This window comes from Trachemys scripta, chromosome 7 (genome assembly GCF_013100865.1).
Source record: "Trachemys scripta elegans isolate TJP31775 chromosome 7, CAS_Tse_1.0, whole genome shotgun sequence".
Lineage (NCBI taxonomy): Eukaryota > Metazoa > Chordata > Testudines > Emydidae > Trachemys > Trachemys scripta.
This window is the reverse complement of record NC_048304.1, coordinates 20,912,671-20,973,901: the sequence shown is the minus strand read 5'-3', so window position 1 is coordinate 20,973,901 and position 61,231 is coordinate 20,912,671. Positions and strand designations below refer to the sequence as shown.

Here is a 61,231-nt window from a genome sequence, read left to right as displayed (position 1 = left end):
GTGGACTACAGCCCACTTCTTCGGATGCATCCGAAGAAGTGGGCTGTAGTCCACGAAAGCTTATGCTCTAATAAATTTGTTAGTCTCTAAGGTGCCACAAGTACTCCTGTTCTTCTTATGACTGAAAGGGTGATATTTGCAAACTGACTCCCCGAAAGGGAACCCTCAAACTGTTCATGGGCACCTTTGCCCATGCAAACAGGGAGTGCACAAAAACAGGGGCACGCTTAATTCTGCTGATGATTTTGGGACAAGAAATTTTCGCTCTGAATTAGCAGTCTGTGTTAGCTTTTATGAACTCTGATCAATGGAATAGCTTTGATTTGATTTCCTAATATAGCTTTTTGGCTGATAGCACTGGAAAAGGTTTGTCATAAAAGGTGCGTCTACACTGCAAAGTAAGATCAGGGTTAATAGAACCTGAGTTAGCAGACCTTGGGTTTGTTAATCTAGGACTTGAACGTCTACACTCATTTGTAACCCCAGGTTAGGAATTGCTGAACCCTGGGTCCCAGCCTGGAGCTCCAATATCTACACTGCATTATGCAGCCCCGAGTCCAACCACCCATATCCCAGGCCTTGTCTACACTATGTGGGAAAGTTGATCTAAGCTACACAATTTGAATTATGTTAGTAGCATAATTCAAGTTCACGTAGCTTAGATCTACTTACCAGGGGGTCCACACTACGCTATGTCGACGGTTACTCTTCTCGTTCCGGTGGAGTACAGGAGTCGACGGGAGAGTGATCTGCAGTCGATTTAGCAGATCTTTACTAGACCTACTAAAATCGACCACCGTTGCATTGATCGCCACAGCGTTGATTCCCCAGTAAGTGTAGATGAGCCTCCAGACTTCCTAGTACCCTCCCAAAAGATGGCCGCTCTAGCTCTTTGTGTAGCATGGGAAAAGCTGATTGTCCACTAAACTTGACTGTCCGACGGACAAAGAAAGTTGGCCCATGGGACAGTGGAATACTTTTGGTGCACTCCCAGAGCACAAGTCCATTGGGGCAGCATCTGCACTGCAAAGCAACAGGGTTTGAACCCTGGGTCCCAGCTTGACTCAGGCTTGGACCTGTCACCCCCGTGAGGTCATGGGACCTGGGCCAGTGCGATTTGTTTGTAGTCTGAAGAGGGGTTAGGCCTGAACCTAAGTTCAAACCCTGGGCTTACACTGCAGGTAGACAGGTTTAGCAAGACATCTTGCGGGTGTTAGAATCACTGCAGCTTAAAGAGCCGCTAGATGACAAAATGCTTTGCAGCTGGAACAACGCTGTAATTTCTTAATGAACATTGGTTTCCTCTAGCATGAGCCTGACTTGCATTAAACATTATATCAGAAATAAATCAATCCAAAAGCCCGGGTTGTTTCCACAGTGGGCTAATCTTGATCATCACCGTGTATCAGAAGCTTGGACTGATTGCACAGCTCAGAATGTCGATTTGGGATTGGAAGGAAATGGGTTTTATTGTGATATTTTTGCAGTGATTTAATGCTCATGAAGCTCAGGGTATGCCCACAGTGCAAATAAAAACCCACAGCTGCCCCTGTGCCAGCTGACTTGGGCTCTTGGGGCTCGACTAAGGGGCTGTTTAATTGCAGTGTAGATGTTCGGGCCAAGGCTGCAGCCCAAGCCCTGGGACCCTGCCATCTCACAGGGACCCAGAGCCTGGACTCCAACCTGAGCCCAAATGTCTACACTGCAATTAAACAGCCCCTTAGTCGAGCCCCACGAGCCCAAGTCAGCTGCCATGGCCCGTCGCAGGTGTCTAATTGTGGTGTAGACAGACTTACAGCAACCCCCAGATGTAGTAGGCTGGGGTTATGCCGGCTTCCTCCCCACAGCTCTGCCACCTCAGTCACACCTGCAGTACCTCCTGCTATTCCACTCCAGAGCCTCTCCCAATCTGAGGGCATGTCTACACTGCAATCAGAGGTATGACGGCAGCTCAGTTGGGCATACTCGCACTAGTTTTAACCTACCTAGCATGGCTCAAAATAGCAGTGATTGGCACAGACCCCAGTGCAGGCTAGGAGCGCGAGTACACGCCCAGGGTTCTGGGCTTGTACAGCCCACGCCACTGCGTCTTCACTGCTATTTTTAGCCAAACTAGCATGATTACAGCTAGTCTGGGTAGGCCTACACAAGCTGCAATCACACCTCTGACTGCACTGCAGACATAGCCTGAAACTGCCAATTGTGCTGCAATGTGTGATGTGGATAAAGAAAAACCCAGACGAGACCACCATGTTCTTTGGTAACGTGAACTGGCATGTGAACCCAGCCCTCTGGGGGTGAAAGGACAAAAACATAACCCCCCCTCAACCTACCATTAATCACGGGTGTAAAAACCGCCATGCCTTCAAAGTTCGGGTCAGTTACAGTTTTATCCAAGATCAGCCCACCAATGCTGTTAAAAATGACACAAAATGAAAGCTTATTACCTATCATCTGTCCAGGTGCAGAATACAGAGACTGAGACAAGGACTAACTGTCCTTTCTGTTCTGTGTTAGTACAGCACCTAGCACAATGGGGTTCTGAGCCACGACTGGCATTCCTAAATGCTACCACAATACCGATAATCATGACAGTTATACAGGTTGCATTTGACTATGCAGCAGATGTGTATGTTTTATGGAAGACGTTGGTCCATCAAAGTGTCTCTAACAATGACAGGTCTTGAGACCAGAGAATTTAAAACCATGTGACTATAAATTATCACTGGAATCTCAGACAGGCAGAATTTTTTGGGGGGAGACACTGTCCTGGACCTCGGATTAGGTTGACTGTTATCCCTGAAAGAGAAAGAGAGATCTTCACAGGGTGGAGAGTGGGAAGGGTGGTTCCTTGGTTTACCTGCTGATGCTCATTGCAACAATCACCGGCTGCCATCCAGACTTCAGGACTTCAGCAATAGACGGACTTTGCTTGGCAATAGCAACCCAAAGAGGAATCATGATAACAAACACAGCGCAGATCAGAGGCGAAAGGTATTTCACATCTGGCATGGAAAAGAAATTCAAAATTAAATGCGATTTACATGTCTCCAACTCCATAAGATTGTAAAATCTGACAGGACACCACCATTACATTCTGACTGACTGAAAGAAAGGAAGCAGTGCTTGGGACTGAAGTCTCCATGTTTTCCCCCCAGTCCATAATTCACCTGTGAAACTCAACAGCACAGGACAGTACTGAGGCCAAGAGATTAGGAGGATTCAAATCAAGTTAGGTAGCTAATGAATCAGGATGTCCACGCCGTTTCATTAGATTGGATAGAAATGTATATGGGATATAAACCCTTTTATTTCAGGGATAAGTCAACCACTAACTCGCTGGGACTAAGAAGCAACTTTTCCTATGGGCAACTTATGCTATAGATAGATCTGAGGGGGCATCTCACCTCTTCCTCTGAACCATCTAGCACTGGCTATTGTTGATGCCAGGGCAGTAGACTAGTTGGACAACTGCTGTTTTCTGATGCTCCATACATCAGACAGCTGAGGGGCAGGATTTTTACTTGCTGGTTTACGTTCATTTCTATTAGCCACATTTCCCTTTGGCAGCAGCATAACCTTGAAACGACCTTCAGAAGAGAATGGTACTTAAAAAATGCTGCCCTACAAGAAAACAAACATGACTCAGCACCAGAAACACCTTCAAGCAACGGGGCTTGTGCCAGGCCTTTTGATATGCTAATAATTTGTCTACAGGGCTCTCCATCTGCTCTCTGTATTAAGTCCAAAGCGGGGCCTGCTGCAACACAGTTTTTGCAGGTATTCTGATATATAAAGTAAGCTTGATATGTGCATTTTTCCAAAGATATTGTCAGGGCCTTAGGTTAGAAATGTAAGACAGCAGCATTAACTTTCGATAAGAGTAATATCTTATCATTATGAAAGCTTTTTTACACAGGGAGGTACTTATCATAGTGCACGTCACCCACCGTTGAAATGCAGCCTCTTCTGGGGTGCAAATGGCAGCTGTTTAACAGCGCACAGCACCCCCTCAAGCTAGCCAGGACAGGAAGCAAAGACGCACGATGGGACATCCAACCGAGTCAGATGCTAAATATCCCCTTGCTCTTTTGGGCATTTGGCGATTAGCTTATTTTTAAACCCCACACATACAGAATGTTCACATCTATAACATACGATCCAACGCCCACTGTAATGATTCCCTTTAGAATCTTTGTGTCAGGCCTTTGGAACCAGTTCTGTCACCCTTCCTAGGAGTAGTATCTTACTCAGCAAGCAGTCCACTGATTATTATTTGTTGAGTGAAATACTACTCAGTGCGAGGAAGGGTAGTCTAATCAGCCCCGAAGTATTTAGAACTGGAAGGAGACATGTTGATTTTAAAAGATTATAAAATGCTCTACTGGAACGAGAGCATTATACCTCAGGGGGAAAATGTAACTTTCAAAGGCATGTAACATTCTGGGCCTTCTAGGATTCATCAGTATCCTTAAGGGAATATATTTCTCTGTGATCAGGGCAGGGTCACACGCCCTGTCCCACTTCCCTCTCACCTCCATTGAAATACAGAAGACTTTGGAAAACTGGGAATTATGAAAACCCACCAATTGGGTGATGTCACACTAGTGACTGACGCAATGTAACCAATCACCTGCCAGAGCACTGCTGAATAAAACTCCACCAGAATTTCCAGCCAGACTACTTGGCTGCAATGATAGTCTCCTAAATTCACAGCTGCTCATTACTGTATTTGTATACTATGGAATAAGGTGATAACATATACCATAATGCAGTCCCTGAGAGATATTACTGGAGATGGAGATGCTGAAGGCCAAGCCCGTTTTGTGTAGGCAGATGCCACGGCATCTTGGGAAACTGCACACTGAATAAATACATTTCTGAAGTATAGGAGAACTAGAACGAAATGACTATTGGACCTCCCCCAACCTCTCTCTCTCTCTCTGGGATATGGATTCAATTGTTCCCCTATTTGTAGGCATGTGGAATAAATTATTGTAATAGGAAACAGCTGTCTCACTCACCATTTCTGCTCTCAGTTTTCAGTGAAACTTTGGGTTTAGTTGTTATAAACTTTTTATTTTTTTAAAACAACCCAACCCTGAACATTTTCTCTTTCTAGGTCAGGCCCATGGTACTTTGCTTAGTAATTTTCCAACATCAATTAAAGCATAAATCACATTTATCCCCTTCTCCAAAAATGTATTGTGCATTTTCCAGGCTCATGTAGGAGAAGCAGTTCAGGTGCCAAGGTTTTCAGCCAATTTGTCACCTCTAGGATTATGTCTACACAGCAAAGAAAAACCTGGGGCTGGCCCGGGCCAGCCGACTCAGGCTTGCAAAGATTGGGCTGTGGGGCTGTTTCATTGCTGTATAGACTCCCTCCCACCTTGCAGGGTCCTAGAGCCTGGGCAAGTCTGAGCCCAGACGTCTATACAGCAGTGAAACAGCCACGCAGCCCGAGCCCGAGTTGGCAGGCATGGATCAGCCATGGGTGTCTAGCTGCTGTGTAGACATACCCCCAGGGTATGGTTAACACAGCAGTCACAGCACCGGCCTAGAGCGGGTCTCTTAGGAGAATATATTCTCTCCCCCATTCCAAGATGATGATAATGCTTTGTGCTCCCACAGGATCTGAGACATCAGCTAAGTCTCACAATAGTTTTATGAGGTGGGGAGCATTATTATTCCCATTTACACGTGGGGGTGCAAAGGCAAAGAAAGCATAAGTGACTTGACCAGTGTTGCAATGAGTTAGTGACAGAATCCCGGTCTTCTGCTCTAACCACATTATCCACTGAATGGTCCCAAAACCCTTACAATAAACTGGACAGTCATAGGACTTACCCACAAAGACTTTTCCATCTCTACCTCCACAGCCTACGAGACCACTTCCTCTTGTAATGCTGTGTCCAGTCTAGCTTTAACATTCCCAGGAATGTAGATACTTCCCTTCCACAACTGAACAGCTCTCCCTATCAGGAGGCTTCCCCAACAGCTGAGCCACAAGGCCTCTGCTATGTACCTTACCTATGTATTTAAAGAGGGTGCTGCTGATTCCTGCTAGCAGAGAAAGGGTTATCAAATCTCCAAGGCTCGCTGCTATGGGAGTGGCGATGTTGTCTGGATTTATCCCCACCTTCCTCGCACCAATGATTACGCCGATCATCACCAGACCTAGGGGAGACACAGACCAGGGGTTCAGACTCAGAGGATGATGCTGTTTGTGGTGTTGGCACCACTGCTCCACATTGTGCCAAGAGCTGCCCTAGTTCCGGGATGGCCCATGGTGGCTTAAAGTTGCTTTTGCCCATACTTAGATGTTGCACCAAGTGGAGTTTGGTCGCACTCAGGAAATGGGCCCAGTGTTCTCACTATACTGAAGAACACGGCTCTTCCACGGGCCCATACACAGCAAAGCAAACACCACAGCTCAGTGCAGATGCCACTGAATGGCCCAAATGCAGATGCTTTCATCCCTGTCCGATAATCTCTACTGGCTTGAAGTGGGACCGGGAACAAAGCACATTCATAGATATGCACACAGTAGGTACTCAAGACCAGGCAGCAGAAGCAGGGGACTAGAGTGGTGCCGTTCTCTGGGGTCACATCTAGATTCCACAGCACAAAGGCATTTTCCAGAACAGTATTCTGTATTATTCAGATTTTTTTTTACTTGCTTTTGAAACCCCAAGTGGCATGGGGCTGCCACTGCAGGTCATAAGCCAGCTCCCTGTCCCCAACGTAAGTATCTTGGCTGGGCATCCATTTCCCCCAGCGACCCCTGGCTGCCAGAACAGCCGCTTGGGGACCACAGCTCTCTGGGCTGCTCTAATTTACAATGGGCCCGGAAGCTGGGCAGCTTCAAGATCAAGGGGGTATAAAAGCAGCGCCTAGCCACGTACACTCCCCCGTCCTGAGGTGTGCTAAGCAAAATTCAGCTGCAGTTCAGGATCTGGGGCACAGTCTCCGGCTGGTTAGCAAGGGTGGAATTTTGGCTTATTAATATAAGCTGGTGAGACCAAGACTAAACACCAAAGGCCAGGTGAGCGTCAGACTGTGAGAACAAGAGAGCGCCCTGCTCCAGCAGCCCAAACCGGAACAGAGTGCAGCAAAACGCTTTGGAGAGTCACAGCAGCAACAATAGTTCATTTCACTTTACTTGAGAAAACGAGACCTTGGCAGAGATCAGACAAAACTCTTGTCCGTGGGCAAGTCACCTGACAGACACATTTACCAGCCTGACTCGTGTTCTGTGACTGTTTAGGGCAGTGGCTGATCTCCAGCCTCCAAAACAAGCCCAGATCAAATGTCCTTAGAGCTTCCCATGGCATTCTGTCCTCTGCCCCCACCCCAGGCATGATGCTAACCGCTGATGGCATGGTGTTGGGGACACAGGCCAGGAAAGAAGAACACTCTGGCTCAGAAACGTGTGTCTCCTCACAAAGGCCTGCGAGTGCTGAGTCTTCATGCATGCCTGGAACATACTCCACTCTTCCGAACCCCCCCCCCCCCCAAGACAACAGCTCACACACATGCACGCGCTAGCCCTCCCCTCTAACACGCACACACAATGCTCCCCCAAAAAGCACACACCCACCCACTACGCCTTCTCCCCGTGACACAAATCACCTGGCTCCCCTTCGACGTACAAACACGACCTGTTTCCTTACGCGCACATGTCCACACAACAGCGACTTGTCACCGTGGCTAGGAAAGACCCTAACATTAGCTGAAGGTGTGTCAGCAAAATCCTTCCTTTTTACATCCAGTCAGATCTTTGGGGAAACAGAGGTTAATAAAAGCTGTGAGGTTTTTATAAACTTCTGAGAACTTGTCTAGTGCTCCTCAGTACAAGCACCTCTGTTGTTCTTGGACTCTGGCCTGGGTACATCTGTAGTCTCTGACTTGTCCTCTTCTTAGAAGACTCCATGTGTGCAGGGCTGCTGCATAGGGTTGCCAATTTTAGTTGGACGTATTCCTGGCAGTTTTGTCACATGACATAATCTTTAATTAAAGATTAATCTTTAATTCCTGGAGTCTCCAGGACAATCCTGGAGGGTTGGTAACCCTAGATACACAACACATTGCTGCCCACTCAGTCACTAATAAGGATGTCATGCTGCCCTCTTGTGGCAGATTCCTACTCTTCCCTTTAACCAGATCCTCCTTACAATGACATCATTGTGGAACGGCCTGCCAAGAACTCAGCTCTGATTATCTTCATCTCACAGATAGAGAAGTGAAGTGATTTGTCCAAGTTCAAAAAGTGAGTCAGAGACGCAGCCAGGAATAGAACTCAAGAGTGCTGACTCCCAGCTCCAGGCTTTAAACACTCGATCATACTAATCTACCCATGACCTTCCATGAGGAAAGGGACAGCTCTGACAGCCACTCCCCATCCCTTGTCAAAAGCATACCATATTTCCCTAGATCGGCATGCTCCTAGAAAGAAGTGTGTGCGTGAGAGATGCTGTAAAAGAGCAGCGTGCGTAGACGTACAGTACCCTTTATACGTCAGATAACCCAGGGCATTTTGCACGGTGTGGTACCAACTTTACCACACGTCCTGGCAGCAAGGTGATTACAATACCCACTCTGCACTCACACTCAGCTCCAAGTGTTACAGGCTATCTTACTGCAAGATGGAGCACCAGAGCTTTTGGATGGCCACTTTTATGTGTCAATCAGTGATCTGCATTACTGGTTGGATGGAACACCAGGCTTTGGACCTGCTCAAAGATCTTCCCTGGGGCCTTCAAAATGATATATGGATTGGCCAACAAGGAGAGACAGGAAGGGGCTCCTCTGAAGGATGGTGCTTTTAACATAGAGCACCCCTTGATGCTGCCCTGCAGCGGGAGTGAGCCCCAGCCCTAACTGGTCTGAAGAGAATCCCAGTGGGGGAAGAGTGTCTGAACTTTCAAAGCACTGGGAACACAATGAATTTCTTTTCTTTCTTTAAAACAAATGTGTGTGTGAGTTTATAGTGGATGGATGGTGCTAGATGTTTGAGGACTGGCACTGGGGGGCAGAGCAAATGAATGGCCACCCTTTGGGTGCGGCAGAGGCCACAGAACCCAGAAATCAACAGATCATGGGGGACAAAAATGAACAAACAGGGACGGGGGTGCAGGACACAGGCACAAAACAAGGGATTTAAAGGGACATGGAGAGGAGGAACACAGACAACACCCACCGCTCCAAGAAGGCATTCAAGGAGTCAGTAGACACCACCCTTGAGAATTCTGCGCAGATGTGTGCATGAATGAGGAACCCAAAAAAGGCCCCAAAGTCGCATCCAACGTCCTTCTCTTGGACTGACGGATGGCACCGCCTTGGCCAGTGCCAGGAGGAGGCTGATGAGGAGGTTTTTGGACTTTCCCTGGAGACTGAAGTCTTCTCTTCACAGCACAGGTACATCGTGGATGAAGCAGGGCAAGCTCCCCCGTATCACACCAGCATGCCTCGTCCCCTAACTAGCGGTGCTAGGGGAGCGCTCTCTCTACAGTGCATTCAGTCCTTGGCCACCCTAGGTGTCAGTTTGTGGTGGTGATTTCAATAATCCAGTAATGTTTTGGGGATGTGGCTACCTGTCCACTGGAACTTCCACCAAGACCCCAAAATCGTTTCACATCAGCTACGGAACATTGTCCCAGATGGGAAAGGAGCAAACAGTTCATGGAGAGCAGGTGTGCATGGAAAGGGCAGTTTCTCACTGGCTCAAGTTACCGGGTGTGGTGGGGTTAACGAGACTCACCTAGGGACAGTGCAGCTATGAATGCTGTTGTCACGCTGCTCGCACAGAGCACTGCGGCCTGATTCAGCTCCACGTGCCCCTTTGAGATCGCTCCCAGGATGACAGCAGCTATGGCAGCCAGCAGCCCCACTACAGTGGCCTGTACCTGTTGGGCAAAAATCAGCTGGTAGGCAGTGTTCCCTGTGGGGTCAGTGACCCTGAACACATACACAGGAGACTGTGATCCCCTTCATCACCACCAGCATGGCACTAATAAGACATGGGGATAATTCTACCCCACATTCAGGAAACTGCACCCCTGAAAGCCAAACTCCAGCTGATTTCCTCTAAGAGAAAATCCCAATTCCATCAGAACACTCTCTATAGAACATAATGAGCTGGCTAGAGTGTATGTGTTCCATTGCCCTCTACAGGATCCACGGTGTGTCATATGCCTTATATTGTTAATGGAGATTCTCCTTTAGATTAAGTAAAAAGGGCCTGTGCTTCTGAAGCAGCAGGCTCTGAGTTCTGTCCTTGCTGTTGCAATGAAGTTTTGGGTAGGCAGCATAATTATGAAGGGATAGGTGACCCCAGATTTGTTACGCTATTTAGGGGCCCTCCTGTAAAGGCTCCATGGGATGCAGGTTCAGAAATCCCAACCAAGTATTTAAAACCCTTACAGAGGCCTGAAAAGTCCAGATGTCAATACAACAGAAGGCATTTACCCATCAGCTGTGGAATCCCCATCTGCAGAAGTGCCACTGATCGCTGTGAGAGGAGACGAGGAAGGGTTGCAGAGGCATAGTATAGTACAAATGCCACCAGCACAGAAGCACATCCCCTGATCCACCACATACAACCTCTAGGTTAACTGCTGGCTTTTAACACATCACTCCTAGAATCAATAGGTTTTTCATAGAGACGGAGTCTGTGCCACTAACAATACATTTCTGACACAGCTGGCAGGAGACGCGAGCTCCACACTCCACCCCAGTACAAATTCCCGAGACTGAACAGCCTGAGAGGGCAGTTTAGGTAAAGAAAGGAGCCTTTTCCAGCTCCAGATGGAGCTGCTTACCTGAATCAGGGCTAAATTGCAGGTGGCCATTTTCCACTGTTCCTGGGTATCATCCATCTGTCCAGTGTTAGCCTGGAAATCAAGTGAGAAAGTGAAAGGCCTGCTGCTTGCACTGGCAGCAAGAGGGTTTCACTTGGACCCTCTAGGAGAGAGCAAGCTAAAGTCAGCATGATGACAGATGCTAGCCAGTGTCCCCAGTCTTCCTCACTTCCCCCTTTCTCATTAAGGAGAAGCCCCCTGCCCTAGCCTCTGAAGGGCAGCAGAGTTCAGCTCTTGTCTCTTGCGGGGGGGGTAGGATATCAGCAGACACGCTGGACCAGACTTTCAAAGGCAGGTACCTGAGCTGCGTGCACCGTGTCTGCATGAGCCGATCCCATGCGTGTGCGCCCACCTAGTGCCAACATCCCCGTGCAAGCGCTGCAGGCGCTACAGACGAGTGTGCTAATTCCAGGCTCGCAGCTCAGGCGCCTGCCTTTAAAACGCTGATGTACAGCATCAGGCGCTCAGGGCTGCCAAGGGACAGGAATACGCTCAGAAAAGCCACATGGTTTAGCCACTTCTTCCAGATACGGGAGGCTGACTGTGGCCTTTGACAGAGCCCATAACCATCTGGGACCATCTCTACTGGTGCTGCTGATGGGAACCACTGGGGTGATTGTGCTGTGCAAACTGAAGAGAAATGACACAATAAAAACAACAACCCACAGCCTTCTTCCCACAAGGGGAAAAAAAAACACCCTTCAGACTAAGACTCGTGGAAGGAACAGGCTATAGATGCCAAATAGTCTCTTCCATTGTCAGGCTACTCAGATTCCAGTCCAACCCACGTCAGACTCAGCAGAGAAAACCTGTCACCTCGCGCACGGAGCACAGCTGGGCCATTTGTTACTATTTATTCCTTACAAACCGTTTTGTGGCCTGGCCTGTCTCAGGGGCAGACCTGCAGTAGGGTCATACCCCAAAGCAACAAAAGGACTCCTAAAGGACAGGTCACGCTGCTGCCAGAGGGGCTAGATCATGCCATGAGTTGCAGAAGCTACTGAAGGTCCCAAGAAGTCTTGGGGGGACTTAGGAACATCCACACGCTGGTCTGCTGGGACAGCTCACTGCCAGGGATGGGAAGAAAGGTTTCGGTATCCATAACAGTCAGCGGCCATAGTGAGGGACATCTCAGTAGAGCAGCTCACCACTGTAGACACTTTGCGTACAGCCAATATTCTCTTTTGTCTCTCTCAATTTTTGCAACACCCTCCAACACTGGCAACTGGACACATATGGATGAATCATCCTTTAAGAGCCAACCAGCTGCAGAATCAGGGCATGAACCTTATTTAACACTCCCCCCTGCCTGAAACACCTTGTTTCAGCTTAGCAGGAAAGGGGTCTCTGTTTCACACACACAGAGAAGAGGATGGGGTCTTTGTTTCACTCTCTTTCTTGGTCACACACACACACACACACACACACACACACACACACACACACACACACCCCTATTGGTCAAAGGATTCCTTCCTGCTCAACCCCACCCCCCCTTACTCCCCAAGCTTTACACTTACAGCCGTAGAGAGTCTGGATGCCAGGGTCATTTCAAGGTTACCCTTCAAGCCAACCAGGGCAGGAACCAGGATAAAAACTTCTGTAATTGTCCGAAACACATCCCAGTGCTAAGAAGGAAGGCAACATGAAGAACGTCAACCTCATCTAATACCATTCTGCCTACTCCTTGTTTTGACCGGATATGGGTTCCCTTCCCACCCCTCACTTCCTGTCCTAAAACATAGGGCATGCACGGTGAACAACTGGCATGCTCCAACCCCAGAGGCAGCTGTAATTTGATGGTGGGTGAAACAATTTTTGAGTTTACAAAGTGTTCTCTGATCTCTTGGGCAGATAGTCATTAATAATATCTCATATTTATGTAGTACCTATTATCATTCAGAGTCACAACAGTCAAAACAAAGAGATTTTGAACAGGATATAAAAAATACTTGTGCCTTAGGGCTTAAGACAATCTCTATCTATTAGGAATTAGGATGAGACCTTCCTGGAAGCATCTTCCCACTTTGGGTTTCTGGATACTGAACAGGATGGACTGCAGGTCTAATCCAGTATGGCAATCCCCATATTCCGATGATTGCCTTAGCGTTGAGTTACATGAAGCTGATGTTTCAAACTGTGATGTTTTATATGATCTGAAATCTCAAGTACAGTAGAATCTCTGAGTTACGAACACCAGAGTTTCGAACTGACCAGTCAACCACACACTGCATTTGTAACCAGACGTATGCAATCAGGCAGTAGCAGAGACCAACAGAAAGAAAGAAAGAAAAAGAAGCAGATACAGTACTCTGTTAAACGTAAAGTACTAAAAAAATAAAAGGGAAAGCAGTATTTTTCTTCTGCATAGTAAAGTTTCAAAGCTGAACTAAGTCAATATGCAGTTGTAAACTTTAAAAAGAACACCCAGAGCGTTTTGTTTTGTTCAGAGTTCCGAACAACCTCCATTCCCGAGGTGTTCATAACTCTGAGATTCTACTATGGCTTCAATGACTACTGCAGAAATACTGTGAGACTTATTTGAATATACTGCATGGTACCTTCAAAGATAATGTCTGGCCATGCACTGAACTACTGTATGTTCAGGAGGTTAACAGAGTCATGCTGTACCTAGAGGAGATCCTATCAGAGAGAAATGACACACCAGAAAGACTTATCAGAAGTTTCTGAAGTCTGCAGAGCTATTCTGAAACTGATCCAAGATCTGCAGCAAGACCCCTTGTCAATTATTGTGGGAAATCTGATTCTGGGATAAACTGTGAGGTGGACTATCAAAGTTCCTCCTGACGTCGCTTTCAATTGCATTGTTGCCCAATACAGCCAGTTAGGAATACAAGGATCAAATTCAGTCCTGGTGTAAGTGGATGTATCTCCCACTGACACCATCGTACAGAGGTCAGTGGCCGGCATCTCAGCAGACATTAGTCCAGCTGAAGACTCTGGGAGCTGCAGGCGTTCAGCACCTTTGAAAATCAGGCCACAAATAGACCTAATTTAATAAACACCCACAAGTGAGGAAGTGGTGGGCAAAACATCGCTTCTGATTCTTCTGCAGTGACGACCTGGAAAAATAAGCTACAAGATGTTAAGAGATAACGTGAGAGGGGAAGGCGTACTAGTCATACTACCTGAAAGTCTTTAACTTTTATTTGATTTTGTCAACACCTAACTCAAACAGTTGAAAAACATTTGGGGGGGGGGGAGAGATCTTTGTTAAAGATTCAAACACCCCTCCACCTCTTTAATTAAGGGCTAAGCAAGCTTCTCTCTAGTACACATTTGATCCTTCCAGTGAGTCTTCCAGAAAAAACAGGAAAGACCAGACTTGATCTTCTTACTGTAAAAAAACAGGCATAACTTTACCTCCCACCACCCCACCTCCCCCAAGCTTGCAGGTTTTATACATAAAAAGGAAGCCAAAAAAGGACAGAAACACAAGAGTTTAAATTCTTTTGCAGGCCAACTTTAAGGAGCATGGTTTTGTCATACCAATATGTTCTTGAGTTTCTATTGTATTCTTCAGATTCCTGTATGGATCTTGCAGGCTTCAAACCACAGTAGGCTAAGTTAATGGAGTGCCTTGTATGACTGGCAATGCTTCGCTTTACATATTGTATCTTTTATATGAATTACTTTGTGAGTCCATGGACAATTAATTACAAATGAAAAAAAGTAAAAAAGAAAAACAATATTCAGGTCACTTCGTTTTTCCCCCATTAGAGAGTCTCATTGGTAACATGCCAGGAATCCAAGGGCAGTATTAATTATTATTATTTGTACTGCAGTAGTGCCTACACTAATGTCGCAAAACTAGGAAGCGAAACTCATGAGAAACCCAAAATAAAACTGACCTCCCTCTTTTACTGTCCAAACTAATCCAAGCAGAAAAAGTTAAACATAATACATTGCGTAAAGCAAATAATTTTATAAAAATCCCTGTCAGTGCTAACAATCTCACGTGCTACTAGCAACAAAAGATGAAGAATACTTCATGCATATGGCCATAATCTGGACAGCATCTCACTGAAGATGAAAGAGAAGCTTTATTCCTGAATTTTCATGCTTGAAATGTAATCCTCCTGGATCAAACTTGATTCCTCACATTAATGGAACATAGTGGGCCAGGTACCGACCCGTGGTCTACAAGGTTTGTGCTTCTCTAGCAGTGCAAAGCTGTCTGAAAGCCGGTTCAACAAGTTGGCTGCGAATTCCTGTGGGATAGGTGGAGGTGTCTAGCCAGAGCAGTTCTAAGCCATACTCCACCTGCAGTGCAGGGAGCACATCATGGGCATGACTAGAGCACTAAGCCATTCTGGTTATCCCCAGAGGGAGGAACAGACTCTGGGGGGCTGCTACCAGTCAGGGCATCTTAGAGCAGCCTTGCGGCTACTCATTGGGGATCCATAAAGCTGACTTACCGCCACCTTCCCAGCCCCTCTGGTTGTGTCAAGCACAGCTGAAGATTTGGCCCTCAATACAAATTCTATCTGTTTAAATTAAAGTACAAATAGATTAATTTGCATATATCTCAGATGTGGTATCATTTAACATTCAGAACCCACCACTGTGCCAACGTCAGCCCTGAAATAGGCAGGTGCACAATTCCAGGAAACGTACAATGGGGTGACAGAGTACAGAACAGGTCTCATTGACTCTACAGTCGATTTCAAATTCGAGCGGAGAACAGTTCGTTTCTCCCTTGCCTACACGTTTTAATTCCTCTGTTCCGCTGCTATTACTTAGCTGGTAACCTGGTAAAGCAAATGGGATGCAGTTAAAAAAGCAGTTGCTTTTACTCTTGTTTTTTGCTGGTGTATTAGCCTCTGATTTGGGAGCTGTTCATTTGACTGTATCTGCTTTTCTATAATCTCAAAAGACCCATGGAGTGCATCTGGCAACTTCCTCTCCCAACCTGTTATCACCATGGATCAGCTGATGCTCAGAAGAAACAGTGTGGCCTCTCTCCCTGGCTAAGCTTGCAAAGTGGAATAAAGGAGTTATCTTGAAGAGCAGCCAAAAATAGAAAGCATCGCTTAGTGCAGTTCCCATCCTCATGGCTGCTATAGGAAGCCAAGTAAATCGGAACGCACTTGCAGGCACAATATAGAGGCATTTACTTTCCACCTGCCTTCCTTCTTCCCCTCGCTCATTCACAGCTTGCAAAATATTGGAAGTGACTCCATTGAAATCAGTGGCAAGACTCTCTGGCTACGTCTACACAGCAAGTGGCAGCCCGCAACAGCGAGTCTCAGAGTCCGGGTCTACAGACTTGGGTACATGCTACGGCACTGAAAGTAACTGTGTACACAGTCAGGCACGGGCTTCGAAGCCAAGGGACGGGGTAGGCTTCAGAACCTGAACTGCAACGTGTACACAGCTGTTTTTAGCCCTGTAACACTAGACGCAGCTCTGAGACTCGCTGCCACAAGCCACCACTTGCTGTGTGAATGTACCCTGTTAAGCAACTGCTTGCGGCCCTGTGCTTTTGGGGGTTCCATGCAGAGTTATAATCCACCGAGTGGAGTGGCAACTCACCTCTCAATCTTTTGGCAGTAGGAACTGAGAAGGAGGCACGTGCCTCTGCGTATCCCTTTATAGCAAGGTAGGGCCCTGAAAATTATATATAGCCAGTCCCAGTTTCCTGCACAGAGCCACTCCGCTGCTCTTTGGCAAAACAAGAGCAGTGTAAGTAAACCCATGTACACTCATTACACACCATCCACTTCCATTATTGAGATGGTGCTTGTTCGAGAGATGTGAACACACACAGACAAGGGTACATAAGGGGATGCTGGAAAGCACTTTGTTGCAGTAACTGGAAATCCTTTAAAACAGATTTCTGAGGGTCAGACCATCTCCTGCTAAAGGGCGGGGCACAGTGTCAGAGTTATGAGAGCTAGAAAGGGCCGCTGGGGTCCGTGAATCTCAATGTTACCAACTCTCACAATTTCATGGCAAGTCTTGTGATATTTTCCTTAAGACCACAGCTCTTGGGGTCACATGAATACATCAAAATCTCAGCCTGTTTAAAAAGGAAGTAAATTTCTAGTCCTCATGGTTATGGAGAAAAGCTAGAAAACATGAATCTTGCTGGCTCAAAGACCAGAACGCAAATAAAAAGCACCCTGAACATATTATTTTTTGAAATCTCATGATGTTTAAGTCATCTCATGATGTTTTAAGATCCAACTCATGATTTCTGAACGCTTCGGGTCAGAAATTCTGCAATCTATTGCAGAAACGGTCTCCTCTAAGCTATTTTTGATTCTTAGCAGCAATGATGCCTTAACCACCTCCTCTGGGAGTCAATTCCACTGTCCAATGGTTCCTTTTCCTATTAACTTAGAAACTTTCCCCCATTATTTTGCTTAATGCATGGCACCATCCTGTGCAAGTTTCCAAAACTCTAATGTGTAAATAAATTAAGTATATATTAAATACAGAGTCTGGTATTTATAACACATATACAATATGTTGGAATGTGTGCGTCAAGTATGCGTCATATATTTTCTACCTAGACAGATACAAAGGTACAACAATGTTCTCGAACATGGCCCTGCTTTCCAACAAATCCAGAGGATGCAGTCTACATTAAGGGAACGTTTACACTTAAAATACTACAGCTGAGCTGCTACAACACTTCTGTACTCCCTACGCTGACAGGAGAAGCCATCCTGTCGGTGTACATAATCTCCCTCCTTGAGAGGTGGTAGGTAGGTCGACAGAAGAATTTTCCCTAGTGCTTACATAGGGACTTAGGTCGGCTTAAGTGCATCGCTCAGGGGTGTGGATTTTTCGCACCCCTGACCAATGTAGTTAAACTGACTTCATTTTCTAGTGTAGACGAAGCCTACAATTTACCTACTTGACAAGGGCTTGGTGAGGATTAGTATATTTTAATGTCTGTATCCTGCTCTGAGAGATAAGGCAACAGATAAGTAAGTGCTAAGTGTTATTATATAGCACAGGGGAGATGGCTAAGGAGAGGAGCTCCTGTAAGACTAAAAGGTAGGTCTGTGCCTTGGAGCAGAGCACAGGTGGGTTGTTAGGCATAGTACAGCAGCAGTTAGCCATTCTTTCTTTGCTGCTCCTCACATCATATTCTCTTGAATCAATTCATTCTTTGCACCATTATTTTCCTTGGTCAAGTGACAGGGCAAGACCCCACCCCACCCCCAAAATAAAGCAATGCCCATACTTGGCTCCTGCTGGGGTACAAGTGCCAGAGAATCCTATGAATTCCAGCTTGCTTTTGAGCACCGTAGATAACAGTGGGACACAGTCTGAAAGCAGTGGAAGTTGTGCCAACATTTTGATTTGCAAATCCACCCGCATAAGGTACCCAAACAAGATCAAATTTTGAGTTTCTATTTGTGCCACCAGGACAAAGGAAAGCTAGACAGGCCAGATTCTGATCTCGGGCACAGTAGTGTAAATCCAGCATAACTCCACTGAAGTCAAAGGGAGTTACGATGAATTTACACCCAAGAAAATGAGATCAGAATCTGGCCCAGAAATGTTTAGATTCTAGTCTGGTTATTTCTTATTCTGTGCCCATCCCAGAATAGCTGAGTGCCTTCAAGATTAAAGAATAATCAATGAAAATAACCTCTAGTATCCAAGAACTGAAATGATAAACTTGCTTCAAAATGTGAACATCTTAACCACAGCTCTGACCTGGAACTTTCTGGGGGACAGAATGAATATCGTACAATAGATGAATATGCTGTAGCATTTGTTTGATCCCAGTACTGTGGCCTGGTGCAGTTTCATACAAGTTGCCCCAAAATGTGTGGCTAGACACAGAATGGGAGGAACTCTTCCTCTACTGTACCTAGGGTACTGTCTGTCCAGCCGCCCATGCCTAAATACAAAGCCAAACACTCTGACTTAAGAAGAACCATTCCTACATATTGACACAAAGAGGATGCTCTTTGCCATCGGGTGCTGCCCAGGCTAATCATGCTTACTAGACACACAAATTACAAATGCATATGCAAGGTCACCCAGGCAAATCAGCCCCTTGTTACTAAGCTGCCTGATCACACATACGTACTTGAACAAGATCCATCAACAGGCCAGCAGCCACCATGCCCAAACCAGCCAAGAGGAATGGCACGAAGATCTGGGAGGCAATGGAGAAGGACGTCTCTGGGAGAAATCCATTAGCCGACCTGGTCAGCTTGCAGGTGAAACCTCTCAGTTTCTTCCCATGGAAGCACAGCTCCAGTTGTAGCTGGGTGACCACCATGGTCAAAGGCCGTTAACCCATATTCAACAGGCAGAGCACGAAAAAAAGCCAGGAGCTCACACACATCGCATGCCCAGCTACTTGCTCCACAGTTTGAAGACACTGCTCCCCAACCTAGCAACGAAGCCACAGTCCTTTAGTTTCCTCTTCTCCTCCTCCCTTCCAGAGAGCCACAGCAAACTTATCTTCCCAAATCAGCTTGACTTGGTTGAGCTCAGACTGCAAGGAGCCTCATGGAAGCTCTTTCTCCATGTTACATCCAGAAGAATTTAAAAAAGAGAAGAAAGGAAGATTGCTGAGATGTTTGTGGATAAATACTGATGATCCCACCCCTGCTCCAGCTTCCCCCAGCTCAGCGAAAACCAGAAAGACCTGCTCCTCAGGCTATGGCATAAGAGTCCCTGAGCAAAGAGTGACAGGCCATGCAGGAATCCCTCAGTGTTCTCAGAGGCACAGGTGTCCTTTCTCCTCAGGTTACATTTCTTCGCAGAACATGGCTTGCCTTTGATACAATGGTTTAATATATAAGCTGGAGCTGAAGTAGCCCCACCATGTGGGGCATTGAACTTTTCTCACCGTTCCAAGGCCAAAGGGTGGGGCAATTAATATCCAGGTTTTCATTTGGTTTCCCTCAAGGTCGCCGAGAGCAGGAGTCCACGCCTGTTACAACCCCAGCTATTACCCAGCTCCCATCGGGAAAGGCAGCAAAGCTATACTGGCTGTGAGAGAACGTTTGCCTCGCCTGACCCCCTTTTTGCTCCCCCCTCTCCAGTCTCGTCTGTGGTGTACGAGCTCAGGAAGGAATAATCAGCTTATGTCAGCTGTATCTCTGAATGATTGACTTAAAAAAATTCCACAGAACCAACCAATGAGCTTCGAAGACGAATACCCTTATCTGCTGTCATCACGTCAACTTTCAGCTACCTTTAAAAGACCAAGATAAAAGTCACAGCAGGAGCTTATTTAAGGTAGCTCTATAATCTTACTAGTCCATGGGGAAAGAAGGGAAAAGTTTCCAATAGCTAATATATGCTCTTTCATATAGGGGAGGGATAGCTCAGTGGTTTGAGCATTGGCCTGCTCAACCTAGGGTTGTGAGCTCAATCCTGGAGGGGGCCATTTAGGGATCTGGGGCAAAAATCCTGGTCCTGCTAGTGAAGGCAGGGGGCTCGACTTGATGGCCTTTTGGGGTCCCTTCCAGTTCTGAGATAGGTATATCTCCACTTCCTGTCCTAAAGCTTATTCCTGCATGCTGCTGAATAGCTTTTGCGTTCCACCCCAGAGGTGGCTTCATCTCAGTATCTCAGTGCTTCCTGCTTAAAGATACATGGCCAAAGTCACTGGCATACGCCCATTGACTTCGGTGTGGTTACGCCCATTTATGCTAGTAAATTTGTATCATTCTTGTAGAGATGTGCCTAAATTGTAAAGCTCAAATCCAGATCCAAACTTATCCAAACTTGGGGGTGGGGGTGTTAATGGAACTTGGAAGGTGTTTTGTCAGGGCTCCTCTGTGACAGGATGGATTAATTTAAATCAGCAGACAGGAAGCCTTGGTTTAAATCATCAATTTTAATCATGTTTTGAATTTGTACTTTTTAGTTATTTTCCTGAAGAAAAGTTGATTCTCACTGGTTGATAACTATTAAACCATGTTGATTTGCAACTAAATATAGCCTTTACTCTAAATTTGGTGCTTCTTTCTACTAACCAGGAGGATATACTATAGCTATATACATTATATAGCTTAACGTACAATTATTCAGATTCTTCATTTTTATAATTTTAGAAAATGGCAAATGATTCATTTCTTATTCACTATCTCGTGATTAACTTTTTTACTTGTTATTTGTGTCAAGTCCTATTTGGATGGAAATGTAAATTCAATTAAAATGCTAAAAAACTGCATTTTGCTTGCTTTAATTAAATAAATGTGCTGGAAACACAAGACAAAAAAAAAGCATACCAAAAAGTGTATCAAAACATATTTTGCATTTAAAACTAACCTGTTTATTAAATGAAGGAAGTATTATCTGTTAGTGAATTGAACCAATTATTTCTGATCACTGTGTCCTTCAAGATTTTGGAACTAGTAGATCTCATCCTCTCACACCTAGTTTCTATTTGTAAATTGGAAGAGAAAATAACAAGCTTTCCTGCTTTTTCAACTCCCAATTGGCTTCTTAATTTTGAATGAACTAGTCACTGAACTGAACTAGCTGAATAAACTGAAATGAAGAAAATATTCTCTCTGCAGTCAAAAGCTGGCTTAACACATAACAACTCTGCTCTCAGGTGCTTAGCCAGTGGCTGCCACCAATTCAGTGGCTTTCTTTCTTTCAAAGTTGGCACCAAATATGTACTATTGAATGTAATTTTTTGTATTTAAATGATTTTAATAGATTATAATATTTAAATTTCAAAATTAATTTTAATTTTTTTAAATAAAGTTGTATTTAATTTAAATAATCTGATTTCAATTAAAAAAGTCTGTTTTTTTTTTAAATCTTCACTTTATACTCATCCTTCTTTGTAATAATTCGGATGGCATGTTAGGGTGTTGGAGGCAAAAGGTTCTATATAAGGTATTTGTAATGAAAGGGGGTTTGGACGGCCTGAGGTATTGGAAATTGGATAGTGAGCCTTTCATTGATCAGTTGCTGATTTAAATCCAGCCAGTCAGTAGTGACAGAAATTGCTGGCTGTTTGGTGGCCAGTACAAAGAGTCTGCTTGTCTCAGTCCAGTTCCTAGCATTCAAGATCAACATTGAAAAACCCTCATTACTATATTTGGCACTAGCTGGCCTCTGAACAGGCATTCTCAGCAAGGAGATTTAAGGACACATGGGCCATGTAATCTTAACTAATATTTGTCCCCAGCACTAAACACACTGGCTGGGAGTGTGAATACCTTCCCCAGCCCTAAATTCACAAACACACACACAATTATCAAGTCTATAGGGTTTGGCTGCACAAGGATCTCCAGGTAAGTGTTACAGGCCACAAAGCAAGAGCCCTGGCTCCAGATTCCTGACTCAGTCCTTTGCTGTTCCCAGAGATGATGCACCAGGAGCAATGCAGGGAGGCAGTATTCTCAAAGCCAGCAGGATTTGAGACTCCATCAATAGCAGCACATGGTGGTTGTCAGGAATCAAAGAAGGGAGGTCATTTCAAACCTCCCTGCTGGAGGAGAGCTCAAAGGGACAGGAACAGGGGGACTGAACAGAGAAGCTCTCTCCAATGCCTACAAAATGGGTTTTATGACCCAGTCTGCTTCTTCCTACCAACAACTTCAAGGTAATAGGATGAAGCTCTGGTTCCACGCAGAAGTCTGAGGTCAACTAAGTAACGAATGCAGGGCTGGTCCTAGACAGCAACCTCAGGATTTCAGGGATTTGTATGCATGTATGCAGATAATCAATATACACAGTCCTAAAAAGTCACTGTACATTGTGAATTGCTCGTTCAAAGGCAAAAGCATTAGTATAAGGAAAGTATCAGATTGTTTGAAAGATCCAGGTGCCATAAAGTGACATAATAGCTAGTATGTCCTATATTAAAGCTTCGGCAAACTGGGGTGAATGAGTTTATCACTCTCTGTCACGCTCCATTTCTAAGCAAGCACAATAAAAAGCATTCAACTGGCAAATCGACAGGCAGAAAACATAGTTAACTTAGGCGGCCCATGTTTGCACACTGGCTTTTTTTATTGTACACTTAAGGAACCTCTGATAGAGAGTCATATCCAGAGCCTCACCCCTTTCAGCACAAACTGTCCCACAAGGTAATATTTTGTTTACACTAAGTTCTTTGGGGCAGGAACCAGTTCTGGTTACATGCCTAGACAGCACCTAGTACAGTGGGGCTCTTACCCCTGACCGGAGCCTCTAATGAATAACTTTCAAAAAGAAAATCAGAAGCACTAAGAGGAGCACAGGGAAAGACACAAAATGCCAAAAAACAAGATTTTAAACACATTTTGTTTAGATGTGATTTATCCTTGCTGCAGAATGTGGTAGCACAAGCTGTCCCCAACCGTGTTGTGTATACCATTGTGGCTGGCCACCTTCCTGTCCTCCAAATTCAAATCACTGGAGGGCAGGGCTGTTAAGCACCAGTGGGGTCCAGGAATAAGAACAGTACAGATACTGCTAGTTCACTGCCAGTTTGGGGCAAATTATTTCATTTTCATTTTTTAATGTATTTATCTCTCTCCCTCTATTTGAACAGCGACAAAAAGGAGAGGGGAGCGTTTACGTCAAGGTGGGCTGGGAGCAGGCAGACCATGAGTGAACAGGGGAGGAGGCCAGAAAGGAGCACCAGGGAAATGCTGAGTTCCTATTCATTCAGCAGAAGCAGCAGCAACAGGTGGTTTGGGATAGGTTAGGCTGGTGAGGAGGCAGAAAAGGGAGGAAGAGTCCAAGCATCAGTGAGTCCATCCGTGCGGGGGTGGGGGGGAATGGAAAGAGCCATACATTCACTTGGGCTGTGCACATTGATCAGGCCAAGTGCTAGCAGCTGGAGCACTTGTCTTTCCACAAAGACTGTGCTGATTTCTTCCCTGACTGGTTTGGAACTCAGCATGAGAGGGAAGGGTACTATGTATTCTTATTCACATGGAACTGTTTGTAATTTCTGTTGGATGGGGGAGTCATTTCACTTCCTGTTCTCAACGACAGAGTGACGTTGCTGTGCAACTGTTTAACAACTGGCACGTGCTTTCCCAGAAGTGACCGCTTTTCAGGAAACACTTCATCTGCCACTGTATACATGATTTGTAAAGCAGTTGTGTGAACATTAGATAAAAGGTAATTTATATTAAACATCAGTTATTAATAAAAAAGGAAAACAATCAAAATAGAGAGAGATTAAAAATTAAAAACCAAACCAAACCTTCTATATGTTAAAACTCCATTAAGGGGGAGACAAAACCAGGATCAGGAAGGACACTAAATTAAGAGGCCCTCTGCCCTACTGACACATAGCATCTTCTGTTCTAGGAGGGTTCTTATAAGAGTGGATAATGTGTGCTGCAGTATCTGGTATCAACTGGTGAATTAAGGATACTGTGCCAGTCTTAAGAGGCAATGTCCTTCGCTTCAATGGGTCCTAGTTGATCTCCTTACGCCACAAGAGTAATCGAGGGGCTGAAGGGAAATAACTCCAACTTTTTGAAAGTTGTCAATACCAGCACGGGGCTTTCAGTGTCACCATATCAGATAACGAAGGGGCACGCTGACCTGATAGCTTGCTAGTCAAATACACAGGGAGGAAAAATAGGAATGCAAAGCTGAAAAAGCATTACCCACTAGTAACAACACATTGTGATCTCTTGATTGTTCTACGGACATGAACTGTAACTCTAAATGTAAATGGCCTACAATCAGTTCTTAGTCTAATCAGAACTTAGACTTTAAGTAGTGCCTATCACAGAAAACGTTACACAGGTTGGAAAGCGACCCAAATCATTCATTAGAAAGCCTTAGAAACAAACATGGAGAGCAACTTGGTGCTCAGCAGGTTGCATTTGGCACTAAGAAGAGCACTAGGGAACTCTGGGGCTTGGAAGCATCATAGTGATGCTTTTAGTCTCCATGGGAGGTGCAGGAGAAGACATTCGACAGGCCTTGCCTAGAGATAGCCAGAGCACTCTGCAGAAGTAGCTGTGTAATGCTGGTTTAAATTTGGGGGTGGGGAAGGAAATGAACATCCAAAATGAAGGGAGACCTTCTCTCCCATATTCACCCAACCTGCTGTAACCCTTTCACTTGTGCATATCCAAGAAGGGAGAAAAGGCAGGACCTCTGACACCTGGTAACAGCACACCACACACACTCATACAGAAGAGCTTTTCACCCTTACCTGAACATAGTCCAAAACCATCCCAGCCAAGACCATGCCAAGCCCTGCTAACAGGTATGGCAGGAGCACCTGCAGGCCAATTGCAATGGCCGATTCGTCCTGCCGCTTTGCCATGAGCCCTTTCCCCTCGGCTGGCTGCTTCTGCTGTGAGACCAAAGGCACATCCTCTGCTTCCTGGCTGCCAAGTCTGCTGTCTTTGTGTTTACCCTTGCTCTTTGCTTTGTGCCTGGATCGCTCTCCATTTTTCGCCCTGCCCTCCTTCCTCCGCTGCCGAGCTTCCTCCTCCTTCATCGCAAATCAAAGGCTTTCTAAAGATGCAAGACAAGAAACAGGCCAAAGTGAGAGGTGATAAAAGGGAGAATCCCATTAGGTGCTGTTTTTTTTTTCCCCCCCTGAGAGGTGCCCTTTGTATTCAACCACAGTTACCTCCTTCCCATCAGCTTTAGGGCAAAATGCCACCTACTCCTCCAAGCAGTGACACAAATTACTAGTTGATCCAAGTATTGGTCCTTAGACTTTCATTTAGCCTCTCATTCCAGGCCACTGGTTTTCCTCTCCGTAATCCCATCTCCCCACACTGGCATGGGGTCATGCCACACCTGCTGCCATGCATTCCAGCACTCACTCAGTAAAAGGCCAGGCACTCGCCAAGGAGACTGCAATCCAGTGCTGTGGCCATGGACGTGCCTGCTTCCCACACTCCGTGAGTTTCCCAATGATTATGAGAGGGGGACTCAGAAGTAGGCTCAGCAATTTGTAGGCTCAGGACCTTACCTGGTATAGGAAACAGACATATTATATCCAGTAGGGGGCAGCAGTGCCAATGCTAGCCCATTGGGGCCCCTAGGCAGGAGTATTTTGAGGTCCCCCCCTCCCAACATATACTAATAATTAATATGGGGGCCCTTGACCTGCTCAGGGCCCTAAGCAATTGTTTAGTCTGCTTACACCTAGCGCCAGCTCTGGGGGGCAATACAGCACAAATGTATATTACAGCAAGTAGTCACTCACTAGCTGATGAGCTGATATTTATTTGACCATGTGTCAGATCTCCATTATACCATTCTTTCACACCTATCCTAATATACAAATATGGGGACCTCAAGGTCAGGGCTGTCCCTAGACATTTGGGTGCCCGACGCAGCTCCCCCGCAGCCTCCCCCCCACCCACAGAGTCTGGGAGGCAGGAGTTGTGGGGGACCACTTTTGGGGGCCCCACAGGCACAGAGTGGCCCAGGGGATTAGCAGGGGGCCGGGAGCAGCCCGCTGTGCTTCCCTCGCGACGGCCCAGCTGTGTCGCTCGAGGGAGGAGGCTCGGGGGAAGGGATCCCCCGCTCACCAGCAGTGGCAGGAAGCGGAGTAGCTCAGCCCCAGCCCGCTCCACTCTTCCAGCTCCCAGCCGTAGCGCTCTGCTTTCCGCTGCCGGTGAGAGCTGGGGGCGGTCCTTTCCCCAACCCGAGCGACATGGCTGGGGCCGGGGCAAGGGAAGCGGAGCGGGCTGGGGCTGCGTCTCTCTGCCTCCTGCTGCTGGTGTGTGCAGTGGGATGATCTTTTCCCCGCACTCACCGGCGACAGGAAGCGGAGCGCTGTGGATGGGAGCTGGAGGAGTAGAGCAGGCTGGGGCCAGGTTGCTCCGCTTCCCGCCGCTGCCGGTGAGTGCGGGGTTGCTGGGGGAAGAGGTGGAATGGGGGCGGGCCGAAGGCGGAGGAGGGGGAAAGGGTAAGAGGCAGGGCGGAGGGAGTTGTCTGGGGCCCTACACGCCCCTAGGGACAGCCCTGCCCCTTGAAGGGGAGGGCCGGCCGAGGGATAGGGCTGGTCGCCAGGGCTGCCACGTATGCAGCATGCAGCTGCTTAGGGCACCCTGAAAAATGGGGCAATTTGGTGCCCCAAATTTCATGGTGCCCAACGCAGCTGCATATGCTGTGTATGCCTAAGGACGGCACTGCTCAAGGTCATATCTATCTACAAAGCATCTACCATGCCTAACCATGGTGCCATATTAGTGGCAGATAATAGTGCAAAGTGACATTTATTTAATGGCTCTGTGAAATAGACTGGTCTCAGCCCGGTACTTGGTCACGTGGCCATGTCAAAATTGGCACTAACTGGCCCCCATGTTGGCAGGCTCATTATAGAGGCTACGGAGAACTGACTCCCAGTCCCACAGGTCTGATCCAGTACCTGGTCACTGGCTGGCTGATGTTTTGTGATCTGCAGTTCAGAGAGCTGTGGATCGAATGCATGGGATGCAGGCCTCGGACAGATGCATCCTAACCCTCAATTCCTCTAGTCCAGGTAGCACTCAACTCTCCTCTCAAAAGTCACAGAGTTTAAGGCCAGATCCCTTGGAAGACCAGACCATCTAGTCCAGTGCTGCCCAAACTTTTCCTCTCGTACTCCCCCTTACCAGTAATGGAACGTGTCCGTGCTTCCGCCCTAAACCCCTGGGCCATGGGCGGAGCAATGGCCAGGAGCGGAGGCCAAGCTGTGCCCAGGGGCCGTGGCTGGGAGTGGGGCTTGGGGCTGTGGCCAGGAGCGGGGCTGTGGCTGGGAGCAGGGACCAGGAGTGGGGGCTTGAGCTGAGGCTGGGAGTGGGGGCCTGGGGCCAGAGCAGAGCTGGGGGCAGAGCGGGACTGGATAGCACTCCCTCCCCATCCCCCATGGGAGCTGGCCCAGACCCCGCCACACATCCCAGATGTTCCTCCCCCAGTTTGGGGACCACTCTAGTCTGATCCAGTGTATTCCAGGCCACCCCCAGCACCCAGCACTCACGCTGAACCCATCAAATCAGATTAGACCAAAGCAGCGGTTCTTAACCTGCGGCCCAATCAGCACACAGCTGCAGCCCATTTGACATCCTCAGGTCCATACAGGCAGCATTGGATGCAGCCCACAATAGCAAATAGGTTGAGAACCACTGGCCCAAAGCATAACAGCCCAGAGAAAACAGTGGGGAGGAGGGTACCCACAGCTAAGGGATAGGAAATACAGCTGTGGAAAACAGCTGGAGCCAGGGCGCTGGAACAATTTGTATCCTGGAGATGCTGAGTTCCATTGAACCAAACTGTAAACCCTGGATATGATGGAAACCACTTCAAGCCAGGGGAGCGGGAGCCAGCACCCCTAGTTCCAGTGCCCTGGAGCAATCAGCTGAGGGAGGGAGCACCCTGACCCAGCACTCCCCCCCCACCCCCCGTCTCAGGCACTCACCGGCTCTTTGTCCTCGCCTAGCAGGGCAGGCCTCTAGCTATCTCCCGCCCCGCGAAGGGAGGGGGGGGGCATCGCGCAGCTGCACAATATGCAAATGAAGGAGGCGAGGGCGCCACATCTGGAGCCGGGCTCCGAGCAGCGGCGGGAGCTGGAGCCCGGGCTGTGCCGCTTTAGAGCCGGAAGCGCCGCGCCGGGGCGAGCGGAAAAGAGAGCGGCAGCAGCGAGGGAAGGCCTGCCCCTCCCCTGCCGAGCGGCGGCGGTGAGTGACAGGCACGGGGCAAGAGAGGCCCGGTCTCAGCGCCGCGGCCGCAGGCCTCCATGCAGCTTGCACGTTGCAATTATAGCCCCTGCTTTGCCACGACTGGTGCAAGCTGCGATGGTGCCGCTGGCCCGCCTGCAGCCATCAGTGCAGGCCATGGCACTGGTAGCATCTGCAATGTAGTACAAGCCGCCCCCCACCCCCCCGTACTTCTGCAGCCGGCATTGCAACTTCTGCATTGACTACTGCTACCCTGCAGTGCTCATCGTCCCCAGACCCCCCTTCCACTGTCCGCGGTGCAGCGCCCAGCCGGGCGTTAGTCCATGCGCTGTCTGCAGTGCACAGCCTCTGGCCCTGCCCCCGCAAAGATGGGTGCATAAATGTCGGTGCTCCAAAAACCATGCCTGGACACCTGAGAAGAGAGCCCCGATTTTTCAGTTATGCAGCATCCTCAACTTCCACTAACATCAATAGCACCCGCAGGTGCCCAGCACTTCAAAGTCAGGGTGCTTTCATTTAGGTGACAGAGGGCTCAGGAGATCTTCTGTCAGTGTAGTTAATCCACCTCTACCAGAGGCAGTAGCTATGTCAACACTGCCACTGACCTAGCGCTATCTACACCAGGGGTTACGTCGGTATAACTACGTCACTCATAGTGAATTGGCGGGTAGAAATCGACCTCTCGGGGATTGATTTATCGCGTCCCATCGGGACGCGACAATCAATCCCCGAATCGACGCTCTTACTCCACCAGCGGAGGTGGGAGTAAGCGCCGTCGACAGGAAGCCGCAGAGGTCGATTTTGCCGCCGTCCTCACAGCGGGGTAAGTCGGCTGCGATACGTCGAATTCAGCTACGCTATTCACGTAGCTGAATTTGCGTATCTTAAATCGACTCCCCCCTGTAGTGTAGATGTAGCCTCAGGAGTGTAGATTTTTCACAGCCCTGAGCAACATAGTTATATTGATATAAGTCTGTAGTGTAGACAGGGCCGATGAGAGGGGGATGAAGCCGGTACAAATTACCGGGGCCCGGCGGTCCAGAAGGGGGCCCGGCTTCCCCCCTCCCGCCCCCGTCGCCTTACCAGGGCCCAGCGGTCCAGAAAGGGGCCCGGGGTTCAGCTTCCCCCCTTCCCCCTCGGCCTTGTTTAGCTGGTCCGCCATTGCTGGGGAACCCGAAAAATTTTTTTTACCAGGGCCCGAACCTGTTCTCGGCGGCCCTGAGTGTAGACCTGGCCTAAATGTGGAGTTTGGTACCTACCTTTAGGCATTTACATTTGAAAAATTTGCCTTAAATGTTTGCCTTAATTGTGACTCAAAACCATAGACTGAGTCCATCATCAGAACTACGATTAAAACTCCAGGAGTTCTCTTTTCCAAAATCTTATGCTCACACCAGGAGATTTTGCTTCTGATATATTAGCATTATTAGGTGCATCACAAGAGACTGGGCTCTATCTTTCTTTGAAGCATTCTGTCTTGGCCACTGTTGGTGAGAGAACCGCAAACTAAATGGTCTATTTTTCTGCTCTGGTATGGCAGCTATTATTAATTGTTTGTTAATCACTAACAGTGTGCTAGGCCCTGTACAAAACGCAGAGGAGGAGATATGATTCTTGCCTCAAGAAATTTACAGTTGAAGACTCACATCCTGCAAGTTGTTCAATAGATCCCTGAACCCTTTGGTGCCTCACCGAAGTTAATGGAGGTCTGTGCAGATGCAGAGGGTCCACTCACAGACTGACTTGCAGGGTTAGGGTTTACATAGACAAAACAATTCAGGCACAGGGTACACTGACTGATCTGTAGAAGCTCTGCAGCTTAAAGCACAGTTAGTATTTGTATTGGTTACGATAGGTGTGCAACAGCTTTTTGACTGTTAACAGTGTGTTCCCAGAAGAAGTGAGTCTTAAGGAGGATTTGAAGGAAAAGGGGGTTTCCCCTGTATATCAGGGGCTGGAAAGGGTTAAAAATCTTATGTCTTTTTGGCTGTGAAACAAAATGCTTGCTCCTGGCCTTTTTAATGAGAGATAAAGACAAACAGAAAAATAAAAAGTTAAACGTAAAAGGATCTATGTGCATGCAAAAGTCCTACTTGAGGTGAGTAATGGATGCAGAATGAGTTTCAAAGGAAACAGAGGCATAAGAGAAAAATGGAGAAACATGTAAGGGTTAAAAGACTCACCACAAAATCCCAGCTCCCCAGAAAGCCACCCACAAAACAGGTGAAAACTCAGCAAAATAATGACAACAATTTACAAAACAGCAAGACACAGTGTTTACCCAGTTACTTTGTAATATAAGGGCTTGTGTACACACACACACACACACAGAGAGAGAGTCATTTACGAGCTGGACCCAGGCCTGTCTTTCCTCACCAGTAACACTTCTCAAGAGACTACCCACGTGCTCTGTCGATTCCTGAAGCTCAGCTGTAAATTGATCAGCATAATGAGAACGACAAGTCTCTCTGTGACTCAGTTCTCTATCCGTGGCATGAGGATAATAGCACTTCCCTACCTCACAGGGGTGCTGTGAGGATAATATAGCCTTTTGTGAGCTGCTCAGATACTACGGTAATGGGGATCATATAAGTACCTAAGATAGATAATAAAAATAGATAGTAGAAAATCTCCATTAAACATAAACTTTGGCCAAGTACAATCAAAAAGGGAACGTGGCAGTTGCTGAAGTTTCTTTCATCCAAAAACATTTCTTCAATCTGTTACTTCAAAGGGGAATTTTTTTCCCCTTAGGACAGTAAAACAGTTGGGTATCAAGAAAAATTACCTGACAGTGAGACCTATCACATTGTGAAAGGAAGTAATCAAAGCCACATTTAAAACTAGACTGGACAAAGCACTGGAAAATATACTGAAGGCAGCAATCGTGTAGCTTAGCCCTTTGGTGGAGAACTAGATGGGATCTAACAGAACTTTTCTCTCCCACAATTCCATGATGGATGTTGTTAAAAGCTAAAACTTTCAGCATTGGCCTGAATGAATGAGAGGCTGCAGTTGTGAAGGGGTTAAAGAAATTTCCTCATTTTTAAAAGTATTTACATACCTCATGTTTAAAGTTTCCTGGGTGAAATCCTGACTTCATTGACTTCAGTGAGAGCAGGTTTTCTCTCCTTGATATTTGTTTCAACCCTCTCTAGAGTCAATGTGCTAGAGATATGTTTTTACTACTCCTGGCATATAAGCACGCAAATCCCATTAAGCATTTTTAATCATGGCACTCATGCAAACTGATTGAAGCATGCAGCTTAAATTTTCAAAATAATTCAGGATTTAGAATCATTACCTCAATGCCAGAACTGTGTTGTATCTGAACGAAGTCCGTCCTGGAGGTTAGGTTGTTATGCTAAAGGTTTCATAAGGACAGAATGGTGTCTCCTGGCCTGGGAGCCCATGGTTTGAACAGGGTAGATTTGAGTGCTGTGAGCCTTTGCAAGTGACAGTAACAAAACCCTGCAGCTGCTTCTGTGCTGGGACCATGCATTACTTCTGAACGTCATTTCTAAAATGATCAGGCTTAAATTTCAGCTCACTGAGCATTATTGTGTGTCTTATCTTCTTCGCAAATGATGCCTCCCTTACAGTGGTCTGAGGAGTTTCTTTTCCCCAGGGGAAGGCTGGGGAATGAGGTGCCAGTTAAAAATAGTGGCCTTGACAAGACATTTTAAGACGTGTAGCTCTTATTATGCTATCAATTTACAGCTGAACCTAAAGAATCTACAGAGCAAGTGGGAAGTCTCTTGAGAAGTTTCACTATGAGGAAAGTCAGAACTGGTTTCAGCACATAGATTAAATAAATACTACAGTGTTTTACGGTACTGGTGCAAATCATGACAGCTTCCAGAAATGCTACAACTGTATTATGAATCAATACTATAGGAGACTAGTGTTCTTCTGTGTAAGGGAGTTGTGTGTGGTAGTTTAGATTCTGGGCATAAGGACAAGAAATATATTGTTTGATGGCGGGCAGAGGACTTTATAGGTGCCAAAGTCAGACATCTGTGTGATGGTGTTGACTGCAGCTGATGACAAAGAGATGCAGAGCTGGATATCAGGAGCCAATGGTATCACCACGTCTCCAATGAGTTTCATGTATATGTTGAAAAGGGGAACGGGCAACATAGATTCCTACGAGAGTCTATAATGTGGGTCTTGGCATTTGCCAATTTTGAATCTCTGGAATCTGAGAAGTATGAGCAGGGCTGTCATAGTGCTGCACCATCTTCTTCAAGGTCTTTTGTGTGCTGATCAGCAACACCCTTCAGCTCACAATATCAAAGGCAGTTTATGTATCCAAGAGGTTTTCCCATTGAAAGAGATGCCCTGCAGGACCTAGAAAGACTCCAGGTGATTGACTCCAGTTTGCTGTGTTGGAGGAGCATATGGAAGCAGCCAAAGCAAGAAAGATGGACTGTTTCAGAGAGGCTCTTCACATTAGCCTGCTAGAGCTCACAACAGTCCATCTTGCACTGATCAGTCTCAAAAAGTCATTGCCACAGTCAGTGCATTCTTCTAAATGCAGACAACACTACTGTGCTGGTGTACAGAGATCACCAAGGAGCAAAGAGCAGACCCCTGCTGAAGAAGGAGACCTTTCTCGTCAAGTAGGGGGAGTTCCACCATCTGTCCATCAAGCTGAAATAAAACCTGAGGGTTAAGCAGAAAACTGATATATGCAAGGATCTCAGTAAGTAAACTCTCAGAGGATAGAGTACAAGCAGGGTACACTGCGTATCGGCTTCTATGGAAAACTGAAAAACACAAAAAATTCAGGAGCAGATACAGAGACAGGTGAGAGGGGTGGTTTCGGATGCCTTCAGGAGGCATTGGAACTTCCCTCCAGTCTATGCATCCTCTCCGATGCCTCTCATTTGGAGGGTAATAAAGAAAGTCATTTGGGATAGAGCCAAGTTCACCCTCCTAGCTCCCACATGGCCAAGAAGATCATGGTTCATATAAGCTGGCTGGTAGTGGTTGGATTGAGACTTAGTGTGCGTTTATCACAATCCAGCGCAGCGTATCTATTGGACTGGCTCCTGTGGGAGCGAGAGCAATCAGAGTTCTACATCATTTGCTCATAGCAGAGCCTGGACAGTGTTCATCTAATGGTGCAAAGACAGGAGGCCAATTTGTGCTAAGTTGTTCTCTGTCCCCACCAACCTAGAATTACTGCATGCTGCTTTTCCATAGTCCTACCAGAGTGCGGGTAGCAGCCTTGAGAGCTAAGAAGGAGTTTGAGGATTGTTTCCAGCTAGGATTCCACCCCGTAACATCGCTCTCCTCTGACCTCTTCTATTCTCCCTGCTCCCTCCACAGAGCCTTCACTTAGTGCGTAATAAGCTCTTTATTCCCCCATTCATACTATTCCACTTTTGCTCCTCTCCTGGAAAGTAATTTTCCTGGCAGCTATTACTTTAGCCAGGAGGGGAGAAAGCTATCAGCCCTTTCCTGTATTCTGTTCTGTATTGTTTCCCACCCTGACAAAGGAGGCCCCTTCGGCTCCGCTGTGAAATAATTTTCTTCCCAGGATCACTTCAGGCTCCCATATTACCAAAAACGTTTCTCTCGTTAATCTCTTTTGCCTTAGGCAGTAAAAGTGAAGCCAGTGTTAGCTAGCTAGCCGGAGGCTACTTAAGAGATACCTCAAAAGGCACTTTACAGATAAGATATGTCTTCACGGCAGAATTAACTCAGGTGATCAGCACCCGGGTCTGAGCACCCAGGTTAGCCTAGCTTGCATCTGAGCAGCCACACTGCAAAAACCATACCTGAGTTACTGGGTCCTCACTTCCTCATGTATGTTACTAGGACTTCTGGTGGCCTAGCCTGTGGCTCTTTGTGCTGCACTAAGATGAGCTGTGCTATGATTCTTTCCCAGTGAATTTTGGGAGAATCGGTCTGTCCTTCTGGGAGCATGGGAATTTGTGGGAACATACTGGAGGTCTATCAGCACTTAAGTAATTAGCCTGCATCCTCACTGCAAAGTGGATGGGTTACCAGCCCAGGTGAAAGCAGAATCTAAGCTCTAACCCCACTCAGGCCAGCTAGTCTGGGTTTAAAGCACCAGGAACTTGAGTGTGAGGTTTGTGAGTGGATGGGAGAGAGTTTGGGAAAACACATGAGTAAGAGCCTGTGTTAACTCTGCAGCGAAGACAGACCTTGGGAGGTGTGAGGCCCCTTTCATTCTTCTGAAAGGTGTAAAGAAAAAGAGCCTGGGGAGGTGGCTAGGTGAGCTGGCAGGAAACCTACCTGGTTTCTGTGAGAATTTCAATAGAATCAACATTTTTTTAAATCTCCTTCCTCTGAAGCATCGGGGATGGCCACGGATGGCGATGGGACATTGGATGGGGGGGGCGGGGGGCCCTATGGCTTTGAGGTGTTACTGAGCTTTTTCTGCCTCAGCTTAGCTGGCTGGTTCTTGCTCACATGCTCAGGGTCTAACTGATATCTATACGTGGGGTTAGGAAGGAATTTCCTCCCAGGTCAGATTGGCAGTGACCTTGGGGTTTTTTTTTTTCCCTTTCCTCTGCTGCATTTGGGTGTGGGTCACTTGCCAGGATTATCTGGGTATATCTCACTTATTTCCCTGCCTTTACAGGGGCCTTGGGCACTGGTGCATCTTGGGCCTTCCTGTCCTCTGCCTGTGGCACATAATAGTTCAGTCTCCTGTGGGCTGTAATACTTTGGTCTAATTTCAGTTGTTGGGTTTAGTGTATGGGTGCTGGGTGGTGTTGGTGGCCTGTGATATATAAGAAGTTGAACTAGATGATCTGGGGGGCCCTTCTGGCCTTAAACTCTATGATCCTGTATTTCCATGGAACGTTTAAGTTCTGTCATTTCACCATTTTCCGGTGGAACGCTTTTCAGAGGAAAGTTTCTCCCTGGCTCTGCTCTGAAGTTCCTCACAGCCGTCTCTGTTTTTGACTGACTCAAATGGCTGTATGTCATCAACAAGGTTTGTCACCTCACTGTCACTTTCACAAGAAAGAGAAATTGTGAAATGGACTCTGCGTATACCATAGAAACTGGAAGAGCTGAAAAGGAAGCTTTTATCTGGGTAACCATGTTTGCATCTTAGTGAGCTGCTTGGTTGATCAGGGTTCATTAGAGAAAGAGTCAGACCCAGCACTGAGTAGGTTCCCAGTATTTAATGGTATATCAGACCCTAGGATTCTGTGTAGAGTCATCTGTTGAGGTATCTTGTTATCCGGTGCTTGAGTCCTACAAGAAGGAGTAGAGGAATTATTGCTAAATCATGACCAGCATGTGGGCTAGAACAGATGGAACTTGAGACTGGGCCCTAGGAACAGCCAAGTTTGGAGAGAAAGTGTAGGCTGAGGTTTGGGTCTGTGTCACCAACAAGGTCAAAACAGGAAGCGGGTAAAGGTGGATCATGTAGGTATGCTGTCTTCAGAGCAATGTGGCAGCTCCACCTGCTTAAATTGTATTTGTGGTTGAATGGAGCTGGCATGCTGGCTGGCTCAGTTTTCTAGACGTCCCCTTAGAAAATTCTCTCTCCCACCAAAAACAAAATACACTGCAGTGAGCAGGACACTTAAATATTGATCATTATTAGCAACATAGGCCACAGGAATGTGCAGCAACATATATCTGGCTCTTGCTTTATACTTCTCATTTCTGATTTTATTTTAGATTTGTAAATTAATTTTAACACAAATAAGGCCCAATACAGGATGATAAGCTCCATGAATATTAGTTAAAAAATCCTGTCAAGATTGTTTTTACTAATGTAATAATGTACAAAAGACTGTACATCATAAAGCCTATTGTATATCACACATGCATATAATACATTCAGGGCATTAGATTTTAGTGTGATTTCCACCCATTTTGTTGCCCACATGAATTTATTTGCTCTTCTATGATACTCAGGTGAGTATGGGAAACTCATACCAATGTGCCACTAGATGGCAGCAGCATAGCGTGACATCATGTTCAATCCCACACTCAGTGGAATATATTGTCCAGCATGCTGATTTACTGGAAGGCTCATAGTCTTGGGATTCCAAGCCTGTCATTTGTAGGTCAGGGGTTCAAATCTGGCCCAGGTCAGCAGTGGTTAGAAATCTTTACAATCTGACAGCTGTTTAGTGGCCCATATGAAATGAGTTTGTGGATTTCCATTCCTGTCTCATGGACAGGTGCCCATATGATAATTGGTACTAACTGGCCCCATTGCAATTTGCTAGCAGCATTTGCAGAGAAGCTAAAAGACTGAATGGGCCACAGAGACTAAATTCCCCTCTCACCTCTCTGGCTTGTTCCACAAGGCAAAGGGTTCATCTCTGTGCACAAGCCTTCCCTCTGGAACGATGCCAGAAGAAGAATGCCCTGGCTTTGTTCCTTGTGGGAGAAAACCACTGCCTGAAATGATCTCATTCAGGGTAGGGGCACAGAAGATAGGATGGGTGATATGTAGAGTCCGTTAGCAGCTAAACATTAAGGTGCTATTAATTTAGTACATGACACTCAGATATTCTAGCAATGGGGCCATTCAATACCATTAAACATGTCAGTAACGAGTGTTGTTGACAGATCAGCATGGCTGCACAGACAGGCTTTACCCAAAGTAGTCCAGCCATAGTGGTGACCTAGCTTTAAAAAAGAAAATGGATCTGAAACCCTTTTCTCATATCGAGAGTCTTCAGGCTTCAAAGATTGGGGGGAGAAGGGATCCCCCGCCCTTTTTGGATCCCCCGCCCTGGAAGACATTTAGCTGGCCATGCTCCCTACTCACCTCTTTATAATCCCATGTGGGGTTGGAGCAGCTGATACTCTCAGGACACCCCATGAGATAAGCAATGAGCCTAGCCAGCATGTGACTGTGAAACAGTTCAAGTTTGTGTGTCACATAGCTTGTTCCGTTCAGATTTGAGAAGCATGTTGCTATGCAAATCTCTCTGGGGAGCTGGGCACCTCTCCAGTGCACAGATTTGCCTTGCTGCTAATGAATCAGCCTCTTTTGCTAACTTACCTCCCAAGCTTGTTTACTTGGAAACCAAAGGTTTAAGGAACAGGGCTCTCTCCATGCATAATGACGACCTATTTTAGATAGTCTTTCTCTCTCGGCCATATTTCTGGAGCGGAGGCACAAGTGAGAGTGCCTGTATCCAAGAGGCACTTCCAGGAAACAGTCCCAAACAACATCAGGCCATGTCCACTTTGAGACCTGACATCTCAGGGTGCCAGCGCTTCTGCAAAACAGAAAATGTCAGTGAGAGCCTGCGCTGGAATTCATCTGCCTTGTACCAAGGACCCTATGTGGATTCAGACTCTCAGTATATGTTTGTTATTTAGCCATTTCTCTATTTTAGTGAGGAACACAAACAGCCTCATATTCCCACACGAGGGCTGATCATTCATGACACTGTCACAGCCACGCAAGGGCACAACGAACACGCCGCCCCCGAACCTTCACAGGGCAGGACTGCAAAGGAGATATGGCATCTTGATGGGGAACGCTTGTAAAGGTGAAACTTTCCAGATGCCATCCCATCTACGGGGTGCAGGGTGCTCTCTCAGAACAGCCCATAGAGAAGACAAAAAGAGCTCCCATTTGTGGTTCCCCCATAGGCATCCCTAAGAGAGAACTGGAGACAAAAACACTCAGTGAAATTTAAAAAAACAACAAAAAAACCTACCACCACATTTGAAAGGGAGATGGGGCTGAACTAAAACCCCTCACCTCACCAAATCTAAATGTGAGGTTTGGATCCCGTTCTGAAACTTTGGCTTAAGCCATCTCTAGCATAACACTATTCTTAATCAATACATGCAAGGAACATGGGAGTGCGATGACCAGGGCTGGATTAACTCTCCTGTGGGCCCGGGGCTATTAGATTTTGTGGGGCCCCTGTATACAAGTCTTTTTCCTAATTTAAAACAAAATTATCACAATTATGGCATTGAGGCTATTCACGCTATACTAAACTTGCTTTTTATAGCCATTCTGTGGTTACATTTCAGTCCTAAAACACGTAGAATATAGTTAACTCAAAATAGCCTACTTCTTACCTTAGAACAGCTGTTATATTAGTTTCTCTCTGGGAGGGAGTTTGGGTATAGGAGGGGGCTTCAGCCTGGGGCAGAGTGTTGGGGTGTGAGCTCTCAGAGGGAGTTTGGTGCAGGAGTGGATTCTGACCTGGGGCAGGAGGTTGGGGTGCAGGAGGGGGTGTGAGGTGTAGGTTCAGGTCAGGAGGCGCTTAACACAGGCCGCTCCCAGCCAGCGGCCAATGGGAGCTGCAGGGACGGTGCTGGGGGCAGGGGCAGTGTGCAGAGCCGCCTCTCCCCCTTCTAGGGGCTGCAGAGACGTGCCAGCAGCTGGCTGCTTCCAGGAGTGGCGTGGAGCCATGGCATGCAGGCAGCCTGCCTGAACCCTGCTGCGCCAGGGCCCCCTTTAGCCCAGGGCCCTAGGCTCCAGCCACTAAAGCCCCTGCGTTAATCCAGTCCTGGTGATGACCTGTGTCTATTAGGATTTTCACCATTGATCCATCTAATCTAGTGTCCCCAATAGCTGATGTTTCAAAGTAAAGAGAGAAAGAAATGAACAATATGCCTAGCCATGGAGGGAAGAAATACTATTCAGATTTTATCTAGCGTGTTTCACTTTCAAAGTATTTTAGTGATATTAACAAATACATTACATTCAGCTCATAGTCAGTGCTAGCCCATTGGGGTCCCTCAGCAGGAATATTTTTGCACCCCCCAACACATATTAAACAAGTGAATGGGAGTTCCCTTCAGTTGCTCATAGATTCATCGATTCTAGGACTGGAAGGGACCTCGAGAGGTCATCGAGTCCAGTCCCCTGCCCGCATGGCAGGACCAAATACTGTCTAGACCATCCCTGATAGACATTTATCTAACCTACTCTTAAATATCTCCAGAGATGGAGATTCCACAACCTCCCTAGGCAATTTATTCCAGTGTTTAACCACCCTGACAGTTAGGAACTTTTTCCTAATGTCCAACCTAGACCTCCCTTGCTGCAGTTTAAACCCATTGCTTCTTGTTCTATCCTTAGAGGCTAAGGTGAACAAGTTTTCTCCCTCCTCCTTATGACACCCTTTTAAATACTTTTAAACTGCTATCATGTCCCCTCTCAGTCTTCTCTTTTCCAAACTAAACAAACCCAATTCTTTCAGCCTTCCTTCATAGGTCATGTTCTCAAGACCTTTAATCATTCTTGTTGCTCTTCTCTGGACCCTTTCCAATTTCTCCACATCTTTTTTAAAATGCGGTGCCCAGAACTGGACACAATACTCCAGCTGAGGCCTAACCAGAGTAGAGTAGAGCGGAAGAATGACTTCTCGTGTCTTGCTCACAACACACCTGTTAATACATCCCAGAATCATGTTTGCTTTTGCAACAGCATCACACTGTTGACTCATATTTAGGGCTTGGGGCCCTAAGCAATTGCTTAGTCTTCTTATGCCTAGCTCCAGCTCTGATTCACCTCATGTGATTAATTAGTTAAAATTCCTTCCTGAGTTGGATATTGCATCATCTGCGGTGTATATATCAGGCATTATTTCTAGACATCCATTAACCGGGCGTTACACACCGTGGAGAGTAAAGGATGCTAGCACCCCGAACTCAGTCTTTCCTGGGCTTCCAGTGGTCTCACATTTTGTAGTAATTGCTCCTCAGAAAGCGGAACAAGAGCAATCTAAGTTGCCTTACTATGTAATGGTGTGCGGTGCTGACTGTCTATGCACACAGTAGACCACACAGTGGTAACCATGTGTTTTCAGAGCAGATTTACAAGCTGTTGAGAGGGCTTTAGGAAAGGGGAGAGGGACTCTTTTTGCTGCAACAAAGCAGCTCCAAAGATGGGCAAGGATGGTATCGTTTCTGCTGTTCAGTCCAGTCTGAGAATGATTTCCTATTATAAATACATGGGGCAATGGTTCCGTATCTTTCTACTGCTTTTTTGCACTTGTTAAAATAATCCATCGTTCTAAGGCACTCAGCCCCATGGTATGCTGGGCACCATTAAATACATTTAGAAACACATGATTGCCCTGAAGGAAAACGAACAATGCTGTCTTCCAACCCTCTCCTCCCACAGATTAATGCCTCATACTTAAGAGGAATCGGATCTAGATGTTTATTTCCCAGAGCACATACGTATTAAAGTGATTTTATTAAGTGACTCACAAAATGATTGTTTTGAAGTGTCTTTCCAGTTTGTTAGGCTATTTCCTCGGGCACCTATTTTATCCTTGGGTTTTGGCTGATCTATTTCCTGAACCTTTGCATTCAATTTTAGATTTTGTTGTTGTTTGAAATAAATTGTTCTAATGAATGCTAGGTCTGTCCTGTATTTCACAATCTGTAGTTTTGTGGCAAAAATAGACGTGTTATCAAATTTGATTTTCGAATTATCTGGACTGCATGATTCAGGATTTTGGTTATGAGTGGAAGAGCCTTTCAGCTCCATGTTGCCAGTGCTAGTCTTACTCAGATCAGTAATGGCTGCACGTTATTACTGTGTGATGATTATTTAGAGGCCTGTGAAATGAATTGTTGGTCTCAGTACAGGAGTCCACAGCCCAGAACCCACCAGCACAGCTGACCTGGCACTAGCTGATGGTGGCAGCAGAGAGGTCAAGGCTTGTCTGGATCATGGAGTCTAAGCATGGATAGAGCCATTATTACAAAGAGGCATTCAAAAATAAAAAGGAAATGATACATAATATGATACGTGGCAGTTAAAGAAATTCAGCATTTGGGTGTCACACTTGCAAAATCAGCCTCTAAAATTGCAGGTTCGGTTTTACTCACCTCCATTTTCACATATCTGAACCTTCCATTCTGTGCATGCAAATTGCACGTGGGTATTATGCAGATGCAGTTTGCACCAGCAAAAACTCAGATGTGAATCATTGCATTTGCAGTTTCAGTGGCCACTTTTGAAATCCCGGAAGGTGCTGAGCTCATCTCAATCCATTGAACTTCCAAGTCCGCACCTCTCAGGATGTGGCTCTAAAATAGGGACAGTCAAATCTCAGGGCATAAATTCGTATTGGTTGATTTCACCTTGGTTCAGAAGAGAATTGCGAAGCCCTCCAACTCTGAAAGCCCCACAATCGGTACCACCAGCAAATGCCTAATGCCAGAAGGGTTCTGTGCCCTAAGCTCACATGATTTGGCAGAGGGGGGCTACATACATTTACCTGGGTCTGCTCGCTCTGACATCTGAACAAGTGATATGCAGGGTTCTGGCCACTACTCCAGCCTCGGGGCTGAACTAGCAGCTATGGAGCCTGTGCTCAACTACTCCACTCCCTGGCCCCTGGGTGCGTGCGCGAGTGTATGGATTTCAGATCCCTGGTACTTCACCCACTAGAAGTATTGTGGACATATGAGCTGTGTAGCACATGAATAATAATATTCTATGCTTCTATAACACTTTCCATCCAAGGATCCCCAAGCAGATCAATTAATGGTGGGATGGCATTTTGGAAAAAAATAAAATGCAATATAAATGTGTGTTACTGTTATTTTTAGAGAAGGGCAGAATATGGATCCCGATCCAAACTTTCTCAAAGTTCAAGGTTGTTCACATCCAGAGCTTTAATTTCTTCACATCAATTATTATTATTAACATTAACTAGCTATTAACTATCCATTAACTAGCTGTGTCATGAAAACAAGAAAACCCCCCACTTCGTCACATCCTGAGCCTCATAAACCTATCTGACAAAGATCAAAGTTATCACTCCTACAATACAGATAGGGAACTGAGGTACAGAGAAGCTAAGCGACTTGCCTGAGGTTATGCAGCTTGTCATTGGCATGACCGGAAATAGAATCCAAGAGTCCTCCCGCAGCAATTCTTCTGCTCTAACCACTACATACAGCACTCTCTCCCATTGTTCCCATGCAGTCCCTTTTCCGAGTTATCTGCTCTCTTTAGGGCCCACTCTTGCTCATGGTTCTGAGCAGTTCAAGATCTACTCATGTGACTAAGGGTTTGAAGAATTGGGCCCTTACTTTGAACACTGTGGCGAAGTTCCTCCTCTATCTTGGTGGGTCCTGCGCTTATTGGCGGATTTTCTTGCCTCAGAGATTCACCATGTGGGTTGGGGAACAGCCCAGCGACCTTCCCCTCTGGAAGAACCCACAGTCCAGGTCAATTGGGAGGTTTGGGGGGAATCCAGGCCCGCCCTCTACTCCGGGTTCCAGCCCAGGGCCCTGTGAACTGCAGCTGTCTATAGCACCTCCTGTAACAGCTGCATGACAGCTACAACTCCCTGGGCTACTTCCCCATGGCCTCCTCCAAACACCTTCCTCCTGGTGTCTGATAATGCTTGTGCTCCTCAGTCCTCCAGCAGCGCACCCTCTCACTCTCAGCTCCTTACACCTCTTGCTCCCAGCTCCTCACACTCACATCACAAACTGAAGTGAGCTCCTTTTAAAACCCAGGTGCCCTGATTAGCCTGCCTTAATTGATTCTAGAAGCTTCTTCTTAATTGGCTCCAGGTGTCCTAATTAGCCTGCCTGTCTGCCTTAACTTGTTCTAGCAGGTTCCTGATTACTTTAGTGCAGCCCCTGCTCTGGTCACTCAGGGAACAGAAAACTACTCATCAGTGACCAGTATATTTGCCCTGTACCAGACTCCTGTACCCCACTGGTCTGGGTCTGTCGCAACACCTAAAGTAATAACTTTAGGTAGCACTTCTAATTGTATTTCATGATTTTCACACTCCCTTTTCCCACCCACAAAGCACTAATTTCTCCTGTTGACTCTCCCATAAATACAGTTTTTTTGTCAGTCCAGAGAGGATAGGGAGCAAAGACAGAGACAAATGCTCAATGCACAGAGCAGATCTGTTCACTTGGCCTCATTGCCCTCCCCAGAGCTCTGAAAACAATTAGAGGAATCCTCTAATTGGGAAGAGCTAGGTGTCCTGGTCCCCAGCTCACCCACCAGCCTGGCAGGTTGCACACACTACGCTCCCAAGGTTTACAGGCAGGTGTTATTGCTCAGTGCCTGAGGTTGCTCAGTTCAGCTGGGGCCTCGCCAGGCTTTCTGAAGAAAGATGTATTTATTTAGAACTGGCTTATGAGATGGAAAACTGGTTTCTATATTTAACGGGAAGCACCCTCTGCAGATTAACACCACCAGTATCTTCTTTGGGGACTGCTGCCTTCTTATGGGAAAACGTGTCACTACCCTCTGTGGCCTTTTTAGGCATAGTCCTCCCCAGAGTTGTGATCTGGTAATATACATATTAACCATTTGTTGGTCTTTTTCCCTTTAAAAGCCTTGGACTAAGAATTAAATAGCCTCCTGGGGCACAGGAAGATAGGAATTTTCAGAGCCATTGGAAGATGGTTGTGTAGGATTTGCTGGGAGATTTTTTCATGTTGAGAAACAATCCTTTGAATGAGTATGTGGGTACTCCTTTGTTCGTCAACCTTGGCCATTGTCATAGGCTAAGCGGGCATGGCCACATCACTGCTTGAACGGGAGACCTCCAAGGAACTCCACAATTCTGCAGCAAGAGGTGATTCACTATTACTGGAATCAGTACCGTGCCAGTGCTTCAGTATAGCGTACGGGAGTGCTATGGTGTCGGAGGTACCATCATTTGGACAAAATGTAAACCCACAGCACCTTTTTGTAAGAGTAAAGGTAGCATCCCGCAAACTCCAACCGGGGTGGTTACATTCTATGTACCTACATTTCCACTGCCTGTGCAAATGCATGCAGGCTCTGTCCTCTCTTCTTCTGCTAGCTAAACTCTTGTGTAATGTTGCAGGGCACAACTGTTGTGCCTTTTTATTCCAGAGGCAGGTACATAATTCTTGTATATTCTTTCCAACCTACCCCTTTAAGCTTGTTATGAACATTACTTACTGTTTGAAAAAAGGCATTTGGATCCTTGGATGAAAGGTGCTATAGATGTTTAGACATAATTAATTAGGCCTCACCACACCCTTGTAAGTTAGATGGTATTATCCTTATGTACTATTTAAGGAAACTGGGGCACAAGGAGGTTTAATGACTGGCCTAAGGGTATATGAATCAGTGGCAGATCCAGGAACAAACTCTCAGCGTCCCAGTTCTCCTGCTGTGCCCACAAAACTAATAATTCCCAGAACTTCTCAGGTCCAGTCCCTTCTCCCTTCTAATAACAGCAGTAAAAATATAAGTAAGATCTTTAGGGCTGGGACTGTGTCTTTCTATGTATTAGTACAGCATCCAACATAATGGGACCTGATCCCGATTTCGTGACCAGGACACTATTGCCATATCAATATGAAATAACAGTAAAGCTACATGACATGACAACATTACCATAGACAACTATTGTGCAAGGAAATCCTGCATTTGTGTTTGCAAAGTGGACAGCTGTGAGGATCATACTACTCGTTTAATGTGTGCAAATGCTCAGATTATGTATGCAACAGGTACACATGTAGGTTTTGCAAGTTAGATGCCAACATTTGAGAAACCTAGCCTAGTCATCACATTGACTAGCAGGGCCTCAGACAAATATGCATACAAATTCAATTTGTACTGAATTGCCCCAATCATTTCGCAGATTTTGAAAAAGCAAATATTCAGGTTTTACTGATTTTAACACAAATTTTACAAGTGCCAGCACTCGCCAGAGCCAGTTACCCCCACACAGAGTCCCCACAGGACAACTCCACAGAGCAGGGTAACTGCTGGCTGGTGACTGCTGCTGCATAAGGTGGGAACGAGACAGGCAGGGACCTGGGTGATAGCCCCCACCTGCTTTCCTTGCCAGACAGGGCCCCCTCCTGACCCCTGCCCTTCAGCACAGCCCTGTCTGCTTCCCCTGGGCTGTGAGGGAGTGAGAGAGGCAGCCAGGTCCTGGCAGCTCGGCCACTGCTGTGACAGGCCCAGGGAGTGGAAGGCTCCCACTGCGTCCCTGAGAGTACTGGGAACCCCTCACTTTCCACCTTCTGCCCCCCATGAGTACCACGCACCTGCCAGCCGCCCCACCAGCTTAACCCCCATGAGTACCAGAGACCCCACACCCTGACTACTATCCCCTTGGAGTACCAGATGCCACTCATCCTCCTGCCCCTCCCTTCCCCCGTGAGTACTGGAACCTCTCACCCCTTCTGGCCCTTCACTTTAGTTTTTTTTAACCTGTTTTCACTCATTTTAAAATTATTTTTTTAAATAAATAAATTCCCAGATTTTTTTTTTTTTAAAGCCAGAAACCTAAAGCCAAAGCTTACAGATCCATCACCTGCACTGGCTTTTCAGAAACCTGCACACTGAATATTAAACAAATCACTGACAGTCCTCTGGCCATAACCAGAGCCTTATTTTCTACTACCAGCAGTGACTGGTTTATATTATCTGCAAAGCAGCCAGTTCAGGAACAATGAGGATTTGTAGCTATGCTGAGGTGGCTAATTCAAACTCCTTACTGAAAGCCTTGAACCTGCAGAGAGAGAGAGAGAGCTTGACATGTATATGTCCTTGCCAGGCAGCATGGTCTAATGGTTGAAACATGAATCTTGGAGGCAGGAGAGCAAGGTTTTACTCTCAGCTCAGCCACAGAATTGCTGTGTATCCTTGACCAACGTTTAGGCTTTTGGGCCAGAGTTTCAAGGATATGTAGGTCCATAAAGATGCAGATAGGCACCTAGTAAGGGTTTCGCAGGAGCCTAGGCAGTTTAGGGGTTTAGGTTACTTTAGGAGCCTTATCTGCCTAGGCACTTTGGAAAATCCCGCCTATCTGCATCTTTAGGCACCTGAATACTTTTGAAAATCTGGCCCTTTGTGCCTTAGTTTCCCAATCTGTAAAACTTGGCTAACTAAAATTAACCACCCAACATGGGCTACTATAAATCTTAATATGGGGATGTTTGTAAAGCGTCTTGAGACGCTTACATGGAAGGTGCTATAGAGGTACATATTGTATTTGCAGATTTTTATTCCATTAGTAGCATCTTTCTTCCTCAAATAGGATACAAAATAGCTCTGGTATCTTTAAGGAGAGATCTATTTATGTATCTGTGAGCTAGGCAAAAAATCTAAAGTCCTTGGATTGACAGTTAAAGCATACTTCTGAACTGGGTATCTGCACAGATGGGCTAATGGGGGAGAATATGCTTTACACCCCCCCCCCAAAAAATGCAGTACAATAATACAAAAGAAAGAAATTCTTGTGAATAGAACCAGTTCTCTTTTCTGCCTCCTGGAAACTCTGATCTGGCAGTGAGTGTTTAGGAGTAACAAGAGCCATAATAGGTCTGAGACCCTTGTGCTTTCTATATTTGTAATGGTCTGGCCTGTTTGGAAGCAGCTGCATTAGCAGCCGCATGTTATGTCTTGTGATCTGCTCTCTGATAATAAGCATAAAAGGACAGTGACGTTAAGAACTGGCAGAAGCCGTTTTTGGAGTGTGGAGGGGGAGAGGGCAATAGTTTATTGAACTTTTGAAGAATTTGTGCCTTCCCAGGAAACTCTGGCCATGAATCCTCATTGAAACATAATGCTGAGTGAATATTCCTTTAGCTGAATGCCAGATCCTGAAGCTAAAACCCCAATGTGAGGCCCATGCAGGTTGAAAAGGATCTGTCTGTCCTTTTATGCTTATTATCAGAGAGCAGGTCACAAGACATAACATGTGGTTTCATCCAGTATCAATTGAGAATTCTTTCAGGATTCTCAGGATCAGCCTGGACCAAAGAGATTGGAGGACAGAAGTGGCTACTGGCTGCTTTTCTAAAAAGGCACAGCGGCACCATAATAGTCCAATCATCAAGAAAGTCACCATCTTGAAAGTAAAAAATAAGGCGCATGGAGATAGTGAACCTGTTTCCCCAAAATTACCTCCCCTTTCCAACTCCACACACATACAAAAATGAAAAATTTCAACCAGCACTATAGTTGTCTGAAAATAGGAGGGACTCCCCCTCCCCCAGAAAAAGTTGTGTCAAAAATGTTTTCCTTTTTTTTTTTAATTTGCATCTAAATTTAAAAAAATCCAACCCGCTCTACTTGGAAGATTTAAATGATCTTCAAAATTGTTAACACTTGTGCTGCAAGCAAACTTTTTAAACACAAAACAGAATGGCGCCTCCTTACCTCCCCAAATTAAAAACCTCCGAAGTAGTAGAAGGGCTAATTTGTGTCTCGGATAGTATAGCGGCTCAATATGTAGCAGTTACCAACTCCCAGATGTGTCGGCAGTAAGCCTCCCCCACTTCTATCTTACCATCATTTGAGAGCCTTCGGTGTGTTTCATTGATCATTAATGCATCAGATTAATTATCTACGTTCAACTGCAAAAAAGCAGGGAAGATACATGGCATTGGCTAATTAATAATAACTATCTAGGTAAATACTGACTCATTATCATCCAGTCATCTCTTTAAAGGAACAAACATTACAAGGCAGGTCGTTAGCCTTTTGCTAAAGTGATGGAGTTCAGTTAAACTGAATATTTAGGTAGCTTAAATCAAAACTGAACCCAAATGTCTAATGGAGGAATTCTCCAAATTAAAGCATTGTATATCACCAGGCCCACTTTTACTTCCCATCATTGTTCTTCTTTAGCCACTGACCCTTCTCTAGAGTGTGCTGGCAGCTGAAATAGCTACCAGAGGTTACCTTTCAAACATGGACTTTGCAGAAGTTAGAAACATTGACACAACAAGGCATAGAAGCTGATTGTGATGATACATTCAGCAAGGGACAGATGGGTATTATGCGTTTGTCGGTCTCTCTTTCACTCTCTCTCTCAAAGTGCAGACAAAGAAGCAGGGACCAAGAGAAGCTATGGGCTTCTGGAGAGATGGCTGGAACTCCAGTTAAGATTGAAAGTGGAAGTGAGTTGGCTGATCTCATCCATTCAGTCCACACTACAGAACTACTCTTTTGCACGACTGGTAATGTGAGCTCCAGAGATATCCAGGATCAGAACACAAGGGAGTGCAGCACTCAGAGCTGTTTAAGGAAAGTTTGCCCAGCCTCTGCCCAGACTACAGCCTTATTCCTGCAAGATCATGCATGATCCACATCAGGGTCCCTAAGTCTGTAGGCCAGTGGGTGCCCAGAAAGTTAAGAGCTAAGCATCAATCCTCCATACTTAGCAGTATTAAATCCCAAGTCTCCTGAACGTTTCCTTCCTTCCTCTCAAGACTGCAAGGTAAAAAATCAACAAGGTGGGGCATGGCCATTACTCTTCTACCTAGGCAGGAGCAGCTTAGTGACCACGCAGCAGCATTCTCACCAACGCAGAAACGGAGTCCCCTGAACCCTTACCCTGCCCCGTACTATTTACCTTGCACTTTTCCAAGCAACATGCTGCACCTACGCGGGATAGGCTCAAGTCCTAGGTCTGATGCCATTGCAATGGCCTGCGCATCATTTTCATTAGTGCTCACCACAAGGTCACATGTCGCTCATTTCCAGCTACTTACCTCTGTCTTCCATTTCATGTGCATCAAAAGCGAAAAGTGAGAATGATGTCAAAAACTGGATGGGGGCAGGGGCTCCAATGTGAGCCAGCATGGCTGCTGTGTGCCAGTGCCCTTTGGCTGTAGGGGAAGAGCTGGATTTCAGAATCAGTAGCTGGGGTTACAGTGAACGTCATTGCACTGAAATGAGATGTGTAACTCTGCAGTTAGAGCCTGAAACTGCCTCAGGGCAGCCGCTGCTCCTCAGCTGGTGCGGTGTTAAATCTCAGGTCCTTATGTTAATGACTGGGCAGCAATAGTGACACAGTTTTGGTAGGCGAATAAGGGCCATATTATGGTTGGCCACAGTGCAGGTACAGAAAGGAATTGTGGGGTGTCAAGAAGTGTCGCTATCTTTGTAACCCATGAAGGGGCCACACATCATCACAATCCCTGCTCAAGGAGACAATCCTGGCTCACCCATTAGGCTAGGAAATTTCCAGGTTTGCTAAATAAACTGTCTAGAGCCAAGCATAGCGGTGGCTGGTTCTATGCAAGCTCCCTGACTTGGAACTTCTCAGCTGCAACACCCAAAGCTAATCTACTTCTGGGTTTTCTCAAGCAGAGAATAATTGTGTGTTGCTGGTTGGTTAGAAGCATAAATGCCTTCCAAAGAGTGGAGTTCATCTCAGGTTTCCAGAGATGAAAGACTTGTATGCTAACCTCTTCCAGCAACTAACCAAATCATTATCAACTGCTGCTGCACTCCCTTAGTAGACCTACAGTTTCTAAGCCCTCAAATACTTTATCAAATGGATGTCCCCTTGGCAGGTCACTTTGTGGGGAGGAATGTGATGCAGAAGACTACCAAGTGTTGCTAAGGATCTGAGAATATGCCCCAGCCGAAGGTGGCTTGAGGATAGCATTTTCACTTAGCTTTGTCTGCTTGGAAAACCCTTAGGAAATGTTACCGCCTGTAAAATTAAAATAGGATCAAGCTGCAAAATTCAGTTCTGAATTTTGAACATCCCAAAGTTTAAGTGCAAAATCCTGGCTCTATTGATATCAATGGCAAAACTCCCATTGCCTTTTGCGGGGTCCGGATTTCACCCCATGAGTAGTCAGACCTGGGGTTTGAATTTCTTTATAAATGTAGGGACTATTCGCAAAATTTGGATCCCAATCTGGGTTCAGATTCCAAACACTACCTATGTTTGGAGGTCATCAGAGCTGGAGTTTCAGTCCTGGTGCATTTCTACTAAAATGAAAGCCAGAATGATGGTAAATATTTTATTTTGTTGCATCTGTTTTGTCTTGTGCTCGAAGCGCTTTGCCTGAGTGCCCGGGGGTGTCAATTTTTCATCACAACTATCCTCATCATGGAGAATTCTCCATCACTAGACATCTTTAAATAAAGACTGTCTAAAAGCTATGCTAGATGCTATAGAACAGGGGTAGGCAACCTATGGCACGTGTGCCGAAGGCAGCACGCGAGCAGATTTTCAGTGGCACTCACACTGCCCGGGTCCTGGCCACCGGTCCGGGGGGCTCTGCATTTTAATTTAATTTTAAATGAAGCTTCTTAAACATTTTAAAAACCTTATTTACTTTACATACAACAACAGTTTAGTTATATATTATAGACTTATAGAAAGAGACCTTCTAAAAACGTTAAAATGTATTACTGGCCACACAAAACCTTAAATCAGAGTGAATAAATGAAGACTCCGCACCCCACTTCTGAAAGGTTGCCGACCCCTGCTAAAGAAGTTATGCTCTGATGCAGGAATTACTGGGGGAGGTTCTATGGCCTGTATTAGGTAGGCAGTCAGACTAGATGGTCGTAATGGTCCCTTCTAGCCTCAAAAGCGAATAGCCTATCAAAGTCTTTACTAAGTTCTATTATTGAAAGATCCAATCTCCATTATATGTCACTGCCTCTTTTCCAACACAAGGGGCCCATTCTTTCTTCCATGATGGAAGAAACATAAAATCTAGGCAAGCCCATGAAAGGGGTAGAAGGCAGATACCAAAATGCACTTCATTATCAAAAGAGAATTGTTGGGGTTTTTTTTCCAATTCTGGTTGAAATGAATCTATTCAGCATTAGTATCAGCTAGGAGCTAATCTGGCTTCCTGTATAGCTGCGACCTAGTGGGCATGTTGGGTTGATCTGGCTAAGTGATAGAGGAAGCTTGCCATGTACATCAGGCCTGCAGCTGCTGTTTATAATAAGGCACGTCCTATATATCAAAATGAACTCTCTGTGGACACAGTCATGAGTTTTACTGGCAAATTACAAGACATTCGAGTTCAGGGGCATTCACAGACCATCTTGAAACAGAGGGAAGCCTATACGGAATTGCTTATGTCTGAATGTGCTGCACACATTCCTGACAACGGTGGGTCAGGCTCCTTTATTTCCCCTTGCACTCCATCAGAAAGACCCTCGTATTGGCTACCCATGCTCTGGCTGAGGAAGGTGGGATGATTCTAACCATGCGGCTCCTGGGGCTGGCCAAAAGTGCTCATTGCCCCACAGGGCAAGGCACTCCCTCCCACACACTGCCTGTGCAGTTCTTCCAGCCCCTGCCAACCTGGAAGTTTGGGACTGAGATTAGGGTCTGAATTTGGTTTCCTCACATGGCAGCACATAATATTTTGCTTGTAAAGAGTACCCTCCATCCAGGATCTCAAAGCACATAGCAAACATTAACAAATTAAGTTCCACAACACCCCTATAAAGGGAGGTAATTGTTCTCCTCATTTAGAGGGAAACTAAGGCACAGAGAACATGACAAGAACAAATTGTGTCAAACCAACCTAATAGCGTTCTTTGACAGGGTAACAAGCCTTGTGGATGGGGGGAGGAGGGGTAGACGTGGTATATCTTGACTTTATTAAGGCTTCTGATACTGTCTCGCATGACCTTCTCATAAACAAACTAGGGAAATACAACCTAGATGGAGCTACTATAAGGTGGGTGCATAACTGGTTGGAAAACCATTCCCAGAGAGTAATTATCAGTGGTTCACAGTCCAGCTGGAAGGGCATAATGAGTGGAGTCCTGCAGGGATCAGTTCTGGGTCTGGTTCTGTTCAATATCTTCATCAATGATTTAGATAATGGCATAGAGAGTACACTTATAAAGTTTGCGGATGAAACCAAGCTGGGAGGGGTTGCAAGTGCTTTGGAGGATAGGATTAAAATTCAGACTGATCTGGAGAAATGGTCTGAAGTAAATAGGATGGAATTCAATAAGGACAAATGCAAAGTACTCCACTTAGAAAGGAGCAATCAATTGCACACAAACAAAATGGGAAATGACTGCCTAGGCAGGAGTACTGCAGAAAAGGATCTGGGGGTCATAGTGCCTCACAAGCTAAATATGAGCCAAGAGTGTAACACGGTTGCAAAAAAATGGGATGTATTAGCAAGAGTGTTGTAAGCAAGACTCAAGAAGTAGTTCTTCCGCTCTACTCTGTGCTGATAAGGCCTCAGCTGGAGTATTGCGTCCGGTTTTGGGCACCACATTTCAGGAGAGATGTGGATGAATTGGAGAAAATCCAGAGGAGAGCAACAAAAATTATTAAATGTCTAGGAAACGATCTATGAGGAAAGATTGAAAAAAAATGGAATGTTTAGTCTGGAGAAGAGAAGACGGGAAAGGGGGGGCATGATAACAGTTTTCAAGTACATAAAAGGTTGTTACAAGGAGGAGGGAGGTTTTCATTAACCTTTGAGGATAGGATAAGAAACAATGGTCTTAAACTGCAGCAAGGGATATTTAGGTTGGATATTAGGAAAAACTTCATGTCAGGGTAGTTAAGCACTGGAATAAATTGCCTAGGGAATTTGTGAAATCTCCATCATTGGAGGTTTTTAGGAGCAGGTTAGACAAACATCTGTCAAGGAAGGAGATAACACTTAGCCCTGCCATGAGTGCAGGGCATTGGATTAGAAGACCTCTCGAGGTCCCTTTCTGTCTTATGATGCTATGAAGTTAAGTGACTTGCCCAAGGTCGCATAGGCTGTCTGTGGCACGGCCAGGAATAAAACCCAAATCACCAGGTTCCTAGACCTGTATCTTAACCACAAAACCATCCTTCTTCCCCTTCACTGATGCTTTCACAGGTCCAATAATTCAGTATTTTAGTGTAGAAACACAAAATGCCAAAGAGTGACACTCAGTCCTCATGTGTCTGATGAAGTGGGTATTCACCCACGAAAGCTTATGCCCTGATACATCTGTTAGTCTTAAAGGTGCCACAGGACTCTCCGTTGCTTTTTACTCAGTCCTCAGTGGTTCAGGAGCCAAATTAGCAATCAACATTACTCATAAAAGCCACAATACATACATAAGAACGGACATATTGGGTCAGACCAAAGGTCCATCTAGCCCAGTATCCTATCTTCCAACAGTGCTTCAGAGGGAACAAACAGAATAGGTTATCATCAAGTGATCCATCCCTTGTCACCCGTTCCCAGCTTCTGGCAAACAGAGGCTAGGGACACCATCCCTGCCCATCCTGGCTAATAGCCGTTGAGGACCTATCCTCCATGAATTTACCAAGTTCTTTTTTGAACCCTGCTATAGTCTTGGCCTTCACAACATCCTCTGGCAAAGAGTCCCTCAGGTTGACAGTAGTGTGAACTCGTTTCATTTACTACAGTACTATATATTCATATTTAAACAGTATGACAGGGGAGATATTTAGTTTATATTTTTCTCACAGCAAAATCACTGACCGAGTATTATTATTTTATCAGCTACAATTGGTTAATAACATAGTAAACGCATCCTGATTGGTTAATGACTTAGATTGGTGAATAATTAAATCACACCCTGTTTTAATATCATGTGCTGCTCCTGCAAAGAGCTGCAGGAGACACATTAAAGAGCCACTTGCAGCTTGTGAGTCTCAGGGTGAGTATCACTGTGCTACGGTAATTCCATTTATGCAGCTATGCTTCAAACCTTTATCAAAGAATTACTTACAACTGTATAGTATGCTTTACCATAATGTAACGTATATAACCATCAGAGCAGCTGGAGATCTAAAGAAGACAATCTGCAGATGGAAACGAAACCATGGGATAAGCATATTTCCCCATGTTAATCCTTTAGCTTTTGGCAACTAGTTGGGAAAACATTTGCCTTTTGCTACTGTATCCGTAGAATAGAATTAAATTTGGACACTAAGTACAAAAGCCTCCAGAGTTTTTGGGGAGTAAATAAAGAGCTGCTGTACATTCTGGGATCTCCAGATTGCCTATCTAAGAATCAGATGAGTAACGGATACTGGCGTCCCCAAACCCCTGCTTTCAGAGTATTCTACCGAGTATCTTCACAGAGCCCTCTGAAGCATTCCCAGAATTTACAAACCAAAAATTCAGATCCAAAAATTCCTGATTCTGGGGAAATTTGAGATCTGGATCCACATTCCCATCTGTAGAAACGTCCTAGCTAGCATGCTGCAGGCTGACTGTATATGCTGAATCACTAATGAGCATGAAATAAGGTACTTAAAAGTGCTGAGTTAATAAAGTTTCCATTGGTATCATTGAATTAAAGGCTAATGGTATTTTATCTCACATTAATTACATACTAAATGTAATACAGGATGAAGCCAAAAAAAATCAGAGGCTCGGTTTTAGTAAACCTTATTATCCATATTATCCAGGCCTCTTGGGGTTCTAGAACTGGCCCAGCAGTCTCATAAGAATAGGCTCACACAGTGGATTTCTGGGGCTTACTGCTGCTGCAGACATCCCAAGAAAGGTATTTCAATGAACCTGAACCAAAAAAACCTTGATCCAAGTTCTTCAGAACTTTGGGGGAGTTCAGATGTGCACCTGTATCCAGATGCAAATTTTGCAGCTCATTCCTACCTCTATAGTGGGCTGAACCAATAATCGCATTAGCTTGGCACATCAGAAAGGGTAAGCGACCTGCAATCTGGATACCGTAGGGAAATTTTCAGTTCCTCCCATATAGCAATGCTAGCAGTCCTAGTATAGGATGGGTCTCCATCCCTGGCAGCTGTCTCCAGCTCTGTGTTGGTTAGATTGGCTCAGAGCCAGTTTAGATGACAGGGTGTTAAAAAATGTCTGTGGCCCCTAGCAATAAGCCTGCAGTGGGACTCCCAGGGTTGATTTCAGAAGGTGCTGAGCACCCACCCTCTGGAAATCAGGTGCTCTCACGATGGACCCCCAAAACCATTGGTCACTTTTGAAAATCTTGGCCGGGACCTTTCGTGGTGCAACCCAGTAGGACAGATCACTTTGGATGAGCACAGGTCACTGGGAAGTGGAGGGATGAGGGATAGCCAAAAACAAAGCAGACCATCTCCCTGGCTTTGTTTAGTAATTAGCAGGGAGTTGACAGCTGTCAATAGTGCAGCTTGGGGAAACCCCAAATCCCTTCAAGTTGACACAAACTCACTGCTCAGAGGAGTGCAACCACATCACGTCCACTCCCAGATCGTTCCACCAATTCCCCATACACTTCAGGATCAGGTTCAGAATATGCAGTTTAAGGGTGCCAAACTGGGATAATGATGCACCACAGGTATTTCTCCCTCTCCCAACTCCTCTCCTTATGCCTTCTGGTCAGGTAGCACAGGCCTCCTCCCTGTCCTCCATTGTTGGTGTGAGAGCCTTCTCCTGTGCAACGTCTGCTGTTTGCAGCTGCCTTGCGATGCCCGTTTGCCTCATCGAACCCCTTCTGAGCAAGGCTTGAACCACTGTCTGAAACAAAACAAAGAACCTGACTAGGGTTACCATTCGTCCGGATTCCCCCGGACATGTCCGGCTTTTTTCAGTTAAAAATAGCGTCCGGGGGGAATTTGTCAATGTCCGGACTTCCCCCCCATGCAGAGCGTGCGCGGCGTACAGGGCAGGTGGCCGGTGTGGATCAAGCCACTTGCACGGGGCTCCGGCAGCCTGAGCCCTTCCTTCACTTCCCCCCTCCTCTCCCCTGCAACTTGAGACCACTCCCCTCCTCTCCCTCCCTCCCCCCGCCCTGCATTTGCAGATCGGGGCCGTTCACCTCGGCCTCCGGCAGTCTGGAGCGCCGACCCTGCTCCCCTCCCCCGCTGCCGAGCGCGCTGCTCTGCAGCACAGTAAGGGGGCCGGGGGTCAGAGAAGCGGCAGGGATGTTCTGGGGGGAGGGGAGTAGTCAAGAGACAGGGAGCAGGGTTGGATGGGTCAGGAGTTCGGGGGGGGGCTGTCTGGGGGTTGGGGGTGTAAGGTTTTGGGCAGTCAGAGTACAGGTGGGGGGGTCTCAGGAGGGGGCAGTTAGGGGACAAGGCACAGGGAGGCTTAGGTAGGGGGTGGGGTTCTGGAGGGCAGTTAGGAGCAGGGGTCCCAGGAGGGGGCAGTCAGGGGACAAGGAGCGGCGGGGGTGTTTGGGAGTTCGGGGGGGGCTGTCAGGTGGCAGGGGTGGGGAGAGGGATTGGAGCAGTCAGGGGACAGGGAGCAGAGGAGTTTAGATGGGTCAGGAGTCCCGGGGGTCTGTCTGGGGGTGGGGGTGTGGATAAGGGTTGGGGCAGTCAGGGGACAGGTAGGGGGTAGAGTCCTAGGGGGCCAGTTAGGATGTGGGGAAGATCTCAGGAGGGGGCAGTCAGGGGACAAGGAGCAGGGAGGCTTAGGTAGGGGGTGGAGTCCTGGGGGGCAGTTAGGGGCAGGGGTCCCAGGAGGGGGCAGTCAGGGGACAAGGAGTGGGGGGGAGGGTTGGGAGTTCTGAGGGGGCAGGAAGTGGGAGGGAGTGGAAGGGGCGGGGCTAGGGCAGGATGGGGGCGGGGCTAGGGCGGGGCTCCTCCCGTCCTCTTTTTTGATTGTTGAAATATGGTAACTCTAAACCTGACCTCCCTTTTCCCAGCTGCAAAGATAGCCCCCGATACCAGTTTTCAGCTCAGTTTCATAGAAATGTTTCATCTACTGCATATATATTTAATTTCAGAGGCCATACTCTCCCCAGGGGCCATTCAGTGCTGATCTCCAATCTGCTACCTTTGTGTAAAACTGTGGCCCCAGCTCAAGGAGAACAGTGTCAGTGGCAACAGGCAGGGGACAAACAGCAGGGGGTGCTCTGAGATTGGAGCGGGGCCTGCTTGGTAGATTTTTGAATTCTTGCCAAATAGCTCACAGAGGCTGTAATAATAAGAGCAGAAGAAGATAAACACTCTGGGGCAAGATCCTCAGCTGGCGTAAATGGGCACAACCCCACTGACTTCATTGGAGCTACACCAATTTATACCAGTGAAGGTTCTGGCCCTCTACTGCTAGCAAAGACTGGAGTTTAAAGCTATACAGAGAAACTCCAAGAGACGGAATTTCTAAAGCTAAATTTCCAGCAGAGATACCGCCAGATCCTAAATTCCCTATGCAGTCCTTACACAGGCCCTTTTCCAATTAAAGTTAATGGGAGTTTCGCCTGAGTAATGACTGGAGTAAAAATAGAGTAAGAATATCAGGCTTTGACACATAGACTTTAACACACACAGAGAGAAAACCTCATGCTGCATGATATGCTTTGACTTTTCATCTGCCACAAAAATGTTAACTATGCCACCCAGTACATTCCACAACAGAACAATATTTATATTTGATCTCTGAGATGGTTTAACCCCGTAAATTACATAAGACAGTCATTCCCCCTACAGTAATGGAAACAGACAGTGCTTGCCATGGTTTATTTTTGCATCAGGCATTCTTTGGCAGATACTTATGGGAAACAACATGGCAGGGGAATGGCATCAGACTTCCCCTGTGCGGTAGCCAGGACAGCAGCCCAGCAGAAGAACAGCACATCACATTCTCTCTCTTTTTGGAACTTCTGCAGAGCTCGTCATGCATCTTGCCCCTTTATGTACTTAGAAGGATTCAAGCTTTAGGAAAATAGCAGCATAGCACTGTGTCAAAAATAATTGTCTCTGCAGCTGTCTCCGCTCCATTCACAAACTAACAAGCTGTCGTAGCCACAATGTCACCACCAGGGTGAATGGAATTTATTTCAACTGTCCCATGTGCAGATTTGCCCTCCTCACAGGTGTGCACTTATTTCCCCCTTACCTCTCTGGGAATAGGATCCCTATAGAACAGCGGTCTCAAACTCAATTTACCTTAGGGCCAGTGCCAGTCCTCAAACCCTCCCAGCGGGCCAATAATGTCACTGAAGATGGTGTTCAGAAAAGAAAATGTTTATATTGTACTTTTTATTTTGAATCTCTTAGAAATAATAAAACGGTCATACAATTCTTCACCTGCCAGAGAGTTTTTAGTGTTTGCCAGACGCCTGTTCTGTCACTGTCAGTTTGTTGATGTTTGCCCTTAGAAACTGAGCAGTTGAAACCTTCAGGATGGCAGCAAGGTGTGCATCAGATAGTTGTGTTTGGTATTTTGATTTGTTTATATTCATTGTGGAAAAAAGTGCCGCTGCCTCCATGGCGGACTCTGCCCAGCAACTAGTGATAGTATCTCTGTCCCTTTCTGCCAGCCAATGGGAGCTGCGGGGGGCAGTGCCTGCAGCAGACAGAGCCGGCAGCGTGGCTGCATGGGTCTCTCCTCCACGGGCCGTAGTGGTGAGGTTCTCGGGCCACAGATGGCCCGCGGGCCGGGACTTTGAGACCCCTGCTATAGAAGCATAGCATGATCTAGAGGAACAAGCAAGCTGGGACTCAAACTCCCAAGCTCAAATCTTGGCTCTGCTAGCGAATCACCATGCGGCCTTGGTAAGTCACTTCACCCTTGTGTTAGTTTCACTATCTGCAGAAGCGGGGATAAAGATACTCACCTACCACGTCCAGGAACCTCCTAACGATTAATTAGTTAATGTTTATGCAGCACCTTGAATATGTACAATTGCTCAGTATTCTTATCATCATTAAACAGCTTGTTCAGGTCTAGCTACGGGACACTCTACACAGGTTATGTAGAGATGGGACTCAGCTGCAAAATTTGGATCTGCATCTGAGTTTCCTCCAAGTTCAAGGGTGTTTGGTCCAGGGTTTTGGTTCAGTCTATTACAGATATCAGGCTTGCCACAATTCAGGCTTATTTGGATCCAGGTTTTGGATTGAGGCTCATCACTAGTAGACCATGGAGACAATATTGGCTTTTCAACACTCACCTCATTTTGGGATACGTTCCATCATTAGGTATCCTCTCTGGGGAAGCTAAGTATAAAGAACTTGGTGCACTTTGACACTATGCGTTTTGAACCTTTTGGAAATGCATGAAAAGAGCTCAGTCTTGAAAGGCACTGAACCCTGCCTGTGAGGTGCTGAGCATGGTTAACTCCGATGGAAGCCAAGAGGAGTTGAAGATATTCAACTCTAGGTTTGGGCCCTAAGTGCATGAACACACTTAACAGCTTCTGTCATGTGTTCCGATCCCATTCCTGCATGGTGCAAAATGCCTCCCGGAAGGCTCGACTTCAACGGAACTTGGAACCAGGAACCTGACCCTGGTTGAGGAGCTCTCAGCCAACAATCATTCTTTGCAGATTTTATTTTATAGATCAGGGGTTGGCAATGGACTTCATATGCATCTTATATATAACCCACTGTGAGCTAGGTTGCATGATTGTGAAGAGGCTGGTCTATATGCAAACCCAGACGGGAATGCATTATTGGGAGACTTAGCACTCCAGCAACCACATGCATCATTTTTGCATCCTTGCTGGAAAGGATGGAGCAGATCATTCCCTGGGATTTTGTCACCTTAAGATAGATGATGAACCTCCATGTGTGTCACATTCATATATGCCACAGTCTGTTAGCAGAGCAAGAACAAGAAGTGCTGCAGGAGATAAGCTGCATTTCACAGCCCTCCACCTGTCAGAAGGAGCAGGGAGAGTATGAAACAGGCTGCATAGAGAAGATGGGCCAAACCAGAAGTAGTCCATCATGTGCCATGGGCCCCACATTCCTGAGGATCTTTTCCTAGGGGTTTGATGTCAGAAGCAGAGCGTGGTACCACCATTCATCAGTCGATGAGTGCGGTTTGTGCTTTGGTGTTTTTCCCATCTCTAGTTGTTCTTTCTGACATTACACTGAGGCTCCAGGGAATTACCCCTGACTTGTATTGTTTTACAAACAGTTAGACCCTCTGTTTTTGCAGACGATGCTAGGAGTGAAAACACTCGAGGTGAGTTCAGTAGCTGTTCAGGGATGGGATGGAGAAAAAAATGGAGTGAACTATATTCACATTTCTTAACTGCATGTCCCAGCTGAACGTCCTGTTCCCTTTCTGCCATTTAATCCAGCCTTTTTGCCAGTGATCAAAGCGTGCTGCAAAAAAGACTGCTCCTGAGTGGGCCCAAATACTTTTGCAAAGCCCTTGCTTTCCAAATTCAACACCCTCCTGAGCTACTGCTTTCATGCCATCAATGGGGTCTTATGTGTGTTATCAAGTGCTCAGAAATCCTTTGCTGCTGTCAGAAGCTACTAAAGCTCGCTGCTTCCCTAGCTCTTGCCTTTATCCAGACCACACACTTCATTTAGTTGGCTCTCTTCTCCAATTTCAGCTGTAGATCCCGCCCCCCCTCCTGGAGTCTAATGTCCTTCCCAAGGTCATGCTGCTTTCTGAGTCGCTCTTGTTTCCTCTTCGAAGTCAAGCTGTCCAACTCCCCCTCCTCTGCCATTCCCCCTCCCTGCTTCTTTTCACTCTTCCCTCTCAATTGTTTAATCAAGTTTCTCTAAAAGATCGGCTCCTGTGGACAGCTCCCTGCATAGGCCTTTCCCCAACCCCTACCTCTCCGCCACACTTCACTTCACAAAGATAACTAGGTCACCTGGATGCCAGTGTACAGAGTGAATGTTAAGGCAACAGATGCTACTGTGGACTAGAACCCGGGGCTGTTCAGTGATCCAGTTTACAGTGGCCCGCTTTTGAGTCACTAGCTATCTCACCTGTGCTTTTGGGTTCTGTAGGAAAACAAGGGTCCGAATTTCAGAAATGCACATGTACAAAATCACATGCACTACTGCATCTCTAATGTGCGCACAGAGTTAAAGTGAAGAGAAAGGTGGGCATCCGTGCAGGATAACAGATAGGTCGGTGCATAATTCTGTGCACAAATTGGGCATGTTGGACTGGAGCTTCAGCCACTGTGAACAGGCATTGCGCCAGTGGACCGTTGGCATTGACTTCAGTGGAGCTATGCCAATTAACTCCCGCTCAGGATCTCGCCCAAAATTCTGCCTGTATTGGAAAATTAGGTCCCAAATATATTTAGAATAAATAAACTAAGAAATAACTTGGCAGGTTATACTTCATACCCTTTGGTGGCCAGACTCATGCCGGTTGTGAGCTAAAATAGTTAGG

General features: G+C 46.3%; 1 protein-coding gene across 3 annotated transcripts; it reads right to left on the bottom strand.

Moving 5' to 3' along the window:
* Positions 1-2,333: 2,333 nt before the first annotated feature.
* SLC41A3 (solute carrier family 41 member 3) lies at positions 2,334-28,407 on the bottom strand (the record flags this gene model as incomplete). 3 transcript variants are annotated; one of them, XM_034776720.1, is given in 9 exon segments in its annotated part: positions 2,334-2,413; positions 2,861-3,005; positions 6,031-6,177; positions 9,761-9,905; positions 10,821-10,892; positions 12,380-12,487; positions 24,994-25,301; positions 25,619-25,767; positions 28,204-28,407. In XM_034776720.1, coding segments are annotated over 7 exon segments (988 nt in total), but the record flags the coding sequence as incomplete, so codon positions are not given.
* Positions 28,408-61,231: the final 32,824 nt, after the last annotated feature.